Source organism: Oncorhynchus tshawytscha, linkage group LG01 (genome assembly GCF_018296145.1).
Source record: "Oncorhynchus tshawytscha isolate Ot180627B linkage group LG01, Otsh_v2.0, whole genome shotgun sequence".
NCBI classification, from domain to species: Eukaryota; Metazoa; Chordata; class Actinopteri; order Salmoniformes; family Salmonidae; genus Oncorhynchus; species Oncorhynchus tshawytscha.
Window position 1 is genome coordinate 78,852,186 of NC_056429.1, and position 72,089 is coordinate 78,924,274.

At 44.3% G+C, this 72,089-nt stretch overlaps 2 protein-coding genes across 2 annotated transcripts; both read left to right on the forward strand.

The window, feature by feature from the left end:
• Positions 1–3,586: 3,586 nt before the first annotated feature.
• Positions 3,587–20,239, forward strand: LOC121846949 (ankyrin repeat and fibronectin type-III domain-containing protein 1-like). Its single transcript, XM_042326110.1, has 8 exons — positions 3,587–3,788; positions 9,793–9,892; positions 10,012–10,144; positions 10,371–10,487; positions 10,601–10,816; positions 11,619–11,785; positions 19,058–19,231; positions 20,162–20,239. Exons 1-7 carry the CDS (start codon positions 3,734–3,736, stop codon positions 19,143–19,145), a joined length of 876 nt encoding a protein of 291 aa, XP_042182044.1. The 5' UTR covers positions 3,587–3,733; the 3' UTR covers positions 19,146–19,231; positions 20,162–20,239.
• Positions 20,224–36,636, forward strand: LOC121846951. The gene is made up of 5 exons (XM_042326123.1): positions 20,224–20,326; positions 26,583–26,749; positions 34,966–35,188; positions 35,556–35,748; positions 36,516–36,636. Exons 1-5 carry the CDS (start codon positions 20,314–20,316, stop codon positions 36,631–36,633), a joined length of 714 nt encoding a protein of 237 aa, XP_042182057.1. The 5' UTR covers positions 20,224–20,313; the 3' UTR covers positions 36,634–36,636.
• The last annotated feature ends 35,453 nt before the right edge of the window (positions 36,637–72,089 follow it).

Sequence of the window (72,089 nt, forward strand, 5' to 3'; positions counted from 1 at the left end):
CAGAGAATCTTGTGTCTCATGGTCTGAGAGTCTTTTAGGTACCTTTGGCAAACTCCAAGCGGTCTGTCATGTGCCTTTTACTGAGGAGTGGCTTCCGTCTGGCTGCTGTACCATAAAGGCCTAATTGGTGAGTGCTACAGAGATGGTTGTCCTTCTGGAAGCTTCTCTCATCTCCACCGAGGAACTCTGGAGCTCTGTCAGAGTAACCATCGGCTTCTTGGTCTCCCTGACCAAAAAGCCCTTCTCCCGATTGCTCAGTTTGTCCAGGTATACATACAGTACCAGTCAAAAGTTTGGACACCTACTCATTCAAGGGTTTTTCTTTATTTTTACTATTTTATACATTTTAGAATAATAGTGAAGACATCAAATCTATGAAATAACACATATGGAATCATGTAGTAACCAAAAGATAGATATTGGTCTCCACTAGGCTACGACAATACAAGTTTCTAATGTATCCTATAAGGTCAAAATACATTTTATACTTGAAATTCTTCAAAATAGACACTCTTTGCCTTGATGATAGCTTTGCACACTCTGCAAAGCTGATGTTCATGAGAACACCTGCTCATCAAACATCTCATTACAAGATCATGGGCATTAGTATGGAGTTGCCCCCCGGGAAGGTTTTCCATTAGATGTTGGAACTGTGAGGGCTTGCTTCTATTCAGCCACAAGAGTATTAGTGAAGTCGAGCAATTAGGTCTGGCTCAGGTGTTCGATGGGGTTGTGGTCAGGGCTCTGTGCAGGCCAGTCAAGTTCTTCCACACCGATCTCAACAAACCATTTCTGTATGGACCTCGCTTTGTGCACTGGGGCATTGTCATGCTGAAACAGGAAAGGGCCTTCCCCAAACTGTTGCCACAAGGTTGGAAGCACAGCATTTATGTTATTTTATTTTATTTAACCTTTATTTAACTGGGCAAGTCAGTTAAGAACAAATTCTTATTTATAATGACAGCCTACCCCAGACAACACTGGGCCAGTTGTGCGCCGCCCAATGGGACTCCCAATCATGGCCAGATGTGATGCAGTCTGGATTTGAACCAGGTGATGCCTCTTGCACTTGCACTGAGATTCAGTGTCATAGGCCACTGTGCCATTCGGGAGCCCAATTGAAATGTTAGGAATTGTCTGGAATGTCATTATATTCTGTAGCGATAAGATTTCCCTTCCCTGGAACTAAGGGCCCTAGCCCGAACCATGAAAAACAGCCCCAGACCATTATTCCTCCTCCACCAAACTTTAGGGTTGGCGCTATGCATTGGGGCAGGTAGCGTTCTACTGGCACCTGCCAAACCCATATTTGTCCGTCAGACTGCCAGATGTTGAAGCATGATTCATAACTCCAGAGAACACGTTTCCACTGCTCCAGAGTCCAATGGCAGCGAGCTTTACACCACTCCAGCCGACGCTTGGCATTGTGCAAGGTGATCTAAAACTTGTGTGCGGCTGCTCGGCCATGGAAACCCATTTCCATGGCCGAAGCTCCCGACGAACAGTTCTTGTGGTGACGTAGCTTCCAGAGGCAGTTTGGAATTCGGTAGTGAGTGTTGCCACCGAGGACAGACGATTTTTACACACAACGCGCTTCAGCATTCGGCGGTCCCGTTCTGTGAGCATCAATGCCACTCCGACATTGCTCGTCCTAATATTTATTTCTTAATTCCATTTTTTTACTTTTAGATTTGTGTGTATTGTTGTGAATTGTTAGATATTACTGTACTGTTGAAGCTAGGAACACAAGCATTAAGCTACAACCGCAATAACATCTGTTAAATATGTGTATGTGACCAATAACATCTGTTAAATATGTGTATGTGACCAATAACATCTGTTAAATATGTGTATGTGACCAATAACATCTGTTAAATATGTGTATGTGATCAATAACATCTGTTAAATATAAGTATGTGACCAATAACATCTGTTAAATATGTGTATGTGATCAATAACATCTGTTAAATATGTGTATGTGATCAATAACATCTGTTAAATATAAGTATGTGACCAATAACATCTGTTAAATATAAGTATGTGATCAATAACATCTGTTAAATATGTGTATGTGACCAATAACATCTGTTAAATATGTGTATGTGATCAATAACATCTGTTAAATATGTGTATGTGATCAATAACATCTGTTAAATATGTGTATGTGACCAATAACATCTGTTAAATATGTGTATGTGACCAATAACATCTGTTAAATATGTGTATGTGATCAATAACATCTGTTAAATATGTGTATGTGACCAATAACATCTGTTAAATATGTGTATGTGATCAATAACATCTGTTAAATATGTGTATGTGACCAATAACATCTGTTAAATATGTGTATGTGATCAATAACATCTGTTAAATATGTGTATGTGACCAATAACATCTGTTAAATATGTGTATGTGACCAATAACATCTGTTAAATATAAGTATGTGACCAATAACATCTGTTAAATATGTGTATGTGACCAATAACATCTGTTAAATATAAGTATGTGACCAATAACATCTGTTAAATATGTGTATGTGATCAATAGCATCTGTTAAATATGTGTATGTGACCAATAACATCTGTTAAATATGTGTATGTGATCAATAGCATCTGTTAAATATAAGTATGTGACCAATAACATCTGTTAAATATGTGTATGTGATCAATAGCATCTGTTAAATATAAGTATGTGACCAATAACATCTGTTAAATATGTGTATGTGATCAATAGCATCTGTTAAATATAAGTATGTGACCAATAACATCTGTTAAATATGTGTATGTGATCAATAGCATCTGTTAAATATAAGTATGTGACCAATAACATCTGTTAAATATGTGTATGTGACCAATAACATCTGTTAAATATAAGTATGTGACCAATAACATCTGTTAAATATGTGTATGTGATCAATAGCATCTGTTAAATATGTGTATGTGATCAATAACATCTGTTAAATATGTGTATGTGATCAATAACATCTGTTAAATATGTGTATGTGATCAATAACATCTGTTAAATATGTGTATGTGACCAATAACATCTGTTAAATATGTGTATGTGATCAATAACATCTGTTAAATATGTGTATGTGATCAATAACATCTGTTAAATATAAGTATGTGACCAATAACATCTGTTAAATATGTGTATGTGACCAATAACATCTGTTAAATATGTGTATGTGACCAATAACATCTGTTAAATATGTGTATGTGATCAATAACATCTGTTAAATATGTGTATGTGATCAATAACATCTGTTAAATATGTGTATGTGATCAATAACATCTGTTAAATATAAGTATGTGACCAATAACATCTGTTAAATATAAGTATGTGATCAATAACATCTGTTAAATATAAGTATGTGACCAATAACATCTGTTAAATATGTGTATGTGACCAATAACATCTGTTAAATATAAGTATGTGATCAATAACATCTGTTAAATATAAGTATGTGACCAATAACATCTGTTAAATATGTGTATGTGACCAATAACATCTGTTAAATATGTGTATGTGACCAATAAAATTTGGTTTGATTTGTGTGGCCTACCACTTCATGGCTGAGAAACGTTGTTGCTCCTAGACGTTTCCACTTTACATTAACAGCACTTACAGTTGACTACCCCCTAACTCCCAAAACCTGACCCCTACCCCCTAACCTTTAGACTGGAGGGAGAGTGATGGTCGTGAGCCCAGGAGAAGAGGGCACATAGAGGCTATGGAGCGCTTGCTGCAACAGGTCCGCGCTACACACACACACTACAGCTGCGGAGGTGAGTAGACACACACACACGTAAAACAGCTCTCTCTTCTCCATCAGTGCGTGTGTGTGTGTGTCTGTGTGTGTGTGTGTGTGTGTGTGTGTGTCTTCTCACTCTAAGGCCACACTTCTTCCAGTAGATTAACTTTGTATTAAAGTGAATAAATGAAGCATGAAACTAAAAGTGTTTTTACTCCAGTATGCTATGAATGGGTTCTCACAGTACCTCTCACACACACACACACAAACAGTAGGCACTCCTCTCGTCACTGCCCCCCCTTAAACACCAGGGGTCCGTGTGTACATAAATAATGTTTAATACGTTTATCCATTCTGGATTATACACATTTATGTGTTTTAGCATGTCAACCGTATAGCCTTGCTTTGTAAATCATCATGCTGGTAGAGAAAATACACCTAGGGGAGGGGGAGAGAGTGATGGTAAGAGCTACTAAAGCCCACCGTGAGTGGCGTCAGCGCTGGAGGGAGTTGTTGTTCATAAGATCAGATCCACCATCAGGTTGGGGGATTTCTTGACCATTATGATGGATCCTAGCTGGTTTCAGATCAGTCCCAAGGGCATCTTTCTGGTGGGCACAACACAGGGTAGGTAGAGTTGCGTTAGCAAGTGTGTGTGTGCGCGTGTGTTGGTGGTACGATGTGGCCTCAGTGTCTGGCTTAGTGCTTGACCCCAATCTTCGTGGTGGCGTGGGGGATAGGAGGAAGAGAGGGAGGGGTGGATGGAGAGAGGTATAGAGGGCGGCTGTGCAGGCAGGGTGCTGAAAGTTGCCCAGCACGCACAAACGGCAGCTTCATGTCTAATGTGGGACTCCCCGAGAGGGAGCGTGCATGTGTGTTTGTTGGCGGGGGGGTGGAGAAAAACCCACCGTCACTCAACCGCTTAGGAGTGAACAGCTATGATGTCAGTGGGTTCGCTGCCAGCCACACACACACACACAGTCTGGAGTAGTAGAATATGTATAGTAGAAAGAGATGGGGTGTGTGAGATTGTTTGTCAAAGTGGATTTTGGACAGACACTTGCAAACAGAGAGCAACCTCATGGAAGGACAGACAAAAATGTGTTAAACTTGTAGTGAAAAAACTTCTGTAGGCATTTATTTGGAGTTGTTTGAATTTATGGTTAGAGTGTTCAGTTAATTACTCACTCTAGTAGTGTGTGTGTGTGTGTGTGTGTGTGTGTGTGTGTGTGTGTGTGTGTGTGTGTGTGTGTGTGTGTGTGTGTGTGTGTGTGTGTGTGTGTGTGTGTGACCATGGGTGTGTGTGTTTCTGACCATGGGTGTGTGTGTTTCTGACCATGGGTATGTGTGTGTGTGTCTCACCATGTGTGTGTGTGTGTGTGTGTGTGTGTGTGTGTGTGTGTGTGTGTGTGTATGCCTGCGCACCCCTCGCTCTGTGGGGTATGTGTTGACATAGTTTATTTTTGGCGTGTCAGTGTTAAAAATACATTTGCAAAATGAATCAGAGGTTGGTACAATGCCACCACTATAGAAGGCTGGGAGCAAACCCCTCATTTACCAGGAAGGTTATCTTCATTTCTGATGTATATATGGAGCTTAGAGGACCTACACTACCAGCACAGCACAGAGACAGGGGTGTGTGGCACACTGCACCCTGCATTCCCCACACACACACACACAGCCATGTTCGCACACAAACACAACCAGCCCCAAATGGATCACACACACATTATTACGCTCACACACACTCTTTCTCTCTTTCGCTCTCTCTCTCTCCTCTCACTCTCACTCACTGCCCAGCTATGTAAGCAAACTCTCCAAACTGTATGATGAGCTTTTGAGGAGATTTCTTTCTCCTTGACTCTCTCTCTCTCTTACACACACACACTCTCTCTCGCTCTCTCTCTCTCTCTTACACACACACACTCTCTCTCTCTCACCGCATCTCTTCCCTCACTTCCACCCCTTCCCCCTCTCTGTCTGTTTGTGCCAGCAGTAGTAGTTGGATCAGATGGAATGGTCCCCACCTCATTAATCACTACCAATCCAGTTTCTCTCACTCTCTCTCCTTTCTCTTTTTATTCTCTGTGGCGAGGATCAAGCAGCCTTTGTCATATTATCCAATTGTCAAAAGCAGTTGACCTGGTGGAAACAGAAATACCCATAGACTTAAAGACTGGCGAGTCACCAGCACCGTCGTCTGTTCTGAAAACAATTCTGTCTCTTGAAAATACACTCTTTTTTAATTGTAACAATGCTGGATGCTATAAGCGTGTTTGGAGAATATTAAAAGAGAGCATTAAACTAGTTAACTATGTTTTGAATACCTAAACGTTAAAGCTGTAGTCAGTAGATGAGAGAGTAGTAAAGAGCGAGAGGGAGACAGAGAGAAAGGTCAACCAGTGAAGAACAAACACCATTGTAAATACAACCCATATTTATATTGATTTATTTTACCTTTTGTAATTTAACTATTTGCACATCATTACAACACTGTATATATACATAATGACATTTGAAATGTGTAGGGATTTCCTCCTCTTCTTCTGAAGAGGAGAGGCGAGAAGGATCGGAGGACCAATATGTGGCGTGGTAAGTGTCCATGGTTCTTTTAATAAGAAATAGTACACATGAACAACTGAATACAAAAAACAATAAACGTGGAACGAACGAAACCCAAAACAGTACCGTGTGGTGAAAAACACAGACACGGAAACAAACACTCACAAACGCACAGTGAAACCCAGGCTACCTAAGTATGATTCTCAATCAGAGACAACTAATGACACCTGCCTCTGATTGAGAACCATACTAGGCCGAAACATAGAAATCCCCAAATCATAGAAAAACAAACAGACTGCCCACCCCAACTCACGCCCTGACCATACTAAATAAATACAAAACAAAGGAAATAAAGGTCAGAACGTGACAAAATGTCTCTATTCCTTTCAAACTTTTGTGAGTGTAATGTTTACTGTTAGTTTTTGTTTATTTCACTTTTGTTTACTATATATTTCACTTGCTTTGGCAATGCAAACATATGTTTCCCATGCCAATAAAGCCCCTTAAATTGAAAATGAGGGCCTCCCGGGTGGCGCAGTGGTTAAGGGCGCTGTACTGCAGCGACAGCTGTGCCACCAGAGACTCTGGGTTCGCGCCCAGGCTCTGTCGTAACCGGCCGCGACCGGGAGGTCCGTGGGGCGATGCACAATTGGCCTAGCGTCGCCTGGGTTAGGGAGGGTTTGGCCGGTAGGGAAATCCTTGTCTCATCGCGCACCAGTGGCGGGCCGGGCGCAGTGCGCGCTAACCAAGGTTTCCAGGTGCACGGTGCGGCTGGCTTCCCGGGTTGGATGGCGCTGTGTTAAGAAGCAGTGCGGCTTGGTTGGGTTATGTATCGGAGGACGCATGACTTTCAACCTTCGTCTCACCCGAGCCCGTACGGGAGTTGTAGCGTTGAGACAAGATAGTAGCTACTAAAACAATTGGATACCACGAAATTGGGGAGAAAAAGGGGTGAAATTCAAAAAAATATATATAATGAAATTGAGAGAGATAGGCAGAGAGACATGGAGAGAGATAGACAGAGAGATAGACAGAGACAGAGAGACATGGAGAGAAATAGACAGAGACATGGAGAGAGTTATGCAGAGATGCAAAGAGAGAGAGAGATAGACAGAGAGACATGGAGAGAGACATGGAGAGAGATAGACAGAGAGAGATAGACAGAGACAGAGAGAGATAGACAGAGATGCAGAGAGACATGGAGAGAGATAGACAGAGACATGGAGAGAGTTATGCAGAGAGAGACAGAGAGACGCAGAGAGAGACAGAGAAAAGCGATTCCCAAACCTTCCATAACAAAGCCATCACCTACAGAGAGATGAACCTGGAGAAGAGTCCCCTAAGCAAGCTGGTCCTGGGGCTCTCTTCACAAACACAAACACACCCTACAGAGCCCCAGGACAGCAGCACAATTAGACCCAACCAAATCATGAGAAAACAAAAAGATAATTACTTGACACATTGGAAAGAATTAACAAAAAAACAGAGCAAACTAGAACGCTATTTGGCCCTAAACAGAGAGTACACAGCGGCAGAATACCTGACCACTGTGACTGACCCAAAATCAAGGAAAGCTTTGACTATGTATTACTCAGTGAGCATAGCCTTGCTATTGAGAAAGGCTGCCGTAGGCAGACATGGCTCTCAGAGAAGACAGGCTATGTGCTCACTGCCCACAAAATGAGGTGGAAACTGAGCTGCACTTCCTAACCTCCTGCCCAATGTATGACCATATTAGAGAGACATATTTCCCTCAGATTACACAGATCCACAAAGAATTCGAAAACAAAAATCCAATTTTGATAAACTCCCATATCTACTGGGTGAAATTCCAGTGTGCCATCACAGCAGCAAGATTTGTGACCTGTTGCCACGAGAAAAGGGCAACCAGTGAAGAACAATCACCATTGTAAATACAACCCATATTTATGCTTATTTATTTTATCTTGTGTCCTTTAACCATTTGTACATTGTTAAAACACTGTATATATATAATATGACATTTGGATTGTCTTTATTGTTTTGAAACTTCTGTATGTGTAATGTTTACTGTTAATTTTTATTATTTATTTCACTTTATATTTTCACTTTATATATTATCTACCTCACTTCCTTTGGCAATGTTAACACATGTTTCCCATGCCAATAAAGCCCCTTGAATTGAATTGAATTGAGACATGGAGAGAGATAGACAGAGAGACATGGAGAGAGATAGACAGATATGCAGAGAGAGACATGGAGAGAGATAGACAGAGAGACAGAGAGACATGGAGAGAGATAGACAGAGAGACATGGAGAGAGATAGACAGAGATGGAGAGAGCCTCAATCTTTAGTCTGATAATGGAGATTATATACGTCAGATCCTGATCCTCAGGCAGTTAGAGGCTTCACAAGGAAGAATTCTTCCTTCCCTTCTTGTATCCCTCCCTCCATCCCTCCTTCCCCTCCCTCCATCTCTAATGTCCCAGGGGAGTGAGTGACATTACCAGACCGTGGCGTGGGCACATTTCATTTTTCCTTCCTTCCTCCCTCCATCCATCCTTAGGGCAATGATACTTTGACTGAAATCGTGACTGAACCGAGTAGAGTTAGCTAACAGTATACTGTGGTCAGTCTGTCTGACTGCCTTGTGTTTCCACACCGTGATTATGTGTTTAATTAGCTGGTAGAGTCTCTGCGGTCTGGAGATTGGCATCACTGGGGACAAGGGTCATGGGGCAGATAGCAGGGTGATGGGGAGATACAGGGTTAGATAGGGGCTATGGAGGATAGACAGCTGAACAGACTGAGATAAAAACAACAAGAGTGTCACTGAAGCTTGACAATTGACCAGCACTGTGAACCTCTTATTTCTGACTCACTCTTCCCCTGCTGTTGTTTTGTGATTGTTTCCTTTCATTCAATTGCCAAGAAAGGACACGACATAACAGTCGACAAGGTTGTTCTCTCCTGCTCTCTTTCTCTCTTGCTCTCTTTCTCTCTCTCTATTTCGCTGTCAATCCCTTTCTCTCGAAACCATCCACTCTCGCTCACTCCGATAAAGTAAGACTCACTTTGCATCTTAGAAGGTCAAGGTCCTAGTACAGCACTGAACACAGACAATAACAACAATTACAATACTGAATAAACCATTAGAAGACATATGTACAAGTTCTGTACAATAACAGTTAATTGAGTACTGATCAACATGCAGGGAATAACATCATTACAATACTGAAAAACACACAAAACACCGAGTTACTATAACACAATAACACTCAGGCCTGGGTTTATAGACACTACTATGACTGCATTTCAATTCTGAAAGCATTTGAGTGTTTCAAATCAGCGCACAAACAGACATACAGACACTAGTTCATGTTCAAAACAGCAGAAGTAATGAGACCAACAAATAAGAGGTAAAATGTCTTCTTTACTATGAAGACAAGTAATCAGTTTCTCTTCTTCCTCAACCTGTCTCCTCTCCTACTCTCAGACACATCAAAGCTCCAGAACCCAAGCCGTAAGCAGTCCGTTTCCAGAAGTCTCAAGCACCTGTTTAACTCTTCAAACAAGTTCGTCAAGACACTCAAAAGGTGAGCTAGTAGTGTTTTTGTGTAAATTACACCACCTGGATGTACATCATGGACTGTTCAAATTGGAGACTCTCCATTGTGAAACTAAGCTGGACTATTCCATTGTGCTGGTTTTATAGGGGGGTTTACCTGGCGGCAGTGTTTTACCACAAAGACAGTGTTCTGGTGACCACAGAGGACCAGATCCCTATAGTGGAGGTGGATGACTCCTATGGCAGCTCTCTCATGCAGGACTTCCTCTGGTTCACTAAGGTATTGTGGGTAATGTAGTACATTATATCAAGAACAGTGGCCACATTGAATAGATTTTTTGTTTGACTAAATTGCATCAAGCAGTATTCTGCATTTCACTTTATACTTAGCAGAGTAAAAAGGAATGTACCATGATACCTTTTCTAGATTATCTTCATGGTGCAGTCTCTCTTTCTCTCCCCTCTCTCTATTTCTCTCTATCTACATCCCCTCCCTCTCTCTGTAGTTGTCATGTATGTGGGAGGATGTGCGGTGGCTGAGACAGAGTATGTCTGTCTCCATGTCCTCCTCCTCCACTCTACAGGCCAGACAGAAGATGCTGTCTGCCGCTGGGCAACTACAGGTACACTCGTGTATGTGTGTGGTATGTGAGTGAGAGATGAATAGATAGGCAAACATACAGATAGAAGGATTTATTGGTGTATTCAGTGATTGATTGACTGATGTCATTCTCAGAATCTGTTAGGCACACACAACCTGGGGCGTGTCCACTACGAGCCCATCAAGGATCGTCATGGTAATGTATTGTTATTGACGATCAGGGACATGGAAAGCCAGTACTCCTTCTTCAATGGGAAGTGGATGCAGGTGTCCAAGCTACAGAGCCAGAGGAAGAGTCTGTCCACACCTGAAGAACCCTACGCGCTGGACATACTGCTAATAACCATACAGGTAGAAGATAGATTTACCATAACATTACCACAACCCTACCATAACTCTACTATAACCCCACCATAACATAACCCTACTATAACCATATCATAGTGGTCCTCTGTAGCTCAGTCGGTACATCATGACACTTGCTACGTCAGGATAGTGGGTTTGATTCCAGGTATCACCCATGCTTATGCACACATAACTTTAAGTCTCTTTGGATAAAAGTGTCTGCTAAGTAGCATATATTATTATATTATAACCAATGATGTATATAAACCCTGAATGAGAGGCGTTGAAGCCACCGGTCGGCCATATTGGCACTCCCAAGAAGAAGCAGTCCTCCATAGGAATGAATGGAATTCTATTTCAATTAAATGTTTCATGGACAAAATTACATGTATTTAAGTATTTTTTGTTGTAGTGGGGACAGTAACATTAGAACTTTCAAAAGATTATGCCTTAAGGAACATGTTTATCTCACATTATATCATTTAAAGCATTGAGATGTCTATAATAGAATAAACGTGGCAAAAGCAAATGTAGACATGAATTAGTCCATTTCTATAGCTTCCAACATATTTGTTACATGGTGGGGGAGTGTCAAGATGGCTTCATTACAGCGCCCCCTGTCAGTCATCTAGTGTATACCCTATGCACTGGACATACTGCTCATCACTATACAGGTAGCACACACATACACACACACTGACCCTGTATATTCTCTCTCCCCTTTCTCTCTCTCTCTCTCTCTCTCTCTCTCTCTCTCTCTCGCTGTCTCTCTCTCTTTCCCTCCCTCCCTCTGTCCCTCACTCCACAGGACATCTTGGCCTACCAGAGGCGTAGCCAGCATCGCCTGGTCCCAGGTCTGTACCTGGGCTACCTGAAGCTCAGCAGCTCTGTAGACCAGATCAGGGTGCTGGTACCACAGAGGATGCCCAACATGCTGTGCCACGCGCGGATACGAGACAACGCCAATGTCTCCAGGTAAGGACTCACCACAGCTGGATGTATACTTACTGTCTTACTTACTCTTACCTTTACATTACCTTTGAATTTGTTGGGAGTGACACACAGAGCAACCAAGATGCAACTTTGTAGCAAGCAACCAAAATTGCATCCAGATTACTTCATGTGACATCAGTTTAAGGCTGCAATGAACTCCCTCCATGAAACATGTTGAGCGTCACTTCAAGAGAGGTTGATTTTGGACAGCTCCTCCATCATAGTGTTGCAACATGGTTCCAGGCCTCATATAAACCCCAAGATTCTAGCCCGGTCCAACCTAAGCATGGTGAGCTGAAGCCCGAGCCCAGGCTCGGACCGACATCACAGAAATTAAATGAGACCGAACCAGAAATAAAACTAGCCATATTACTAGAAAACAGTATATATTTAAACTCGTATTGAAAGCAATGCGGTGAATGCAGGCAGCAGCGGAGTGAGGAGACGAGGAAACAGCTCTTGGGGTGGATGCAGGCAGCAGCGGAGTGAGGAGACGAGGAAACAGCCCTTGGGGTTTGGATGCAGGCAGCAGCGGAGTGAGGAGACGAGGAAACAGCCCTTGGGGTGGATGCAGGCAGCAGTGGGAGTGAGGAGACGAGGAAACAGCTCTTGGAGTGGATGCAGGCAGCAGCGGAGTGAGGAGACGAGGAAACAGCCCTTGGGGTGGATGCAGGCAGCAGCGGAGTGAGGAGAGACAGCCCTTGGGGGAAACAGCCCAGCCCTTGGAGTGATGGGCAGCAGCGGAGAGGATGCAGGCAGCAGCGGAGTGAGGAGACGAGGAAACAGCTCTTGGGGTGGATGCAGGCAGCAGCGGAGTGAGGAGACGAGGAAACAGCCCTTGGGGTGGATGCAGGCAGCAGCGGAGTGAGGAGACGAGGAAACAGCTCTTGGGGTGGATGCAGGCAGCAGCGGAGTGAGGAGACGAGGAAACAGCTCTTGGGGTGGATGCAGGCAGCAGCGGAGTGAGGAGACGAGGAAACAGCCCTTGGGGTGCAGGCATGCAGGCAGCAGCGGCAGTGAGGTGAAACGAGCAAGCAGCAGCTCTTGGGGTGGATGCAGGCAGCAGCGGAGTGAGGAGACGAGGAAACAGCCCTTGGAGTGGATGCAGGCAGCAGCGGAGTGAGGAGACGAGGAAACAGCTCTTGGGGTGGATGCAGGCAGCAGCGGAGTGAGGAGACGAGGAAACAGCCCTTGGGGTGGATGCAGGCAGCAGTGGAGTGAGGAGACGAGGAAACAGCCCTTGGGGTGGATGTGGAGACGAGGAAACAGCTCTTGGGGTGGATGCAGGCAGCAGCGGAGTGAGGAGACAAGAAACAGGAAACAGCCCAGCTTGGGGTGGATGCAGGCAGCAGCGGAGTGAGGCAGCAGCGAGGAAACAGCTCTTGGGGTGGATGCAGGCAGCAGCGGAGTGAGGAGACGAGGAAACTCTTGGGGTGGAGCTCTTGGGGTGGATGCAGGCAGCAGCGGAGTGAGGAGACGAGGAAACAGCTCTTGGGGGATGGATGCAGGAAACAGCAGCGGCAGCAGCGGAGTGAGGAGACGAGGAAACAGCTCTTCTTGGGGTGGATGCAGGCAGCAGCGGAGTGATGGGCAGCAGCGGAGTGAGGAAACAGCTCTTGGGGTGGATGCAGGCAGCAGCGGAGTGAGGAGACGAGGAAACAGCTGGGGTGGACGAGGAAACTCACCTTAGTTATGATCAACTGAATGACAAAATAGTTTGAATAAAGTAGGCTAATGCAATTAAAGGCATGTATCAAATTCTTGCTTATACTGAAATTCCCTAAGTCATATCCAACCATTATACTCATTTAAAGCAATGGTAGTGTGTGGTCACCTATATGATCATTTCAGCACCGTTTTGATTGGGACAGCACCATCACGCTGCTTTGGGACAAGCGTGGGGGAAAGGTCTAGATAAATCAATCAATGTTAGATGTTTGTTTTAACTGAATTCCGGTTTGGATATTTGGTAACAATTAGGCTGGGAAGATGTTTGCTAAGTTGAGGTGAGTGCTCATGATTATCTTTATTCTAGCTTACTCATATATTCGCTGATCAGAACATGTTGCTAGCATGTTATGTAGTTTAGCAAGTTGATTTTACTCTTCACTCACATGTCCTACTCCCAACCAAAAGCCTGTAACTTACTTGTCTGATAATCAATGTGATTTTCACTGAATCTCCGCCTGTATATTTGGTTGATTGATCTCTGGCTGGGCAATCTGTTCCCAAGTATTCCCACGCATAATAGAAAGACACGGGATTGCACATAAATGTAAGCAAGGTTTGAAATTATGAATGTTTTAGTCAAACATTTTATCTGTTTGGGCTTCTTGCTGTCCATTTGCGGTCTACAAATCATTTGTAAATATGTTCTGGCCCCTTGACCATCTGCTCAAGAAAAAATCGTCCCGCGGCTGACTTAGAGGAATGCCAACTCGCTGTTTACACCTCTGATGTTGTCAGCTAACATTCACCACATTACACACATTCTCTACTGGGACAATCACCGCTAATCTACCTACAGTATTATGTTACATTGACTCTGAGGCTGTGAGTGTGTGTGTTTGTGTGTGCGTACGCATGCATGTGTGTGTGTGTGTGTGTGTGTGTGTGTGTGTGTGTGTGTGTGTGTGTGTGTGTGTGTGTGTGTGTGTAATATGAGATCTGATTTCTATGGGGCTGGGAGGAATAGGTAGAAGTATGTGTGCAATGCTCCTTGGCTACAGCTAGCAGAGTGCCTGGACGCTAGTCAGCAAGCAGAGTGTCTGGACGCTAGTCAACTAGCAGAGTGTCTGGATGCTAGTCAGCTAGCAGAGTGCCTGGACGCTAGTCAACTAGCAGAGTGCCTGGACGCTAGTCAGCTAGCAGAGTGTCTGGACGCTAGTCAGCAAGCAGAGTGTCTGGACGCTAGTCAGCTAGCAGAGTGCCTGGACGCTAGTCAGCAAGCAGAGTGTCTGGACGCTAGTCAGCTAGCAGAGTGCCTGGACGCTAGTCAACTAGCAAAGTGTCTGGACGCTAGTCAACTAGCAAAGTGTCTGGACGCTAGTCAACTAGCAGAGTTCCTGGACGCTAGTCAGCTAGCAAAGTGTCTGGACGCTAGTCAACTAGCAGAGTGCCTGGACGCTAGTCAGCAAGCAGAGTGTCTGGACGCTAGTCAGCTAGCAGAGTGTCTGGATGCTAGTCAACTAGCAGAGTTCCTGGACGCTAGTCAACTAGCAAAGTGTCTGGACGCTAGTCAACTAGCAAAGTGTCTGGACGCTAGTCAGCAAGCAGAGTGTCTGGACGCTAGTCAGCTAGCAGAGTGTCTGGACGCTAGTCAACTAGCAAAGTGTCTGGACGCTAGTCAGCTAGCAGAGTGTCTGGACGCTAGTCAACTAGAGTTCCTGGAGAGTCAACTCCTGGACGCTAGTCAACTAGCAAAGTGTCTGGACGCTAGTCAGCAAGCAGAGTGTCTGGACGCTAGTCAACTAGCAAAGTGTCTGGACGCTAGTCAACTAGCAAAGTGTCTGGACGCTAGTCAGCTAGCAGAGTGTCTGGACGCTAGTCAACTAGCAGAGTTCCTGGACGCTAGTCAACTAGCAAAGTGTCTGGACGCTAGTCAACTAGCAAAGTGTCTGGACGCTAGTCAGCTAGCAGAGTGTCTGGACGCTAGTCAACTAGCAAAGTGTCTGGACGCTAGTCAACTAGCAAAGTGTCTGGACGCTAGTCAGCTAGCAGAGTGTCTGGACGCTAGTCAGCTAGCAGAGTTCCTGGACGCTAGTCAGCTAGCAAAGTGTCTGGACGCTAGTCAGCTAGCAAAGTGTCTGGACGCTAGTCAGCTAGCAGAGTGTCTGGACGCTAGTCAGCTAGCAGAGTGTCTGGACGCTAGTCAGCTAGCAGAGTGTCTGGACGCTAGTCAGCTAGCAGAGTGTCTGGACGCTAGTCAGCTAGCAGAGTGTCTGGACGCTAGTCAGCTAGCAGAGTGTCTGGACGCTAGTCAGCTAGCAGAGTGTCTGGACGCTAGTCAGCAAAGTGTCTGGACGCTAGTCAGCTAGCAGAGTGTCTGGACGCTAGTCAGCTAGCAAAGTGTCTGGACGCTAGTCAGCTAGCAGAGTGTCTGGACGCTAGTCAGCTAGCAGAGTGTCTGGACGCTAGTCAGCTAGCAGAGTGTCTGGACGCTAGTCAGCTAGCAGAGTGTCTGGACGCTAGTCCTAGTTAGCTGCGCTGCGGTCCTAGTTAGCTGCGCTGCGGTCCTAGTCAGCTGCGCTGAAGTCCTAGTTAGCTGTGCTGCGCTCCTAGTCACCTGCGCTGCGGTCCTAGTCAGCTGCGCTGCAGTCCTAGTTAGCTGTGCTGGGCTCCTAGTCACCTGTGCTGCGGTCCTAGTCAGCTGTGCTGCAGTCCTAGTTAGCTGTGCTGCAGTCCTAGTTAGCTGTACTGAGGTTGATAAATAGGGGTAGGGTTGTAGAGAATCAAAGGACCATGAATGTAATAATACATGTTAGGTGCTGGCTTAAGGCCAGTAGCAACCACTACAGAATGTCCGGTCAGAACAAGGATGAGGTGGATGTCCCGGTTAGGGGGAGTTTAATAGAAGAAGATGTCCACATTCACACATCAAACACACATCTGACCTCTCATGGTTCAGATAACTGAGAATTATGTCCAGTGAGAACTGACATTAACTATGTGGTTCTGAAAGGAAAGAGGAGAATGAAAACTTAGGCTATGGCACTGCTTTAATATGAATGACATGGCTGTATAAGCCAGCACAGGTAAGTAATTACAGCCAGGGCTATACACTACAGAAAGCATAAGGCCTAGTCACATGTCAAGAGGCTAAACAGCCTTTTGGACTTGTACACATGAAACTCAGGCAAATGTGCTCAAATAAACATAAGAGGAATGATGAAATGTATACAATATAATTACAATGAGTGTGAGTCATATACAGTACCAGTCAAAAGTTTGGACATCCCTTACTCATTCAAGGGTTTTTCTTTATTTTTACTATTTTCTACCTTGTAGAATAATCATGAAGACATCTAAACAATGAAATAACACATATGGAATCATGTAGTAACCAAAAGGGTTAAACAAATCAAAATATATTTTAGATTCTTCAAAGTAGTACCCTTTACCTTGATGACAGCTTTGCACACTCTTGGCATTCTCTCAACCAGTTTCATGTGGTAGTCACCTGGAATGCATTTCAATGAACAGGTGTGCCTTGTTAAAAGTGAATTTGTGGAATTTATTTCCTTTCTAATTGCGTTTGAGCCATCAGTTGTGTGACAAGGTAGGGTTGGTATACAGAATATAACCCAATTTGGTAAAAGACCAAGTCCATATTGCGTTCGCATCAATAAAGGGCTCCGTTTGCTACACATTTCTGCTCTCCTGCGCCTGGCTTCCCTGCAGCCAGTTACACACTCCTTTACAGGAAGTGCTCATCGGGATGGGGAAAGCACATTTCTGACCACACAGTGTGCTGGTGTCACAGACTAACTGAAACAGAAGTCCCGGGAATCAAGGCTGCTGATAGGCTGAATGAGATGTGGTGATAAGTATTTGGCGTGACCTTGACCAAAAAGACACTAACAAAAGTGGGGCTCCTCTGAATATGAGACTAAGCTGCCCGACTAGAACTAGCCATTAAGTGTGGCTAGAATCAGCTGACTGAAGCTGGCTGTTTTAACAGTGGTTCTAGCTAGCTGGGCTGCGCTCCTAGTCACCTGTGCTGCACTCCTAGTCACCTGTGCTGCGGTCCTAGTTTGCTGTGCTGTGGCCCTAGTCACCTGTGCTGCGGTCCTAGTTAGCTGTGCTGTGGTCCTAGTCACCTGTGCTGCGGTCCTAGTTAGCTGTGCTGCGGTCCTAGTCACCTGTGCTGCGGTCCTAGTTAGCTATGCTGTGGTCTTAGATACAGTGGGAAGTGAGAAACAAAGGGAAACATTGGACTGTGTTTTTCCCCTTCATCTCAAGAAAACACTGCAGTCAGACAGACTTTCTCTCATCCCTCTTTCTCTCTCTCTCCTTCTGTCTGTTTACTCTCTCTATTCTCTCTATTTCACAGACTCTCTCACTATCCCTCCCTCGTGTTAGTGTGTGAGACAGAGAGGCAGACACTAGACGGGCAGCAGTGTGTATTTGGATCTGACAGTATAATATTATGCTACAGACACTGTGCCAAAGCCTCATGTATTTTCATCTACAGATCATGGAAATACTTGGGAGCTTTAGCTGTTAGTAGATGTAGAGAAACTGGAGAGTGTTGTACCCATGGTCAGTTGAGGAGCGAAAGAGAGGGATGAGGGGAGAGGAGAGAAAGAGAGGGATGAGGGGAGAAAGAGGGATGAGGGGAGAGGAGAGAAAGAAAGAGACAGATGAGGAGAGAGGGGAGAAGAGAAAGAGGGATGAGGGGAGAGGGGATGAGAAAAGAGAGGGATGAGGGGAGAAAGAGGGATGAGGGGAGAAAGAGAGGGGATGAGGGGAGAAAGAAAGGGATGAGGGGAGAGGAGAGAAAGAGACAGATGAGGAGAGAGGGAAGAAAGAGAGGGATGAAGGGAGAGGAGAGAAAGTTCTAAGGGGATAGAAGTGAGATAGAGGTGTTGAGTTTCTCTCTACAGGTGAAACAGAGATGTGTGTAGGTGTGCGTGTGTGTTCTCTGTGCGTTGGTGTGTGTGCTTGTGTGAGTTGTGTAAATGAGTTGTTTGTTGACATTGGTCTGAGGTGGTAGAGGTGACCTCAGTGGTTAGCTTGACACAGGGAGTATTATACAGTATATACACCCACTGGGCCAGTTACACACACACTCGCACTTTGGAAGAGGACTTCACATAAGTTTCAGGTAAAGAGGAATATAGACAGGCAGACATACACTCACTGTTGCTGGCAAGGAAGTATACACACACACGTCCAGGGGCAGTGGAAGATGTGATTTACTAGGTCTTTCCACAGACTGCACCACAGAGCACAGTGGGGGTCCGAGGGAGAGCCCATGTACAGAGAAATTCCCTGGAGCAAAACAACGATCCACACACACACACACACATAAACAGACCGATGGACATAGTGATACTCTATTGGTGCATTGTAATGTTTTCGGCGGCATCAGCCTTCAGAGTCACAGCCCTTTACTCTGTTACTATTCTGCTGCTCAGTGCTATGCTCCGACACAGAGCCATCACAACAACTTGGAACCTATGATCTTATTCCTGCTTTCATTAGGTGTTTCTCTTCTTTCTCTCTTTTTTCCCTCTCTTTTCTCTCTCTCAGGGAGGAGTGGGACTGGCTGCAGAGACTGTCAACCCTAGAGGATGGAGAGGAGAGACCGGCGAGAGAGAGAGAGGAGCAGATCAAATAACAGACAGTAACACACCGCTCCTCTACTACGAGCTACAGACTTCCCTCAAGGCCCTGCTCAAACTCATCAACCTACCTCTGCACCAGGTACACACACAGGAATGCACGTATATACACACACACACACACCAATCTGTCTCTACAGTAGCTCTGTGCCAGGCACATAAAACCCATCTCTCATCAGGTCCTTCTCTGACAGGAGCCATATTGGATGGTTGATGGTCCTGACGTGAGCCTCTCTATTAAGTTTATAGTTCCTGTTTGATCTTTTATCTTCTCTCTACCTCTGAACACTCCTCTCTTTACTCCGAGTTGTTTTACAACACAAATCAGCTGGGCTCTGAAAGCCATCTATCTCCCTGAGTGTCTTCAAATCAAATGTATTTGTCACATACATGTGTTTAGCAGATGTTATTGTTGGTGTTGAGAAAAATAAACAACATAGTTGTGTTCTTCAGGAATGTCAGTATCAGAGTGCTGAGGCTAGCTATGTGGTGGTGTCTGCGTCAAAAAAATGGCACCCTATTTCCTATATAGAGCCATATGGGCCCTGTTTACAAGTAGTGCACTACATAGGGAATAGGGTGTCATTTTTCAGACGGAGGCACCGCCACATAGCTAGCCTCAGCACTCTGATACTGACATTCCTGAAGAACACAACATTATGTTGTTTATGTTCTTAGAAGAACTGGACAGACAGAATTGTCTATCACATCTCACTGTCAAAGTATTCCATTACTTTAGAGATAAAGGGAAATACAAGGCATGGGGAACATTTACCAAGACACTTAGATGGGCGAGTTGGAATGTGGGTTCAATGAGTCATGCCATGTCGTTTGTGCCTTAGTGAATGTGTGTGTCCCTGCCTGTGTCCCTGCCTGTGTGCGAGTGGGTGTGTGTGTGTGCGCGGGTGTGCGTGGGTGTGTGTGTGGGTGTGTGTTTGTGTGTGCGCGCCCGGATGTATGTGTCCATCTTTGCCCCTGTTCATATTCTTACTGTGTTCATGTCTGGTTGCAGGCCAAGCACTTCCGTATCTACACTCACGAGGTGTTGGAGTTGGGTCATAATGTTTCCTTTCTGCTGCTGCTGCGGCTGAAGATGTGTGTACAGCTCCCGGACAGAGCAACCCCTACACTCCCCACTCCGGCTTTCTCAACCTCCCTCTACAAATGTTTGAGCTGGGTACGTCTACACTGACCACGGCCTTCTGTTAAGCCCCTCATCTTGTTGGAACATCTACTTTCTCCCATCTCTCCCTCCTCTATCCCTGTGTACATCTCTCCCTCCTCTATCCCTGTGTACATCTCTCCCTCCTCTATCCCTGTGTACATCTCTCCCTCCTCTATCCCTGTGTACATCTCTCCCTCCTCTATCCCTGTGTACATCTCTCCCTCCTCTATCCCTGTGTACATCTCTCCCTCCTCTATCCCTGTGTACATCTCTCCCTCCTCTATCCCTGTGTACATCTCTCTCTTTCTCCCTCACGCTCCCTTGAATGAGTGAGAGATTATTTTTTCTCTTTCTCTGTTGGCCCTTCTCTCTCTTTCTCGCTCTCTGTTCCTCTCTCCCTTCCTCTCCTTCTCTCTATTAGCCTGTGTTCTTCTCTCTCTCACTCTGTTTCTCTCTATTAGCCTCTGTTCTTCTCTCTCTCACTCTGTTTCTCTCTATTAGCCTCTGTTCTTCGCTCTCTCGTTTTGTTTCTCTCTATTAGCCTCTGTTCTTCTCTCTCTCGCTCTGTTTCTCTCTATTAGCCTCTGTTCTTCTCTCTCTCACTCTGTTTCTCTCTGTTAGCCTCTGTTCTTCTCTCTCTCACTCTGTTTCTCTCTATTAGCCTCTGTTCTTCTCTCTCTCGCTCTGTTTCTCTCTATTAGCCTCTGTTCTTCTCTCTCTCTCACTCTGTTTCTCTCTATTAGCCTCTGTTCTTCTCTCTCTCGCTCTGTTTCTCTCTATTAGCCTCTGTTCTTCTCTCTCTCACTCTGTTTCTCTCTATTAGCCTCTGTTCTTCTCTCTCTCGCTCTGTTTCTCTCTATTAGCCTCTGTTCTTCTCTCTCTCACTCTGTTTCTCTCTATTAGCCTCTGTTCTTCTCTCTCTCACTCTGTTTCTCTCTATTAGCCTCTGTTCTTCTCTCTCTCACTCTGTTTCTCTCTATTAGCCTCTGTTCTTCTCTCTCTCACTCTGTTTCTCTCTGTTAGCCTCTGTTCTTCTCTCTCTCTCGTTTTGTTTCTCTCTGTTAGCCTCTGTTCTTCTCTCTCTCGCTCTGTTTCTCTCTCTCTCTCTCTGTTAGATCAGTAGTTGTAGATTCCTCTCTTTTCTTCTGGTCCGTAGGGCCACACATTAAATCAGTCTCTCTGAGGGCTCCAGAGCAGTGCCATGCTGATCTGACCTTTGACCCCTGTCTCAGAGTGACTAGCCCCAGAGAATAGTAGTGCTGTGAATACAAAGACACGTTCATCAGTCACTGAATGTCTTGTTATACACCTGTTATACACCTGTTATATGCTGTTAACATATATTAACATATAGTTATTTATTTGATCAAACCTTTATTTTTTCAGGCAAGTCCCATTGAGACTGTTTTTTACAAGGGTGCTCTGTTTACAAATGCAGAATAAAATGCATAACAAGGATTTAATAACACAGTTATAACAATCTCGCCAGTCCACTTCCGTGCGTATAAGAAGTTAACTAGTCTATATATTGTATTTTCTTATATATATTTGTCTCTTTAATCCACTTCTGTGTGAATATGAAGAAGTTCATTAAAAACACCTGGTCTTTCCATGACACAGACTGACCAGGTGAATCGAGGTGAAAGCTATGATCAGTTGTCACCTGTTAAATCCACTTCAATCAGTGTAGATGAAGGGGAGGAGGCAGGTTAAAGAAGGATTTTGAAGCCTTGAGACAATTGAGGCATGGATTGCGTTTGTGTGCCATTCAGAGGGTGAATGGGCAAGACAAAGGATTAAAGAACTACAACACTGATGGGTTTTTCATGCTCAACAGTTTCCTGTGTGTATCAAGAATGGTCCACCACCCAAAGGACATAAAGCCAACTTGACATAACTAACAAATGCTTGTAGTCCATGCCCCAATGAATTGAGGCTGTTCTGAGGGTAAAAGGGGTGCAACTCAATATTAGGAAGGTGTTCCTATTGTTTTGTACACTCAATGTACGTCTCGTTATACAGTATTAACACGGTATATGTCTCTATCCAGTCCATGTCTGTGCCTATAATAAGTGATTTAGTCTATATATTGTATGTGTAACGGTTTTCTAGTGGTGATGAAGGAGAGTCGGACCAAACTGCAGCGTGTCGATTGCGATCCATATTTATTAAACAAAACGTAAACACGACTAAACACTAAACACTACAAAACAATAAACGTAATGAAAACCGAAAACAGCCTATCTAGTGCAAACTAACAGAGAGTACAAGTAAGACACTAAGGACAATCACCCACGACAAACTCAAAGAATATGGCTGCCTAAATATGGTTCCCAATCAGAGACAACGATAAGCACCTGCCTCTGATTGAGAACCACTCTGACAGCCATAGACCTTGCTAGACAACCCACTAAGCTACAATCCCAATACCACCACCAAAACCCCAAGACAAACACACCACAATTACAAAAACCCCATGCCACACCCTGGCCTGACCAAATACATAAAGATAAACACAAAATACTTTGACCAGGGCGTGACAGAACCCCCCTAAGGTGCGGACTCCCGAACGCACCTCAAAACAATAGGGAGGGTCCGGGTGGGCGTCTGTCCATGGTGGCGGCTCCGGCGCGGGGCGTGGACCCCACTCCTTTAATGTCTTAGTCCCCTCTCCCTTCGTCCCTGGATAGTCCACCCTCGCCGCCGACCATGGCCTAGTAGTCCCCACCCAGAACCCCACTGGACTGAGGAGCAGATCGGGACTGAAGGACAGCTCGGGACCGAGGCAGCTCGGGACTGAGGGGAAGCTTTCGGGAGTTAGAGAAAGCTCAGGAGTGAGAGAAAGCTCAGGTTGAGCTCAGGAGTGAGAGGAAGCTCAGGAGTGAGAGGAAGCTCAGGAGTGAGAGGAAGCTCAGGAGTGAGAGGAAGCTCAGGAGTGAGAGGAAGCTCAGGAGTGAGAGGAAGCTCAGGAGTGAGAGGAAGCTCAGGAGTGAGAGGAAGCTCAGGCAGGTAGATAGATCTACCAGCTCCTGGCTGGCTGGTGGTTTCAGCAGATCCTGGCTGACTGGCAGATCCTGGCTGACTGGCAGATCCTGGCTGACTGGCAGATCTGGAAGAGTCTGGTTGACTGGCAGATCTGGAAGAGTCTGGTTGACTGGCAGATCTGGAAGAGTCTGGTTGACTGGCAGATCTGGCGGCGCTGGGCAGACTGGCGGCGCTGGGCAGACTGGCGGCGCTGGGCCGACTGGCGTGCTGGGCAGACTGGCGGCGCTGGGCAGACTGGCGGCGCTGGGCATACTGGCGGTGCTGGGCAGACTGATTAGCCTCTGGGCAGACTGACGACGCTGGGCAGACTGACGACGCTGGGCAGACTGAGCGACGCTGGGCAGACTGGCGATGCTGGGCAGACTGGCGATGCTGGGCAGACTGACGGCGCTGGGCAGACTGGCGACGCTGGGCAGACTGGCGACGCTGGGCAGACTGGCGATGCTGGGCAGACTGACGGCGCTGGGCAGACTGGCGACGCTGGGCAGACTGGGGGCACTGGCGGCGCTGGGCAGACTGGCGGCACTAGCTGCTCCATATAGGCTGACAGCTCTGGCGGCTTCTTACAGACTGACCGCTCTGGCGGCTCCGTGCTGACTGGCAGCTCCTTGCAGACTGGCAGCTCCTTACAGACTGGCAGCTCCGTGCAGACTGACAGCTCCGTGCAGACTGACAGCTCCTTGCAGACTGGCAGCTCCATGCAGACTGGCAGCTCCATGCAGACTGGCAGCTCCATGCAGACTGGCTGCTCCATGCAGACTGGCTGCTCCATGCAGACTGACAGCTCTGGCTGCTTCATGCAGACTGACATCTCTGGCTGCTCCATGTAGACTGGCTGCTTCATGCAGACTGGCAGCTCGGGCTGCTTCATGTAGACTGACAGCTCTGGCTGCTCCATGCAGACTGACAGCTCTGACTGTTCCATGCAGACTGACAGCTCTGGCTGCTTCATGCAGACTGGCAGCTCTGGCTGCTCCATGTAGACTGGCTGCTTCATGCAGACTGGCAGCTCGGGCTGCTTCATGTAGACTGACAGCTCTGGCTGCTCCTTGCAGACTGGCAGCTCCATGCAGACTGGCAGCTCTGGCTGCTCCATGCAGACTGACAGCTCTGGCTGCTTCATGCAGACTGGCAGCTCTGGCTGCTCCATGCAGACTGGCAGCTCTGGCTGCTCCATGCAGACTGACAGCTCTGGCTGCTCCATGCAGACTGGCTGCTTCATGCAGACTGGCAGCTCTGGCTGCTCCATGCAGACTGACAGCTCTGGCTGCTCCATGCAGACTGACAGCTCTGGCTGCTCCTTGCAGACTGGCAGCTCTGGCTGCTCCATGCAGACTGACAGCTCTGGCTGCTCCATGCAGACTGACATCTCTGGCTGCTCCATGCAGACTGACATCTCTGGCTGCTCCATGCAGACTGACATCTCTGGCTGCTCTATGCGGACTGACAGCTCTGGCTGCTCTATGCGGACTGACAGCTCTGGCTGCTCCATGCAGGCTGGCAGCTCTGGCTTCTCCATGCAGGCTGGCAGCTCTGGCTGCGCTGAACAGGCGGGAGACTCCGGCAGCGTAGGAGAGGAGAAGGCTCTGGCTGCGCTAAACAGGCGGGAGGCTCCGGCAGCGCTGTAGAGGAGGAAGGCTCTGGCTGCGCTGAACAGGCGGGAGGATCCGGCAGCGCTGTAGAGGAGAAAGGCTCTGGCTGCGCTAAACAGGCGAGAGACTCCAGCAGCGCAGGAGAGGAGAAAAGCGCTGGCTGCGCTGAACAGGCAAGGCACACTGAAGGCCTGGTGCATGGTGCTGGAACTGGTGGTACTGGATCGAGGACACGCACAGGAAGCCTGGAGCGGGGAGCTGCTACCGGAGGACTGGAGTGTGGAGGTAGCACAGGATGGGCTAGACCGTGAAGGCGTACTGGAGATCTTGAGAGCAGTGTTGGCACAGGATGTGCAAGGCTAGGGATGTGCACAGGAGGCCTGGTGCGTGAGGCTGGCACCAACTTCACCAGCCGACTAACACGCACCTCAGGACGAGTATGGAGCGCTAACCCAGGTGCCATCAAATCCCCAACACGTTCCGTCGGGCGAATTCCATGCAAAAAGCACCAACACAGCAACTCCCTCATTTCTCTCTCCTCCAATTTCCCCATTAACTCCTTCACAGTCTCTGGTTCTGGTCTCCTCCTTGGCTCCTCACGATAAACAGGAGAGTTGGCTCAGGTCTGACTCCTGACTCTGCCACACTCTCCCTGAGCCCCCCAAGAAATTTTGGGGCTGATTCTCAGGCTTCCATCCGCTACGCCGTGCTGCCTCCTCATATCTGCGCCTCTCAGCTTTCGCCGCCTCCAGTTCTTCCTTGGGGCGGCGATATTCTCCAGGCTGAGCCCAGGGTCCTTTACCGTCCAGTTCTTCCTCCCATGTCCATTTCTCCAGGTGGTGCAGCCTCTCCCACTGCAGCTGCTGCTGCTCCTGCTGCTGCTGCCTCTGTTGCCTCTCCTGTGGTTCCTGCCTGTTAACACGCTGCTTGGTCCGTTGGTGGTGGGTGATTCTGTAACGGTTTTCTAGTGGTGATGAAGGAGAGTCGGACCAAACTGCAGCGTGTCGATTGCGATCCATATTTATTAAACAAAACGTAAACACGACTAAACACTAAACACTACAAAACAATAAACGTAATGAAAACCGAAAACAGCCTATCTAGTGCAAACTAACAGAGAGTACAAGTAAGACACTAAGGACAATCACCCACGACAAACTGAAAGAATATGGCTGCCTAAATATGGTTCCCAATCAGAGACAACGATAAGCACCTGCCTCTGATTGAGAACCACTCCAGACAGCCATAGACCTTGCTAGACAACCCACTAAGCTACAATCCCAATACCACCACCAAAACCCCAAGACAAACACACCACAATTACAAAAACCCCATGCCACACCCTGGCCTGACTAAATACATAAAGATAAACACAAAATACTTTGACCAGGGCGTGACAGTATGTTCTGATATACTGTATATTTGTCTCACTCCAGCCCAATTCTGTGAATACAAGGAGAAGTTGGAGTCTATATTTTATATTCAAAAATATATTTCTCTCAAGCCCATTTCTGAAAATACAGGGATAAGTTTGAGGTTATATTTTATATTCAAATATATATTTATCTCTCCAGTCCACTTCTGTGCGAATAAGAAGTTCATTGGTCTATATATGTCTTGTCTCTCTCCAGTCCATTTCAGTGCCTACAAGGAGAAGTGCATCAGTCTGTACTGCCGCATGTCATCTGTCTTGGACCTGGATGCACTTATTACCCAGCAGGCACTGCGAGAGGCCATAATGGACACAGAGGTTGCCACTGCCAAACAGAGACACCAACATATACTGGACTATATACAGGTAGGGAGATATAACTGTCCCTGTAAATGTACAGCATGAAACTGGCAGCAGAGTTGCCAGCTAAATGCTGTAGTTTTGCTTTACAGCAGGGATGCTGTAGAAAATTATGTCATGGCGTTAGAAGCTTCTGACAGGCTATTTGACATCATTTGATTCAATTGGAGGTGTACCTGTGGATGTATTTCAAGGCCTACCTTCAAACTCTGTGCCTCTTTGCTTGACATCATGGGAAAATCAAAAATAATCAGCCAAGACCTCAGAAAAACAGTTGGAGACCTCCACAAGTCTGGTTCATCCTTGGGAACAATTTCTAAACGCCTGAAGGTACCACGTTCATCTGTACAAACAATAGTACGCAAGTATAAACACCATGGGACCTCGCATGGAAGGAGACGCGTTCTGTCCTAGAGATGAACATACTTTGGTGCGAAAAGTGCAAATCAATTTTAATCAAGCAGTTTTTGGGGGATTCAGTTCATTTGCATGGCAAAGAGGGACTTTGCAATTAATTGAAATTCCTCTGATCACTCTTCAAAACATTCTGAAGTATATGCAAATTGCCATCATACAAACTGAGGCAGCAGACTTTGTGAAAAGGTATATTTGTGTCATTCTCAAAACTTTTGGCCACGACTGTGCTGTTAAAACATGGTTTCATTGGAATTTACTACATAATTGACCAATTACCCCTAAAATCACCCGGAGTGCATTGGGAGTTATGACAATTTACTGTAAATACTTATTAGGGTACATTGCTGTTAGTTTTATTGTATAATACTGTAAAAACAACAACCAGTTTTAACAGTGTAAGAAAATATGAAAGAATGTTGCGCCGGTAATATGGGTCATATGGATTTTTTGGGTGGGTATGATATTTATGCCTCTAACTTTGTCACTCATCATTATTCACAATTCATTCAGGATTATCCGTAATCATGGTGGCATTCACATGAATGTATAAGTGTTTCCAAACATATTATATTCTTATTTACAATATAAGTGACTCCAAAATGACACAATACGTTATTTACCATTAATTTCTATTGAGCACAAAATAATCTGAAACACAACCAAAACAAACAGCAAATGCATCCAACAAATGTGTCGAGTCACAAGCTTGATCTAGTCATTCCGAACTATGAATATGGGACCAAATACTTAACTTTCTACTTCTTTAATACACACACAAGTGAATTTGCCCCAATACATTTGGTCCCCTAAAATGGGGGGACTATGTACAAAAAGTGCTGTAATTCCTAAACGGTTCACCCGATATGGATACCCTCAAATGAACAGTCTGCACTTTTAACCTCAAATGTAATAATTTCCTATCTGGAGTACAGAGGCAAAACAACAAAACTGTCACTGTCCCAAATCTTTTGGAGCTCACTGTATAAACCATTTGTATCTATTTCTAATACAAACGCATGAGTCCTTTTTTTCACATTCATCAAAAGAAAATTGTTTAAAAGCTTATTTTTCATATTGTTTATGTTGTCCATTTTTAAGTAAATATATTTATCACGCACCAAAAATCTAAGAAACAGCAGAAACAACTGCTCTAATAATCCTATTGGAGTCAGTTTATTGATGTAATAAAGCCTAACTGCTACGAGTACTAGCTGTTAAATAGCTTGTTTTTCTAATGTTAAAGAACTCCATAACTGCCCAGCCTTCTCTCTCATGTCAGAAAGTTGAAAGCATGAAAGTAAACCCATCTGGTGTTTTTCTCTGTGATGGACTAATCCAGTTTTTACCACCATGGTCTCTACTGGTAATGGAGACCAACCACAAAACCACAAGTGTGTTTCTGTGATCTGAGAGTGTGTGTGTGATCTGAGAGAGAGTGTGTGTGTGTTCTGAGCTCAGAGAGGCACGGAAAAATGTGGCCCCCAAACCACAGATTACACAGTACTCGGGAGAGCGAGAGAGAGCGACAGGGGAAAAAATAATACCAATCATGAATGACTGAGAGGGAGAGTGTGTGTGGGTGGGGATGTCTGAATATGTGTCTCTGTATAAAAGTGCCAATGTCTGTCTCTCAGTCTGTGTATGTGCATGAGTCTGCCTCTGTGTGTGCATGTAAATCTCATAGTTGTGCGTGTTTGTGCATTTGTGTGTGTGTATGTGAGCTCAGCAATGTGGGCTGCATTAGAGAGAGTGAAGTGTCAATGTGAGGGGGCAAAGCGTGTGAAAAGAGGCCCGTCTGTCTGAAAGCTCTTAGTGCTGGCCTGTCATACCACAGTCTGTCTAGATACTGGGAGGTCCTGTCAGGGTGCGTGTGTGTGTGTGCACGTACGTGCATTTCTATGTGTGTGCGCATTGTTACTTGCGAGTGTATAGGTGCGTGAAAGCGTTTCTGTGTTTACGTGCCTGTATGTGTGTGTGTATCTGCGGTGTGTGTGTGTGGCTGTGCAGAAATGATGACGTTAAGCCATCTCATTGTACAATTTGTTTAGACTTGCCATTACATGATCGGGAGGGGGGGGAATTCCCTTACTGTGGTATTGTTGTCGAAGACTGGTTTAGTCCAGTAAATATCCTGTTAGTATTGTGTGGAAGTGCATCTTATTCAATTCATCACTGGATTTGGCATCACACTCACATCAACTGACTAAATGAGTGAGTGGACTAAGTAAGGCCTGCGTCTTTTGAACATTGGAAGGAAGCCTCTGGTAATCTGGACTCCTGAGAGGAGAATTAGGGGACCAACCTCTAACCTCAATATGTGCAGTTCCTATTGTGTAGTTCAACACATTGATATACTATAAACCGACGTTGTCCTGCTGTGTGCGCTTGCGTCATTCATCCTCCAAAGGAACCACAAACCCAGCTGCTTCTGGCTCTCTCAGGCACCACGACAGTCTGGTGGTGGGGGAGAGACCCCAGCAGTGGGGCCCCTGCCCTGGATCAAAGGAGAGTGGAGGGGGGCATCTGTGTGAATAGGGGGAATAGATGGGATAGGGTACAATTTAGGATTCAGACTAAGTAAGCTTCATTTGATTGAAGCGAAAGGAAGCTAGAATCATTCCTCTGCAGTCAGTTTCCTCAGTTGCTTTTCTAATAGCACCCTATTCCAGATGGGCCCTGGTCAAAACTAGTGCACTATATAGGAAATATCCATAATCTTAAAGCCAATATTGCATACTATATATCTCCTCTCCCCTTCAGTAGGAATAGTAGAGGAACAAATATGCCCGTAAACCACCCAACCGTCCCGCATCACTCCCAATACGATCCCCCCTCTGGTTCTCATCTGCGTCTCACGCTGAATACCGTCCCACTCTGGCTCCAGTCCTTAGCTCCAGTGCGGGTTAATGGAATCTAAAGATGTCTGGTCAGAATGGGCAATTTCCTGTTTCAGGAGGAAGTCCTTTTGTCTGGCACGCCTTACCAGTCACCATCATTTGGACTCACTGGGACCACTGCTCTCTCTGCTGGCTGGAGCCTACCTGGAGAAGGGCGGGGGGCGTGTGTGTGTGTGTGTGTGTGTGTGTGTGTGTGTGTGTGTGTGTGTGTGTGTGTGTGTGTGTGTGTGTGTGTGTGTGTGTGTGTGTGTGTGTGTGTGTGTGAGTTTCCCAGTCACCTTCAGTAAGACTCATTTCTGAGATGACTTCTGGCTCCCTGCAGGCGTCTTGTGAGCACTTGCTGTCAGGAAATTATGCTGCATCAAGAGCACACACACACACACAGAGTAGTCTTACACTCTCTTCCTCTCACACACACACACACACAGGTCTTGGATGACACTTGGATCATCTGTCGAGTGCTCAAGAGAAATGATACTGCTGTGCTGATGAATGCTGGGAGTCTGGGGGATGCTACCTTTCTGGAAGCTATAGTGGGTTTCCTCTCCTGATTAGGGCTAGACGCAATCTGTTGAGATTGAATTTCCTCAATCTACAGAAATCATTGGCAATCAACTATTTAAGTAAGTGGAATGAAGGGAAATACCTTGAAAGGAGGACAATGGAAGTTCAGTAAAAAGCTTTTTAATGATTAAAAGCCCAAGCATTTTAGAATGAAAGCCTTCGTCAGGGTGCTTAGAAAAGTTAAATGGCAGTTGACATGCATCCAGTTGCTTCTGGCTTCTTGGCTTTCAGAGAAGTGTATGGCTGGATTAGCATGCATTATTGTCATACCCATTTACAGACCATTCATCCCTTTCACTGATCCCTCTTCACTCAGAACTGTTTACCTCTTGGATATACAGTATACTCTTATATCTAAATACACCTCTCAAATATTATATAAAACATGTAAGACCCTCTTATCTGAAATATAGCCCACCTCTCATACAGTATAAGACCCTCATATTTCATATCCTGTATTTGAGATATACAGTAATATTCTTGCCTTTGGCTGTAAAAGAGTGATGGAATTCAGTTATAGGGAGAAAGAGAGGAATATCCTCTATTATTCCCAGTTTTGTCTCCCTCTCTGCCATCTGATCCACGGCATTCTTTCCAGCCGAGTCATCCCCTGGTGTCACTCTCTTTTATATATATATATATATATATATGTGTGTGTGTGTGTCATCTCGTAGTGTCGGTCTCTTTTATATATATATGTGTGTGTGTGTGTCATCCCCTGGTGTCAGTCTCTTTTATATATATATATATATATATATATATGTGTGTGTGTGTGTGTGTGTGTGTGTGTGTGTGTGTGTGTGTGTGTGTGTGTGTGTGTGTGTGTGTGTGTGTCATCTCGTGGTGTCAGTCTCTTTTATATATATACAGTGGGGCAAAAAAGTATTTAGTCAGCCACCAATTGTGCAAGTTCTCCCACTTAAAAAGATGAGAGAGGCCTGTAATTTTTATCATAGGTACACTTCAACTATGACAGACAAAATGAGAAAAAAAAATCCAGAAAATCACATTGTAGGATTTTTTTATGAATTTATTTGCATATTATGGTGGAAAATAAGTATTTGGTCAATAACAAAAGTTTATCTCAATACTTTGTTATATACCCTTTGTTGGCAATGACAGAGGTCAAACGTTTTTTGTAAGTCTTCACAAGGTTTTCACACACTGTTGCTGGTATTTTGGCCCATTCCCCCATGCAGATCTCCTCTAGAGCAGTGATGTTTTGGGGCTGTTGCTGGGCAACACTGTGTGTGTGTGTGTGTGTGTGTGTGTGTGTGTGTGTGTGTGTGTGTGTGTGTGTGTGTGTGTGTGTGTGTGTGTGTGTGTGTGTGTGTGTGTGTGTGTGTGTGTGTGTGTGTGTGTGTGTCATCCCCTGGTGTCAGTCTCTTTTATATATATGTGTGTGTGTGTGTGTCATCTCGTGGTGTCACTAAGTGCTCTCATACTGTCTCTCAGACAGACGCCTAATTGCTGCTTAACATTTGTCATGCTTCATTCTCTACACACACGGAAACACAGAACAATGCTCTCTCACTCTCTATCTCTCTCTCTCTCTCTCTCTCTCTCTCTCTCTCTCTCTCTCACACACACACCCTGACTCCCAGGGGAGGTTTGGAGTGATGGAAAGAATGAGAGGGGGAATAGGAGGAGTGAAAGCAGGAATGACGTTTGGTTACGGTGGCCTAGGGCCCCTGATAAGATTGGAACCACATTGGAGACTGCATGCATGGGGAGACTGGCAGGAGAAGGGCTTTGGTGTGCAGCCAGTCATTGTTATGGTCACAATGTGCTTTCTATTCTATACATTCATCCCAAATGGCACCCTATTCCCTATATAGTGCACTACTTTTGACCAGAGCCCATAGCACTGTGTAGGGAATAGGGTGCCATTTGGGACAGTCTATACATTCACTACTGCTTCTTCACCAGACTGCTGTGATATGATCAGGTGCCAATTAAATGCAGGATTCTGTGTAGAGGAATCATATGCATTATGCATAGTTCTATTCGCTACAAACCCTTTGACTGTGTGGGAATATACAACAGTACACACACTTGCACAAACACACATTCACCTATACACAGACACACACACCTGCGTGGTAATAATGTATTTAGTGAAGCTGTAGGCTTAATGTGTGAATGGTTTTGTCCCTCTCGGAGTGAAATATAAATAGAAACCTGCAGCTAACCTTAAGCTGCTGTACTACGTAGCTCTCAGCGTTAGTATCTAGGGGTCTACTAGTGTCACTCTCTCCTGGCTATCTTGACCTGGACCTGACTTTTGTTCTCCATTTCAGCAACTGGATGAGATGTTTTTTAACTGTTATAATCAACTATAACTATCTATAACTATGACTTAAAACTGTTAGAATCAATTACAACTAATTATAACTATGATGCTTTATAACTGTTATATTCAGCTATAACTTCGATGCTTTATAACTGTTATAATGAACAATAACTATGATGTTTTATAACTGTTATAATCAACTAACTATGATGCTTTATAACTTTTATAATCAACTAACTATAACTATGATTTATAACTGTTATAATCAATTACAACTAATTATAACTATGATGCTTTATAACTGTTATAATCAACTAACTATAACTATGATGCTTTATAACTGTTATAATGAACTTTAACTATGATGTTTTATAACTGTTATAATGAACTGTAACTAAGATGCTTTATAACTTTTATAATCAACTAACTATAACTATGATTTATAACTGTTTTAATCTACTATAACTAACTGTAACTATGATGCTTTATAACTATTATAATCAACTATAATGAACTAACTTTGATGCTTTATAACTATTATAATCAACTATAATGAACTACAACTACAAATCTATGATGCTTTATATAATCAACTATAACTATGATTTATAGCTGTTATAATGAACTATAACTAACTATAACTATGATGCTTTATAATTGTTATAATGAACTATAACTAACTATAACGATGATGCTTTATAACTATTATAATGAACTAACTATAACTATGATGCTTTATAACTGTTATAATGAACTAACTATAACTATGATGCTTTATAACTGTTATAATGAACTAACTATAACTATGATGCTTTATAACTGTTATAATGAACTATAACTAACTATATCTATGATGCTTTATAACTATTATAATAATCTATTTCTAACAATAACTGTGATGCTTTATAACTGTTATAATGAACTAACTATAACTATGATGCTTTATAACTGTTATAATGAACTATAACTAACTATATCTATGATGCTTTATAACTATTATAATAATCTATTTCTAACAATAACTGTGATGCTTTATAACTGTTATAATGAACTAACTATAACTATGATGCTTTATAACTGTTATAATGAACTATAACTAACTATATCTATGATGCTTTATAACTATTATAATAATCTATTTCTAACTATAACTGTGATGCTTTATAACTGTTATAATGAACTAGCTATAAATATGATGCTTTATAACTATTATAATCAACTATAATGAACTACAACCATAATGCTTTATATAATCAACTATAACTATGATTTATAACTGTTAAAATGAACTGTAACTAACTATAACTATGATGCTTTATAACTGTTATAATGAACTAACTATAAATATGATGCTTTATAACTGTTATAATCAACTGTAACTATGATGCTTTAGAACTATTATAATCAACTATATGAACTATAACTATGATGCTTTGTAACTGTTATAATCAACTGTAACTATGATGTTTTATAACTGTTATAATCAATTACAACTAACTATAACTATGATACTTTATAACTGTTATAATAAACTATGACTATGATACTTTATAACTGTTAGAATCAACTAACTATAACTATGATGCTTTATAACTATTAAAATCAACTATAACTAAATATGATGCTTTATAACTGTTATAATCAACTAACTATAACTATGATGTATAACTATTAAAATCAACTATAACTATAACTGATGCTTTATAACTATTATAATCAACTACAACTATGATGCTTTATATAATCAACTATAACTATGATGCTTTATAACTGTTATAATCAACTAACTATAACTATGATGCTTTATAACTATTAAAATCAACTATAACTAAATATGATGCTTTATAACTGTTATAATCAACTAACTATAACTATGATTTATAACTCTTAAAATCAACTATAACTATAACTGATGCTTTATAACTATTATAATCAACTACAACTATGATGCTTTATATTATCAACTACAACTATGATGCTTTATATAGTCAACTATAACTATGATGCTTTATAACTGTGTTATAATGAGTGCATTTTGTTCTCTATTGCAGCAGCTGGATGAGATGTGGCGGGAGCTGCGTTGGATCACTGATGCCCTGCAGTGTGCCCGCTACAAGCAGCCCCGTGGCGGTGTTCCCATCACCAGCCTGGTCAATGCCAGCGAGCCTGAGTCAGACCAGGGGGCACAGAAGAGTGACTCAGCATCCTCTACCATGGACTACCTACCCACACCATCACCATCACCTGAGCTACGGCGCAGGAAGGATGTTAGTGGTGAGGAGAATGCACACAGAGAAAGACACACACACTGTCTTAGCTGTCCATCGAAGACGATGATGACGATTCTCCTCTTGAGGATCGGGTTGTATGGGTGTGTTAGCCCTTCTTGCGCTGATGCCACTTCACACCTATACATGCAGTGCATACAAATACACAGACATAAACATACATATTGACATACATTTGTCCACCTCCTCACTCTCAATACACTGGAAGTAAGTCAGGAATGGTATTTATCATAAGCTAAACACATACCCCCACTCTATAATCATAGTTTGTACTGTGTCTGTGTGCAACGCTATTTTGTACATGGACTGTGTGTGTGTTTCTTACCCATCTGTCTCTCTGTCTCCTCCCTCAGACTCCCAGCTGGGGTCAGATGATGACGGTTGTTCAGAGGTGTTCCTGCCGACAGACAGTGACTACGACTCCAGCGAAGCCTTGTCCCCACGCGAGCTGGACCTGCTCTACTCCCCCCCACAGGACCTATCCCAGCAGGCCGTGCACGCCCTGGGAGGTAGCGCTCCCGACGTACTACAGATACACGAGCTCAGGTACGAGAACGACCTCTAACCAATGTTCCCTGTAAAATGTTTTTGGCACTTAGCAAATTTCATCTCTGCTGAGTGTAAATATGAATGTTGTGAAAGTTATGTGCAACTTCCGGCATGCATTTACTGTGAACACTGAGGCTATACCTGCTTTATGTTACAGTTTTAACAGTGGTCAAGTAGACTACTGTGGCTATTTGATCATAATGTAGGCCCAATAGAGTGGCCTACCATCAAAAACAATGGCAAAAAATGCAGTTACATTGAAAGTGGCTAATATTGCATTGATTCAAGCACAATTCCCACAGTAGATCGAAACATTGATAGTGTTAACTAAAGGCAAAACTCTAGAAAGATGAGTGAAGCTTCTCTGTGCGGGCTAATATTTATTCTGGGAACATTGCCTCTAACCCTAACCTTGACATACTGCAAATACACAAGCTCAGGTACGAAAACGACCTCTAACCCTGACCCTAACCTTGACCCTGACGTACTGCAGATACAAGCTCAGGTACGAGAATAACCTCTATCCCTGACCCTAACGTACTGCAGATACACAAGCTCAGATAGATATAGAGTTGCCACTCTTGTCCTGTCCAGTCCACTTGTGTCCATGAAAACCTCTTCCTTTCACTCTCCCCCAGCCCCAGATTTGTCCTTTTCCCTCTCTCTCCTTTCCTCTACTATCTCATTTTCTCCTCTTCCCCTCTCCCCATCTCTTTTTGACAGCCATGAATAGAACCTAACATATCTTATTTTTTGTTTTCCAGATACAGCATCTGCCAGCCCAAAGACCTCGCTCTCTCCCCTCTCTCCCCCGCCTTCCCCCTCCCCAAGGCCCAATCCTCTCCCCCGCCCCACCCCCTCACCTGCCCCCATCTTCCCTGAGACCACTCTATCCTGCTCCAAAACCCTGGAGGGTCTCTCCCTCTCCAAAACGACCCAGGACAAGCACTCCTTCACCCCGTTGCGGCACCTTGCCAACCCCCCAGCCAAGCGGAAGCTGCTGTCCCGGAGCCACGGGGCTACTGGGGCCCAGGCAGGTTACTTCAGTGGTCCCCAGCGGTGGCTCAGGGGCCACAGCGACAGCCACACAGGGTCCCTGTCCGAGGGGGTCTATACCAGGCAGAGGGACCCAGACCTGACCACCCTGCCCCTGAATCTCCCATCACCTCAGGGGGAGATATATGCTAGTCATGCTTCCTGTGTCCTGGAGGGCCGGAGGGGGGGACAGAGGGAGCCCAAGCCCCATATCAGGACTATCTTTGTGGAACCGTGTAAGGAAACGTCACCTGAGAACAGGGGCTGTGGAGAGGAGGAGAGAGGGATGGAGGGAAAGGGAGGGATGGAGAGAGGGGCAGGGGTGGCAATGATTTTGGCAGAGGAGGGGTCAGGAGAGGAGGGGTATGAAGGAGCGAGAGCCCAGGATCTGGACTCAGACGACCAAACAAACGCACAGGTGTCAGAGATCCTCAGCAGCAAGCTCTAGGATTAGACAATGGTTCGGCAAGGCGCTCCAGGATTGGACAATGCTCAGTAATATGCTCTAGGATTGGCCATGTTCAGCATTTGACAGTGGTTCAATAACAACCTCCAGGATTGGACAATAGCTCAGCAACATGATCTAGGAGTGGACGGGACTGAGTAACACGCTTTTGAACGATTGGACATAGGCTAATTGATGACAACTGGATGGAGCAATGTTGTTTTGGTGCGTTGCATACAGTCCCTCATCCCTGTGTCCAAACTGATAATGATGCTCCTTTTCCTGTCTGTTTGTCTCTGTGTGTGCTGTTGTGTGGGTCTATATCTTTCTTTTATCCCTTTCTCTTTCTATCTATCCTTCAAATTACTGTGGACAGGCATGCTGAACTGACACTGAGCTAGTGCATGTTTCTCTCTGAGCTCATGCACGTGTGTAGCTCACAGACTAGACAACCCTTGCTCTCTCTGTAGAATGTTCTAGAGACTCAGGTTGCTGGCCAACTGTCTGAACTGTTAACTCAGAACCAAGCCAAGGCTCCAACTGTTATGACCTATAATTAATGCAACATGACGTCGCTGTCGGATCTAAACGTCAACTCCAAAACAGAAAAAATTAATTAGAATGTATTTTCCAAATAACGAACATACAATTATGGAACTTCAGAAGTATTTTGAATACATTTTCTTTGTCCTAGAATGATGAAAGGAAGTTACTGCTTTCAACACATATAAAACCTGAAAATTGGCAAAAATGGTGTTACAAGCTTTTCATCCGACAGCGACGATGAATTTAAGCACTGCTTTACCTATACCTCTGCACTTGAAAGTGTGTTGATGACCGACAATGGCTCAAAGTTGCTATTTCAATTGATGAGTATTCATTATACATTGACACCTTACATAAACTCAGCAAAAAAAGAAACATCCTCTCATATCAACTGCGTTTATTTTCAGCAAACTTAACATGTGTAAATATTTGTATGAACATAGCCAGATTTAACAACTGAGACATAAACTGAACAAGTTCCACAGACATGTGACTAACAGAAATGGAATAATGTGTCCCTGAACAAAGGGGATAACAAAAGTAACAGTCAGTATCCGGTGTGGCCACCAGCTGCATTAAATACTGCAGTGCATCTCCTCCTCATGGACTGCACCAGATTTGCCAGTTCTTGCTGTGAGATGTTATCCCACTCTTCCACCAAGGCACCTGCAAGTTCCCGGACATTTCTGGGGGGAATGGCCCTAGCCCTCACCCTCCGATCCAACATGTCCCAGACGTGCTCAATGGGATTGAGATCCGGGCTCTTCGCTGGCCATGGAAGAACACTGACATTCCTGTCTTGCAGGAAATCACGCACAGATCGAGCAGTATGGCTGGTGGCATTGTCATGCTGTCAGGATGAGCCTGCAGGAAGGGTACCACATGAGGGAGGAGGATGTCTTCCCTGTAACGCACAGCGTTGAGATTTTCTGCAATGACAACAAGCTCAGTCCGATGATGCTGTGACACACCACCCCAGACCATGACGGACCCTCCACCTCCAAATCGATCCCGCTCCAGAGTACAGGCCTCGGTGTAACGCTCATTCCTTTGACGATAACCGCAAATCCGACCATCACCCCTGGTGAGACAAAACCGTAACCCGTCAGTGAAGATTACTTTTTTCCAGTCCTGACTGGTCCAGCGACGGTGGGTTTGTGCCCATAGGGGACATTGTTGCCAGTCCTGTCTGGTCCAGTGACGGTGGGTTTGTGCCCATAGGGGACATTGTTGCCAGTCCTGTCTGGTCCAGTGACGGTGGGTTTGTGCCCATAGGGGACATTGTTGCCAGTCCTGTCTGGTCCAGTGATGGTGGGTTTGTGCCCATAGGTGACGTTGTTGCCAGTCCTGTCTGGTCCAGCGATGGTGGGTTTGTGCCCATAGGTGACGTTGTTGCCAGTCCTGTCTGGTCCAGTGATGGTGGGTTTGTGCCCATAGGTGACGTTGTTGCCAGTCCTGTCTGGTCCAGTGATGGTGGGTTTGTGCCCATAGGGGACATTGTTGCCAGTCCTGTCTGGTCCAGTGATGGTGGGTTTGTGCCCATAGGTGACGTTGTTGCCAGTCCTGTCTGGTCCAGTGACGGTGGGTTTGTGCCCATAGGTGACGTTGTTTCCGATGATGTCTGGTGAGGACCTGCCTTACAACAGGCCTACAAGCCCTCAGTCCAGCCTCTCTCAACCTATTGCGGACTGTCTGAGCACTAATGGAGGGATTGTGTGTTCCTGGTGTAACTCGGGCAGTTGTTGTTGCCATCCTGTACCTGGCCCGCAGGTGTGATGTTCGGATGTACCGATCCTGTACAGGTGTTGTTACACGTGGTCTGTCACTGCGAGGATGATCTGCTGTCCGTCCTGTCTCCCTGTAGCGCTGTCTTAGGCGTCTCACAGAACGGACATTGCAATTTAAAGGCCTCTTTAGTGTCCTAAGTTTTCATAACTGTGACCTTAATTGCCAACCGTCTGGAAGCTGTTAGTGTCTTAAGGACCGTTCCACAGGTGCATGTTCATTCATTGTTTATGGTTCATTGAACAAGCATGGGAAACAGTGTTTAAACCCTTTACAATGAAGATCTGTGAAGTTATTTGGATTTTTACGAATTATCTTTGAAAGACAGGGTCCTGAAAAAGGGACGTTTCTTTTTTTGCTGAGTTTATTTAGTGTGGACACACGATACAAGCCTTATGTTTCTCTAGGTTTCTCAGCATGGGTTTATAGGCATTTCCCCACTCACAGTGAATGTATTGTCATGGTTTAAAGTTGGTTTTCTGCAGTAATTCATTCTGTTTCATTATCATCATGCTAAGCTGCTTGATTCTATTTGGTTCTTTTGTGGATCTGTTATAACAAGACCAGAGTATCATTCAGAACGACAGGAATGTTCTTCATACACTAAAACAGTAACTTTTCCCACTTTTCTCGAACTAAGAACATCTGACGACCAGCCTTCAATATCTGCATAGTATACAGTAAGAAGTAAACAGTTTTGAACCCGAAAGTTTACTGTCGATATACGCTAGTTGCCCCCGCGCCTAGTTCTGACGAGCCCATCGTTAAGAATACTGATGATAACGAGAGTACTAAACATTCCACAGCAAGCTGCAGTGAATTCCAATATCATAGCCCCTATATCCCTATAAGTACTTTTGTACTCTCTTTTTTTTTCATAACTTGCTATTCAGCATTGAATGCCTACCATTCGTATTGTACTTGAGTCAAATGATGTATTATTTGTTAGCATGGACTTGTTTTGTGTGGACTCTAGCTTATGTCCAGTTTGTGCCCCCCTTGGATTGGCTTGAGAAGGGTTAGAGGTTAGCGGTCATGGTTGGTGGGGTCAGAGGTTAGGGACTTGAGTTACACAAAAACAGTCTGCACTTTGCATCCTGGACTTAAGTAGCCATGTTCTTCTGTTTAGCCAGAAAGTGATTTGAGATTTGAAGTTATGTTTCTATGACACTTTAAGGGTTGTTTTAAACTAAGTTGAATCATGAATACTGTAGCTTTGTGTTCTTATCCTATCTTCTCTGGTACAGAGTATTATACCCTCTATAGTAGTATTACTCTCTAGAGTATTATATTCTGCATACAGAGTATTAGAATCATGTTATTAAAGTAACATTTCCAGGACCAGCTAATGATTGTGCTCATATGAGGTTTAACACATTATGGACTATATCGGACTAAATTGCACTTTCAACATATATGTCTTATTTTTTTTTCATTTGATTTCTATGATACATCAAGCTAAATCCCAAATAATACCTTAATGGTTTTATCAAAGCCATGTTGCACGGGTAACAGGGATACCTTGAGCTAGCTTTCCACTATTTTAACATTGCAGGTGATTATAAAACCTCATTTCAATTTGATGTACTGATCGAGGGCAGCTTTATCGGTAACTATTGTAAAACAAATTGTTGCATTATTGGAATATTAATATGACTTGTTGAAGTTTATTGTTGCATCAACAGGCCGGTTGGTTTTCCACTATACAGTATATATTTGCAACAATGTTTTTATCATTAGGAAAATATGTAGATTGGTTAGTAATTATTGCGTCCTCACTTGACAGTGTATAAGCCACCTTTGCATTTACAGGCTGTTGTAAATGAGTACTGATCGCCTACGAATAGCAAGTGGTAATAGGGGATTATAACACGTGTGTTTCACAATGTGTATCCATTCATAGTTAATGGGCTAATAATTACAGTAGTTGTTATAAGTAGATATGAGCTGTAAGGAATGCTTATAACTAGTCTCATAATGCTCTACGAGTGTTGTAGAAGGCACTATAATGCATTATTAGGCTACACAGGTGGTTAATAGATAATGTGTGTGTCCCAAATGGCACCCTATTCCCTTTATGGACGATAGGGCTCTGGTCAAAAGTAGTGCAGTATCGGGAATAGGGGGCTATTTGGAACGCAGGCAGTGTTACACTCACTTTTATTTACAGTCATGTCGTCTTTAAACCACCTCCAAATTACCAAATGCATTAATGCTATTGTTTTAAGTGTTGGGCTTTGGATTTGGGTGTAGGTCTACTCCCAAATCTACCAGTTAATGTATATTTCCTCAGGAGTAAAAGCATAATTTGTCGCTATGAAATATTGAATATTACTATTTTATTGTCCTATTTATTTTGCTATATATGTCTCGCCACTTCCACCTCTATCTATCAGTCATTAGGCTATTAGTTTGTGGTCTATCAAGTGACTAGGCCTCATCAGATCAGTGTCAATGCTTTTATACCATGTGCACATAGTGAGTGGGCCAAAATCAAGAGGGGTCATCATTTCTGTATATTTTTGCATTTCCTGATAAAATGTATGAACTATCATAGCTTCTTAAATGAAAATAAGGCTAATATGTTTGCGGTTGGGGTGAAGAAGTCCTAAAATCAACAAAGTTCCTGTAATGGTTTGATTATTTTCTTCCTGGCTTGTTGCAATGCTATCTCTGTCTAGGGCAGGCCTACCTTATGGTGGCAGATGGATATTTTTGACCAGTTTAAATAATAAACCTTTCCCTTGTGGATGCTGTGTACAACACTGCCTCTGTATGTCACTCTTCTCACTGCATTGATTAGTGAAGCCACTTCAAGGAGTGCAGACAACATACTGTACAGTATACCATCCTTTATTGATGATTCTACTTTACTCTAGTGGGTTAGAGTACTTTATCAGTCTGTAGAAAGCCAGAATGGATCTATCTATCCAGTAGCAGCTCAAGAGAGTACGGTGTGTTAGTGGAGTTCTCTCACCTTCTTCTACCCCTCCTCTCCCCCCTCCTCTCCTCCAACTCGCTTATTTCTCAGTTGAATACATCTTGGATCTGTTCCAGCTGATAGTTTTTAATGGCTGTCAATGTCCTGTGCCCACGGCGATAGAGTACAATGGAGTAACGCAACATCTCAAAGGCCTCCAGATATCAACATTGGTCTGAAGGCATGGCAACGGGTATCCATGGCAACCACACAAAGGCGCTGTGTGCGGTCCTGATCTGCAACATTTTGTGGTGAGAAAGATAGAGATGGAGACAGGGGATTGGATAGAGAGATGGAGAGAGGTAGAGGAGAGGGGGGAGTTGAGAGAAAGGAAAGGGGTGGGGTGGAGAGATCAACAAAGATAATGGATGCAGATGTATTATTGACAGGTATTGTCTGCTGCCAATAGCCATGTGGGGGGAGAGGGAGAAAGAGTGAGAGAAGAGAGAAATGACTTCATACAGCATTGGGATTTTTGAATCATTTTTGCATTAATCCCCAGGAGATTGATTTAAAACATAATTAAAACAGCAGCACAGATAGTTAATTTGGGGGTAAGAGATATATTGTTTGTTGTTCTGTTTTTATCCATCTTAGATTCAAAAAGCCACAAGTAGAACTAAAATATACAAAAATATAAACGCAACATGTAACAATTTAAAAGATTTTACTCAATTACAGTTCACATAGGGAAATCAATCGATTTTGTTTTAAATTATTTTTATTTATTTCACCTTTATTTAACCAGGTAGGCTAGTTGAGAACAAGTTCTCATTTGCAACTGCGACCTGGCCAAGATAAAGCATAGCAGTGTGAACAGACAACACAGAGTTACACATGGAGTAAACAATTAACAAGTCAATAACACAGTAGAAAAAAAAGAGAGTCTATATACATTGTGTGCAAAAGGCATGAGGAGGTTGGCGAATAATTACAATTTTGCAGATTAACACTGGAGTGATAAATGATCAGATGGTCATGTACAGGTAGAGATATTGGTGTGCAAAAGAGCAGAAAAGTAAATAAATAAAACAGTATGGGGGTGAGGTAGGTAAAAATGGGTGGGCTATTTACCGATAGACTATGTACAGCTGCAGCGATCAGTTAGCTGCTCAGATAGCAGATGTTTGAAGTTGGTGAGGGAGATAAAAGTCTCCAACTTCAGCGATTTTTGCAATTCGTTCCAGTCACAGGCAGCAGAGAACTGGAACGAAAGGCGGCCAAATGAGGTGTTTGCTTTAGGGATGATCAGTGAGATACACCTGCTGGAGCACGTGCTACGGAGGCCCTAATCTATGGATTTCACACGACTGGGAATACAGATATGCATCAGTTGGTCACAGATACCTTAAAAAAAGGTAGGGGCGTGGATCAGAAAACCAGTCGGTATCTTGTGCGACCACCGTTTGCCTCATGCAGCATGACGCATCTCCTTCACATAGAGCTGATCAGGCTGTTGATTGTGGCCTGTGGAATGTTCTCCCACTCCTCTTCAATGGCTGTGTGAAGTTGTTGGATATTGGCGGGAACTGGAATACGCTTGTTGTACACGTCGATTCAGGGCATTCCAAACCTGCTCAATGAGTGACATTTCTGGTGAGTATGCAGGCCATGGAAGAGCTGGGACATTTTCAGCTTCCAGGAATAGTGTACAGATCCTCGCAACATAGGGCCATGCATTATCATGCTGAAACATGAGGTAATGGCGGCAAATTAATGGCACGATAATTGGCATCACGATCTCGTCACGGTATCTCTCTAAATTCAAATGACTATTGATTAAATGCAAATGTATTTGTTGTACATAGCTTATGCCTGCCCATACCATAACCCCAAAGGCTTAAGGTAGAGAAATAAACATTAAATTCTCTGGCAACAGCTCGGGTGTACATTCCGGCAGTCAGCATGCCAAATGCATGCTCCCTCAAAACTTGAGACATCTGTGGCATTGTGTTGTGTGACAAAACTTCACGATTTAGAGTGGCCTTTTATTGTCCCCCGCACAAGGTGCACCTGCGTAATGATCATGCTGTTTAATATACGATCATGCTTTGTGATATGGTACACTTGTCAAGTGGTTGGATTATCTTGGCAAAGGAGAAATGCTCACTAACAGGGATGTAAACAAATTTGTAAACAACATCTGAGAGAAATAAGCTTCTGGAGCGTATGTATAGGATTTTTTATTTCAGCTCATGAAACACGGGACCAACACTTTACGTTTATATTTTTATTCAGTGTTCATTTATGTTAGTTGAGTGTGATGCAAAACCCTGAATTATTGTTATTCTAACTTCCGCTACGCATATAAAGCCCTCCCCCGCCCTCCTTTCGGTAAATCTGACCACGACTCCATTTTGTTGCTCCCAGCCTATAGACAGAAACTAAAACAGGAAGCACCCATGCTCAGGTCTGTTCAACGTTGGTCCAACCAATCGGATTCCACACTTCAAGATTGCTTCGATCACGTGGACTGGGAAATGTTCCGCATAGCGTTGGACAATAACATTGATGAATACGCTGATTCGGTGAGCGAGTTTATTAGCAAGTGCATCAGTGATGTTGTATCCACAGCGTCTATTAAAACATTCCCCAACCAGAAACCGTGGATTGATGGCAGCATTCGCGCAAAACTGAAAGCGCAAACCACTGCTTTTAATCAGGGCACGGTGACCGGAAACATGACCGAATACCAATAGCGAAGCTATTCCCTCCACAAGGCAAGGCAGCTGGCTGGTGTGTTTACGGACATACTCAATCAATCCTTATCCCAGTCTGCTGTTCCCACATGCTTCAAGAGGGCCACCACTGTTCCTGTTCCCAAGAAAGCGAAGGTAACTGAGCTAAATGACTTCCGTCATCTTGAAGTGCTTTGAGAGACTAGTCAAGGACCATATCACCTCCACCCTACCTGACCCTAGACCCACTCCAATTTTCTTACCTCCCCAATAGGTCCACAGACGACGCATTCGCAATCACACTGCACACTGCCCTAACCCATCTGGACAAGAGGAATACCTATGTAAGAATGCTGTTCATCAACTACAGCTCAGCATTTAACACCATAGTACTCTCCAAACTCATCATATAACTCAAGACCCTGGTTCTCAACCCCACCCTGTGCAACTGGGTACTGGACTTCCTGACGGGCCGCCCCCAGGTGGTGAGGGTAGGTAACAACATCTCCACCCCGCTGATCCTCAACACTGGGGCCCCACAAGGGTGCGTTCTCAGCCCTCTCCTGTACTCCCTGTTCACCCACGACTGCGTGGCCATGCACGTCTCCGACTCAATCATCAAGTTTGCAGACGACACTACAGTGGTAGGCTTGATGAACAACAACGACGAGGCGGCCTACAAACTCGGAGTGTGGTGTCAGGAAAATAACCTCACCCTCAATGTCAACAAAACAAAGGAGATGATCGTGGACTTCAGGAAACAGCAGAGGGAGCAGCCCCCCATCCACATCGATGGGACAGTAGTGGAGAAGGTGGAAAGTTTTAAGTTCCTCAGCGTACACATCACGGACAAACTGAAATGGTTCACTCATACAGACAGCGTGGTGAAGAAGGTGCAGCAGCGCCTCTTCAACCTCAGGAGGCTGAAGAAATTTGGCTTGTCACCAAAAACATTCACAAACTTTTACAGATGCACAATCGAGAGCATCCTGTCGGGCTGTATCACTGCCTGGTACGGCAGCTGCTCCGCCCACAACTGTAAGGCTCTCCAGAGGGTAGTGAGGTCTGCACAACGCATCACCGGGGGCAAACTACCTGCCTTCCAGGACACCTACACCACCCAATGTCACAGGAAGGCCATAAAGATCATCAAGGAAAACAACCACCCGAGCCACTGCCTGTTCACCCAGCTATCATCCAGAAGGCGAGGTCAGTACAGGTGCATCAAAGCGGGGACCGAGAGACTGAAAAACAGCTTCTATCTCAAGGCCATCAGACTGTTAACACAGCCATCACTAACATTGAGTGACTGGTGCCAACATACTGACTCATCTCTAGCCACTTTAATAATGAAAAAATTGATGTAATAAGTGTATCACTAGCCACTTTAATGGCACTTTATATAATGTTTACATTACTCATCTCATATGTATATACTGTACTCTATACCATCTACTGCATCTTGCCTATGCTGCACGGACGTCGCTCATTCATAAATTTTTATGTACATATTCTTATTCATTTCTTTACACTTGTGTGTATAAGGTAGTTGTTGTGAAATTGTTAGGTTAAATTACTTGTTAGATATTACTGCATTTTCGGAACTAGAAGCACAAGCATTTTGTTATAGCATTTCGCTATACTCGCATTAACGTCTGCTAACCATGTGTATGTGACAAATAACATGTGATTTGATTTGTACACTATTCAGTACATTCAGAAAGTATTCAGACCCCTTGACTTTTTCCACATTATGTTACATTACAGTCTTGGTAGAAAATTGATTAAATAAAAAATCCCCATTAATCTACACAAAATACCCCATAATTACAAAGTGAAAACAGGTTTTTAAAATTTTTGTTAATTTATAATTTAACTAGGAGCAACAATGGCTCAGCCACAAAGTGGCCACACAAGCTCACAGAACGGCACCACCGAGTGCTGAAGCGATTAGCGTGTAAAAATTGTCTGTCCTCTGTTGCAACACTCACTACTGACATCCAAACTACCTCTGGAAGCAAGGTCAGAACAAGAACTGTTCATCGGGAGCATCATGAAATGGGTTTCCATGGCCGAGCAGCCGCACACAATATGATATCACCATGCGCAATGCCAAGCGTCAGCTGGAGTGGTGTAAGGCTCGCCACCTTTGGACTCTGGTGCAGTGAAACGTGTTCTCTTGAGTGATGAATCACGCTTCACCATCTGGCAGTCCAACAGAAGTATCTGGGTTTGGCGGATTCCAGGAGAACGCTACCTGCCCCAATGCATAGTGCCAACTGTAAAGTTTGTTGGAGGAGGAATAATGGTCTGGGGCTGTTTTTCATGGTTTGGGCCAGGCCCCTTAGTTTCAGTGAAGGGAAATTCTAGATGATTCTGTGCTTCCAATTTTGTGGCAACCGTTTGGGGAAGGCCCATTTCTGTTTCCGCATGACAATGCCCCTGTGCACAAAGTGAGGTCCATACAGAAATGGTTTGTCGAGATCAGGGGGGACGAACTTGACTGGGCTGCAAAGAGCCCTAACCTCAACTTCATCGAACACCTTTGAGATGAATTGGAATGCCGACTACGAGCCAGGCATAATCACCCAACATCAGGTCTTGGTCTTGGTCTTATAGTTGAATGGAAGCAAGTCCCCGCAGCAATGTTCCAACATCTAGTGGAAAGTCTTCCAGAAGAGTAGAGGCTGTTATAGCAGCAAAGGGAGGACCAACTCCATATTAATTATTTTGTAATTGGATGTTAGACGAGCTGTGTCCATATACTTTTGGTCATGTAGGTATTTTGAGCGGTAAAGGTTGTTTTGGCATTTTTTTGTCAATTGGTGTAAATGTTATTTTCTTTGAGCCATTTTTTAAATGTACCTATAGCTTCTTTATTTATTTGCGATTCTTTGATCATCTTGGCATTAATCCCCAGGATATTGAATTAAATTATAATTAAAATAGCACCAGATACATTAGTTAATCTGAAGACATGAGAACATTCATTATGTATCCTTCTCTCAGTCTTACAACCCTAAGCCTGTGCTGTGTGCTTTCTATTCAGTAGCGATCGGCCTTGATCCTGGTAGCCTTCAAACCAACCATGAGCCCACAGCATTTACAGAAAGTGAAACTTCTTTCCAAGTGGCTCAGCGGTCTAAGGCACAGCATCTCAGTGCTAGAGGTGTCACTACAGACCCTTTTTCGATTCCAGGCTGTATCACACCCGTCCGTGATTGGGAGTCCCATAGGGCCTCGCACGATTGGCCAGCATCATCCGGGGTAGGCCGTCATTGTAAATCAGAAATGGTTCTTTCCTGATTTGCCTAGTAGATAAAGATTACATTTTTTTTAAATGATATATACACACAAAAAAATGTGTTCCGCTTTGTGAAGGGTGGTGATTCTATGTGGAACCACAATGACTCAAATAACCCTTTGAGCTCTTCAGTGGTTCTTTACAGTTTACAAAAAGGGGTTCTTTGCTCTTTTGGTTATAAATAAGATGTGGGAGGCAGCTCATTGGAATATTTTGGGGTGTGGTTTGCTCACAGCTCTTTTTTGCAACCTTGAGTGAGAGTGCTAATTCCAGTTGATCTAATATGTTGTGGTATGCCATTACAGGTTATATACCACGGTTCCAAACTTGGTCCTGGGGCCTCTCTTGGGTGCATGTTTTGGGTTTTGCTGATTGAAATAACCAGCTCATCATCAAGCTTTGATTATTTGAATCGGCTGTGTAGTGCTAAGGCAAAAAACCTGAATGTGCCCCCAGTTTGGGAAACCTTGTTATACAGTATATGACTACGACCAGTGATGGTGTTTTGTAAAGACTCACATGTGGCCCTGTGTCAATTGAGAACGATTGACTAAATCAGTCAGTGGTTCTCAATTCAAATTGTCAATGAACACAGTAATAACACCTATGGAATGTTAACAAAAGAAATATGGCTGACCAGAATACAAAAAAACCTGTATGGTTCTTCAAGAGAATCTACAAAAACCTTTCAGATTGAGAATAGTTCTAAAAAGAACCTTTCTCCATAAAGGTTCTATAAAAAAACATGAAAAGGGTTCTATTTAACCTCAAACAGGGTTGTAACCATAACGGAACCATTTTTGGTGCTATTAAGAACACGAGCATGTTTTTTTTATTGAACCTTCAAAAAAGGGTTCTGCTAATGTTACAAGCCAAGGAACCCCTATCTGGTACTATTTAGAACACATTTTTTGTGTGTATACGTGCTAAGTAGAACCGTATAGGGTGATTTGGTCTTCCCCCATGGTGCTTGGTAGAAGCCTCTATGTTCTACTAGCTTTATTTGCATATTTTTATTACAATACATTACAAATATCATAAGGCCTTTCTTTCAGGGCCTAGTTATACCCTAGCACAGTGGTCGCAAACTTCTGGTTTACATGCCACATCAGGCCTGCAAGTCATATTATGCTGGCTTTTAAAGTGATGTTTAATTCCTTTTGGAATCCAGAGTGAGGATCAGTGTTGCCAACTATTTTTCTGAGAGAATCACTATTGGATCCTTGATTTGTTGCTAGAAGTCGCTAGATGACTTCTCTGTTCATTGCGCAGACAGGAACAAAGAACTTTCCAGGAAACAGAGGTGGAGAGGGATGTCTCATGATTAATAACTCATGGGGTGATTGTGGTAACGTACACGATTTCAAGTCCTTTTGTTCTCCCGATCTGGAATACCTCACCATCAATTACCAACCGCATTTTTAAAATTGAACCTTTATTTAACTAGGTAAGTCAGTTAAGAACAAATTCTTATTTACAATGACGGCCGACACCAGCCAAATCCGTACGACGCTGGGCCAATTGTGCGCCAACCTATGGGACTCCCAATCACAGCCGGTTGTGATACAGCCTGGATTACCTCCCGTGAGAATTTTCTGTGTACGCTGTCATGACGTTGGCCTCTATAGCAAGCCCCATCCCCCTCTCCCTGCCTCGCCCTTTCCTCCTTCACCTAGGTTGCTGTGGTCAGAGAGACGCCATAAATTCCTGAGGATCTCCTCATGGACACACAGTATAGAGAGAGTAGAGGACAAAGGAAATCCTTCCACCTCACAGTACTTGAGATACGAACAAATTTCATGTTCTGGAGAAAGAATAAAAGATCTGTGAAGAATCCAGCTACAAACTGGTCCGTTTGTCACGACTTGGGGAAGCTCATGGGAGATGGTGTGGCCACATTACCATAACGCTGTCTATATAACAGCCTCAGATATGAGGTTTACATCTAATTGTTGTATGAGATGAATGAGTGAATATGATACTGTTTGTATAATTGTGTAATGTGATTTTGGATTGTTTAATTAAGAAAAATACAATTCCCTTTTGATTTGAACTAAATCAGAGGACTGCCCCTGAGCCCAGTTAGGGTCAGGCCTCCTGGGACAGCCCTTTTTCGGCCCTTCCGAATAAAACCCCCGCTCTGGTTTTTGATCAGCAGACCGAGCTTACCTCAATTACGAGATGGCTAAAGGTTGCAGACCATTTTTTTCTCCATTAGGAGGACAAAGGTTGTAGACCATTGCTGAATCTTTTAACCATACCACATGGTTAAACTCTTAAGACTATCGATACCGACAGAATAAGAACAAGTCTTTGATATTAATTACTAGTCTGCAGCTAGGAATTCGGTATCATTGAACGCGAAGAACGACAACCGCCGAAACATCCATTCTATTACGAAATGATTGAATGTCACTCTGAACTACACACTATAACCAGAGAGAGATGGACAATTCTACAAAAGAAACAAACTTTTCACCAGCGATCAAGACAACACACTGAGCGTAAATATATATATTGATTGCAATTGTTCCCGAATGAGTGAGCGTTCATGTGCAAAGGATAAGCATTTCAATTGTTATAATGATCACTCTGTAGTGACTTCTTAGTCGACCCCCACTTCCCCTTTTGTCTAACAAGCTGCCATGCCGGTTTAGCCCACTAGGGTACATTCTCCTATCATTTCATGTAACCACATTTACCTTGTTTGTTTGTTTGTTTATGCATTTCTGTGAATTACTTAGTTTGTAATAAATAAATGATTTAAGACAATTGATGTATGGATGACTCATAGTGAAGGCTGGGTTTGTGCAGATAACCAACCATTTACAACGTTTGGAATGAGACTAACGTGAGGTAAAGTAAATCATTCATTAATCGAAGACTAATTGATCAGAGAAAATATCTGAAAAGTTATTTTAGGAAATGATAACTTTGTAATCTGAATATTTTTCCTTGGTGCCCCGACTTCCTAGTAATTACGGTTACATGATTAATCAGTCTAATCGCGTATTAACTAATTACAGAGAATCTTTGATAAAAAACTATCAGTCTTCAGTTAATGATAGTAAAGACACAACAACGCGATTTTATGACATTTTTGTCACAGCACCAATTTGCCTTGCTGCGGCACAGCTGTGGTCCTCGAAAGCGACAAAGTCGCTAAATTGACAACACTAGTGAGGATATCCAACAATTGGAACTTTTAATCACCTCAACCTGCATTCAGAATGACTGCCAGGGTAGGGCAGATTGATTAGTGGAACTACCTAAATCATTTCAACTGGAACAAACACCTCAGTAACAGGTGCGATAAATCCAACTACTAACAGATTGGATTAGTTTCGAAAAATCGTATTTATCTTTGCATACCAGTGCAATGAAATCAAATTGTATTCGTTACATGGGCCGAATACAACAAATGTAGAGTTTACCGTGAAATGCTTACTTACGAGCCCTTTCCCAACAATGCAGTTAAAAAGTAAGACAATTTACAAATAGATAAAAACAAAATAGTAACACAATAGAATAACACAATAAAATAGTAACGAGACTATATACAGGCTATATACAAGGAGCAGTTGGGGTGATTAATTGAGGTAATATTGAGGTAACTACATGTAGGTTTGGTTAGGTAATCGATTGAAGTACTAAGTACATGTAGGTAGGGGGTAAAAATCAGGACGTTTGGGTAGCCGTTTAATTAACTCTTTAGCAGTCTTACGGCTTTGGAGTAGAAAATGTTCAGGAGCCTTTTGGTCCCAGACTTGGCGCTCCGGCACTGCTTGCCTTGTGGTAGCAGAGAGAACAGACTGTGACATGTGTGGCTGGAGTCTTGAACCATTTTTAAGGCCTTCCTCTCAATTGTGCAGCTGTAGAACTGAGGGCCCATGCCAAATCTTTTCCGCCTCCTGAGGGGGAAGAGGCGTTGTCGTGCCATCTTCACAACTGTGTTGGTGTGTTTGGACCATGATAGGTCCTTAGTGATGTAGACACCAAGGAACTTGAAGCTCTCAACCTTCACCACTGCCATCCTGTTGATGTGAATGGGGACGTATTCAGCTCTCCATTTCCTGTAGTCCACCATCAGCTCCTTTGTCTTGTTGACGTTGAGGGAGAGGTTTTTGTCCTGCACCACACTGCCAGCTCTCTGCCCTCCTCCCTATAAGCTGTCTCATTCGTCATTGGTGATCATGCCTACAACTGTCGTGTCATCAGAAAACTTAATGATCGCGTTGGAGTCATGTGCGGTTATACAGTCGTGGGTGAACACGGAGTACAGGAGGGGGCTAAGCACACACCCCTGAGGGGCCCCGTGTTGAGGTTTAGCGTGGCAGATATGTTGTTTGCCTACACTCACCACCTGGGGTCATACTGTAAGAAAGTCCAGTATCCAATTGCAGAGGGAGATGTTTAATCCTAGGGTCTTTAGGTTAGTGATGAGCCTGGAGGGCACTATGGTGTTGAATGCTGAGCTGAGGCCAATGAACAGCATTCTCACATAGGTGCTCCTTTTGTCCAGGTGGGAAAGGGCAGTGTTGAGTGCAACAGAGATTGTGTCATCTGTGAAAAATAATGTTTTTCATCAAATTGGAAGATATATGGATGAAACCAGTTAATAGTTGGTAGATCCAAGTATGAACATTTCCTGTAGCTGGTACATTGACAAAGTTGCAACATCACCTATTGCCGGACATTTTCTACACCAATGGTAGCGCCTTATAGTCGTAGTCGTAACTAATTTAAATATGTAATGCATTCAAACAGTCATCACATATGGCATCATACGGCTTTGTTCGCAAACCGTAAGATTGCTCAAGCAGAACATGGCAGAACGATAACTAACCCCGTTTCATCTATGTTATGACTTTTAGCTAGCTTACTAGCATGCCGAAAAAGCACACTGTGTTATGCCTGGATGCCATACTCTTAATTTATTATCACACTATTTTCCAAAGAATGAAGACATTCGACAGCAGTGGCTGCTTTTTTTAATTCCATTTTTTTTACATTTCGGGTGGACAGGCTGCACCAAACATTGTCATGCGTGTGCAGTGCACATTTCAAGCAAAGTTGCTTTATTAATTGGAGAGAACATTCGATGGGTCTTGCCAGGAAGCTAATCCTGAAGACAGATGCTGTACCATCATTAACAGTGGATCAGTGGATCTTGGAAGCGCTGCCGGTAACGTAAGTATATCTATAGGATCTCAAGTATTTGGGTCGGGGGTGCTAACGTTAGATTATGCAATCATAACTGTGGCTGCTTTGACTTGTGAACTGTATACTTTCTGTAACAAACCTGACAATCACTATATGTTTTTTGTTCTTCCATCCTTAAGCTCCTTACATTAAGACTGAGAACTGCCAGCACACAGCTGACACAAAGGAATGTTGTCCACAAAAGGAGTTGCAGTGTGTATAGTATTTGTAATTTACCCCTGGAAATTATATTTTACTATTCCATTGTGTGGGTTGTTGTCTTACAGTTGATGTAGCTTGTGTCATCGGGGGTAATCATGATTATTAGAGGGGGGGGTTATTATTATTGAACTATTATTTTCTATCTCCTTTTGTCTTTTCACTTTCATCAAGCTGTAATGATCGACATTTTAGACAATTCAACATCTAGTCTGTCTGCGCAGCTTCCCAGGCAACCACCTCAGCAGGAATGATGTGATACAAAAAAAAAACATTTTTTTATTTTTTTATTCTGTGATACAGCTTTCCCAAGGCAAAGAAGAGGGAATATGATGTAAAGACAGACGCAACATACCATAAGTCATAGTATTTCAGGCACACACATTCCAAATACAAACAATGAGAAGTTTCACCAAAAAGTGCAACTACCAAATATAGCACATATCAAATAGGGTACTTCAAAAATACCAGATAACACATTGTAGAGTGAATAGATCACTAGGTAAATTAATTGATGACTGAAGCCAAGTGGGTAACAGAAGCCTGCTTGATTGAAGCGGGGTACATGGGACCCACTCCTCTCCTGCTCCCTCCCCATCAATCTCTGTAGTTGGTTGCAATTCCTAAAGCCCAAGTAATTCACTTTTATGTGATATGATATGACATTTAGTTCATTTTTATTGGGTTTTTTTAAGCATTCGGACGGGAGATGAGTGTTACAAATTGTGCCAATCAATGGGGTCCTGCACACTGTAGGGAGGCCGGGTGCCTATATTAGGTGTATGGCTCTAATATGTTTTTTCCACCAAATGATGTCTTACCATTATTTCTCACCTTTATTCCTCATGAGTGTTCATGTTTATCAATATTTTAGCTATGGTAGCCTATTGAAAAATATGAAATAATATCTGATCAATACATAATATGGTTGTGGTTTTAAGTGTTTACTCTACACAGAGTAAAAATAATCACACTCAAATGTGTTTTTTAACACCAACACTGGGATTATTTTACATTGCTGAGTGAATAATCAACACTAGGTAACACTTGTCAATTTTCTCTGTACCATACAGTACACTGCTGGTTCACTCAGACTCCCTTCTATTCTCCTACTCTCTGCTCAATAACAGAAAAATACTAATTTGAAAGAAAGAAATCATGGCAAATATATAAACTATTTCAGTACAGTGTAAAATGATTAAGGGAATACCAGATACATGTACAAATACATACATGTATAACACAGGCGGCTGGTGGCAACTTAATTGGGGAGGACAACTCGTGCTAATGGCTGCAGCGGAATAAATGCAATGATAAATACATGGTTTTCACGTGTTTAATGCCATTCCATTCACTCCATTCCGGATATCATGAGCTGTCCTCCCCTCAGCAGCCTCCTGTGATGTACAAATATTCCAATATAGGTCAAGTTTCCTTATAGCTCCGACAATCGTCGAATGTGGCAGGACTTGCAAACTATTACGGACTACACAGGGAGCAGGTTGAGAACTTAAAGTTCCTTGGTGTCAACATCACCAACAAACTAACATGGTCCAAACACACCAAGGCAGTCGTGAAGAGGGCACGACAAAGCCTATTCTCCCTCAGGAGATTCCCTCTCTGCCAACGCACGGCAAGCGGTACCGGAGCGCCAAGTCTAGGTCCAAAAGGCTTCTAAACAGCTTCTACCCCCAAGCCATAAGACTCCTGAACAGCTAATCAAATGTCTATCCGGACTATTTGCATTGTGAAGGGTTCTATGTAAAGTCAGCAAAAAAAAGAAACGTCCTCTCACTGTCAACTGTGTTTATTTTCAGCAAACTTAACATGTGTAAATATTTGTATGAACATAACAAGATTCAACAACTGAGACATAAACCGAACAAGTTCCACAGACATCTGATGTGGCCACCTGCCACCTATCTGATGTGGCCACCTGCTGCATTAAGTACTGCAGTGCATCTCCTCCTCATGGACTGCACCAGATTTGCCAGTTCTTGCTGTGAGATGTTACCCCACTCTTCCACCAATGCACCTGCAAGTTCCCGGACATTTCTGGGGATGGCCCTAGCCCTCAACCTCCGATTCAAAAGGTCCCAGACGTGCTCAATGGGATTGAGATCCGGGCTCTTCGCTGGCCATGGCAGAACACTGACATTCCTGTTTTGCAGGAAATCACGCACAAAACGAGCAGTATGGCTGGTGGCATTGTCATGCTGGAGGGTCATGTCAGGATGAGCCTGCAGGAAGGGTACCACATGGGGGAGGAGGATGTCTTCCCTGTAATGCACAGCGTTGAGATTGCCTGGAATGACAACAAGCTCTGTCCGATGATGCTGTGACACACCACCCCAGACCATGACGGACTCTCCACCTCCAAATCCATCCCACTCCAGAGCACAGGCCTCGGTGTACTGCTCATTCCTTTGACAATAAAAGCCAATCCGTACCATCACCCCTGGTGAGACAAAACCGCGACTCGTCAGTGAAGAACACTTTTTTCCAGTCCTGTCTGGTCCAGCGACGATGGGTTTGTGCCCATAGGCGACGTTGTTGCCGGTGATGTCTGGTGAGGACCTATCTTACAACAGGCCTACAAGCCCTCAGTCCAGCCTCTCTCAGCCTATTGCGGACAGTCTGAGCACTGATGGAGGGATTGTGTGTTCCTGGTGTAACTCGGGCAGTTGTTGTTGCCATCCTGTACCTGTCCTGCAGGTGTGATGTTTGGATGTACCGTTCCTGTGCAGGTGTTGTTACACGTGGTCTGCCACTGTGAGGACAATCAGCTGTCTGTCCTGTCTCCCTGTAGCGCTGTCTTAGGCGTCTCACAGTATGGACGTTGCAATTTATTGCTCTGGCCACATTATGCCTCCTTGCAGCATGCCTAAGGCACATTCACGCAGATGAGCAGGGACCGTGGGCATCTTTCTTTTGGTGTTTTTCAGGGTCAGTAGAAAGGCCTCTTTAGTGTCCTAAGTTTTCTTAACTGTGACCTTAATTGCCTACCGTCTGCAAGCTGTTAGTGTCTTAACAAACATTCCACAGGTGCATGTTTATTCATTGTTTATGGTTCATTGAACAAGCATGGGAAACAGTGTTTAAACCCTTTACAATGAAGATCTGTGAAGTTATTTGGATTTTTACGAATTATCTTTGAAAGACAGGGTCCTGAAAAAGGGACATTTCTTTTTTTGCTGAGTTTAGTACCATTCTTGCCTTCCAAAGAACCCTTTGATTACAAAGAACCCTCATCGTCCAAAAAAGGGTTCTTCAGATGAAAACGGTTATTGGCAGAAACCTATGCCTCCACAAAGAACCCTTTTGGAACCCTTTTTTCTAAGAGTGCACAGCGCGTGTCAAACTCTTTCCACGGAGGATCAAGTGTCTGAGTTTTCACTCCTCCCCTGCACTTGATTGATGAATTTAGTTTTTTTATTTAGTTTTTTATTTCACCTTTATTTAACCAGGTAGGCTAGTTGAGAACAAGTTCTCATTTGGGACTGCGACCTGGACAAGATAAAGCATAGCAATTCAACACATACAACAACACAGAGTTACACATGGAATAAACGAAACATACAGTCAATAATACAGTAGAACAAAAGAAAACAAAAAAGTCTATATACAGTGAGTGCAAATGAGGTAAGATAAGGGGGGTAAGGCAATAAATAGTCCATAGTAGCGAAGTAATTACAATATAGCAATTAAACACTGAAATGGTAGATGTGCAGAAGATGAATGTGCAAGTATAGATACTGGGATGCAAAGGAGATAAAGATATAAAGATAAATAAATAAATACAGTATGGGGATAAGGTAGATAGAGGGGCTGTTTACAGATGGGCTATGTACAGGTGCAGTGATCTGTGAGGTACTCTGACAGCTGGTGCTTAAAGCTAGTGATGGAGATATGAGTCTCCAGCTTCAGTGATTTTTGCAGTTCGTTTCAGTCATTGGCAGCAGAGAACTGGAAGGAAGGGCGGCCAAAGGAGGTATTGGCTTTGGGGGTGACCAGTGAGATACAGGTGAGGTAACTGATTAGTAAGGAATTCTCCTCACCTGGTTGTCTAGGTCTTAAATGAAAGGGATAACCAAAAACCAGCTGACACTAGACCCTGCATGGAATGAGTTTGACACCCCTGGTGTACAGTATACAGTGTATGGACTATATATAATTTATTTTGGTCTCTATCCAATCCGTATCATGCAAAGGCCTTATTGAAATGTAAAGGCAATGTTCCCGCATTGGCGGAGATTCACGGTCAATTCTGCATATATCGACTCAACCTGAAATGATCTTAAAATTTAAATTGTGCAATCTGTAACGCTTCAGTGATACAGATTGAATAGATCCCTTATTTAGCATAGGTAGCTGAGAACACATTATATTTAACAATAACAACGTGGTAGATCTTAATTTATGCTACTGTCCCCAGGTGAGGGAAGAGGAGCTTAGGGGCAAGACATATCAAGGATGAGTGCTGATCTAGGATCTGTTTTGCATAATTAATCACCAGCCTCCCAACCCCCCGCTCCACACCCCTTTCCCTGTTAAGCACCCCTCTCCCTGCTCCACTCCCTCTGCCTGCTCCACACCCCTTTCCCTACTAAGCACCCCTCTCCCTGCTCCACACCCCTTCCCCTGCTCCACACTCCACACCCCTCCCTGCTCCACACCCCTCCCCTTCCCCCTCTCCACACCCCTTCCCCTGCTCCACTCCCTCCCTGCTCCACCCCCTCCCTGCTCCACACCCCTCTCCCTGCTAAGCACCCCTCCCCTGCTAAGCCCCTCTCCCTGCTCCACACCCCTTCCCCCTGCTCCACACCCCTCTCCCTGCTCCACACCCCTTTCCCTGCTCCACACCCCTCTCCCTGCTAAGCACCCCTCCCTGCTAAGCACCCCTCTTCCTGCTAAGCACCCCTCTCCCTGCTAAGCACCCCTCCTGCTACACCCCTCTCCCTGCTAAGCACCCCTCTCCCTGCTAAGCACCCCTCTCCCTGCTAAGTACCCCTCTCCCTGCTAAGCACCCCTCTCCCTGCTCCACACCCCTCTCCCTGCTAAGCACCCCTCTCCCTGCTGAGCACCCCTCTCCCTGCTAAGCACCCCTCTCCCTGCTCCACACCCCTTTCCCTGCTCCACACCCCTCTCCCTGCTAAGCACCCCTCTCCCTGCTAAGCACCCCTTTCCCTGCTCTACACCCCTCTCCCTGCTAAACACCCCCTCTCCCTGCTAAGCACCCCTTTCCCTGCTCTACACCCCTCTCCCTGCTCCACACCCCCCTCTCCCTGCTAAGCACCCCTCTCCCTGCTAAGCACCCCTTTCCCTGCTCCACACCCCTCTCCCTGCTAAGCACCCCTCTCCCTGCTAAGCACCCCTTTCCCTGCTCTACACCCCTCTCCCTGCTAAGCACCCCTCTCCCTGCTAAGCACCCCTCTCCCTGCTCCACACCCTCTCCCTGCTAAGCACCCCTTTCCCTGCTCTACACCCCTCTCCCTGCTAAGCACCCCTTTCCCTGCTCTACACCCCTCTCCCTGCTAAGCACCCCTCTCCCTGCTAAGCACCCCTCTCCCTGCTAAGCACCCCTTTCCCTGCTCTACACCCCTCTCCCTGCTCCACACCCCTCTCCCTGCTAAGCACCCCTTTCCCTGCTCCACACCCCTCTCCCTGCTAAGCATCCCTTTCCCTGCTCTACACCCCTTTCCCTGCTCTACACCCCTCTCCCTGCTCCACACCCCTCTCCCTGCTCCACACCCCTCTCCCTGCTAAGCACCCCTCTCCCTGCTAAGCACCCCTCTCCCTCCTAAGCACCCATCTCCCTGCTAAGCACCCCTCTCCCTGCTAAGCACCCCTCTCCCTGCTAAGCACCCCTTTCCCTGCTCTACACCCCTCTCCCTGCTAAGCACCCCTTTCCCTGCTCTACACCCCTCTCCCTGCTAAGCACCCCTCTCTCCCTGCTAAGCACCCCTTTCCCTGCTCTACACCCCTCTCCCTGCTAAGCACCCCTTTCCCTGCTCTACACCCCTCTCCCTGCTAAGCACCCCTCTCCCTGCTAAGCACCCCTCTCCCTGCTCCACACCCCTCTCCCTGCTAAGCACCCCTTTCCCTGCTCCACACCCCTCTCCCTGCTAAGCACACCTTTCCCTGCTCTACACCCCTTTCCCTGCTCTACACCCCTCTCCCTGCTCCACACCCATCTCCCTGCTAAGTACCACTCTCCCCTGCTAAGCACCCCTCTCCCTGCTAAGCACCCCTCTCCCTGCTAAGCACCCCTCTCCCTGCTAAGCACCCCTCTCCCTGCTAAGCACCCCTCTCCCTGCTAAGCACCCCTCTCCCTGCTCCACACCCCTCTCCCTGCTAAGCACCCCTCTCCCTGCTAAGCACCCCTCTCCCTGCTAAGAACCCCTCTCCCTGCTAAGCACCCCTCTCCCTGCTAAGAACCCCTCTCCCCTGCTAAGCACCCCTCTCCCTGCTCCACACCCCTCTCCCTGCTCTACACCCCCTCTCCCTGCTAAGCACCCCTCTCCCTGCTCTACACCCCTCTCCCTGCTAAGCACCCCTCTACACCCCTCTCCCTGCTCTACACCCCTCTCCCTGCTCTACACCCCTCTCCCTGCTCTAAACCCCTCTCCCTGCTAAGCACCCCTCTCCCTGCTCTACACCCCTCTCCCTGCTCTACACCCCTCTCCCTGCTAAGCACCCCTCTCCCTGCTCTACACCCCTCTCCCTGCTCTACACCCCTCTCCCTGCTCTAAACCCCTCTCCCTGCTCTACACCCCTCTCCCTGCTAAGCACCCCTCTCCCTGCTCTACACCCCTCTCCCTGCTCTAGCACCCCTCTCCCTGCTCTCCCTGCTAGCACCCCTCTCCCTGCTCTACACCCCTCTCCCTGCTCTACACCCCCTCTCCCTGCTCTACACCCCTCTCCCTGCTCTACACCCCTCTCCCTGCCTGCTCTACACCCCTCTCCCTGCTAACCACCCCTCTACCTGCTCTACACCCCTCTCCCTGCTCTACACCCCTCCCCTGCTCTACACCCCTCTCCCTGCTCTACATCCCTCTCCCCCTGCTAAGCACCCCTCTCCCTGCTCTACACCCCTCTCCCTGCTCTACACCCCTCTCCCTGCTAAGCACCCCTCTCCCTGATCTACACCCCTCTCCCTGCTCTACACCCCTCTCCCTGCTCTACACCCCTTTCCCTGCTAAGCACCCCTCTCCCTGCTCTACACCCCTCTCCCTGCTCTACACCCCTCTCCCTGCTCTACACCCCTCTCCCTGCTCTACACCCCTCTCCCTGCTCAGCACCCCTCTCCCTGCTAAGCACCCCTCTCCCTGCTCTACACCCCTCTCCCTGCTCTACACCCCTCTCCCTGCTAAGCATCCCTCTCCCTGCTCTACACCCCTCTCCCTGCTCTACACCCCTTTCCCTGCTAAGCACCCCTCTCCCTGCTCCCTCTCCCTGCTCTACACCCCTCTCCCTGCTAAGCACCCCTCTCCCTGCTAAGCACCCCTCTCCCTGCTCCACACCCCTCTCCCTGCTCTACACCCCTCTCCCTGCTCTACACCCCTCTCCCTGCTCTACACCCCTCTCCCTGCTCTACACCCCTCTCCCTGATCTACACCCCTCTCCCTGCTCTACACCCCTCTCCCTGCTCTACACCCCTCTCCCTGCACCCCCTCTCCCTGCTCTACACCCCTCTCCCTGCTCTACACCCCTCTCCCTGCTAAGCACCCCTCTCCCTGCTCTACACCCCTCTCCCTGCATTTTTATTTGATTTATTGAACCTTTTTTTCTAACTAGGCAAGTCCGTTAAGAAGAAATTCTTATTTTACAATGACGGCCTACCCCGGCCAAACCCTCCCCTAACCCAGTCGATGCTGGGCCAATTGTGCGCTGCCCTATGGGACTCCCAATCCCGGCCGGTTGTGATACAGCCCAGGATCGAACCAGGGTAAGTAGTGACACCTTTATCACTGAGATGCAGTGCCTTAGACCGCTGCTCCCCACCAGACTCCCCACTCAACATCCCTCTCACTGCTGGCGGGTGGCACAGTGATCTGTAGTTAAGGGGACCGAGTAGGGACGCCATGTGGGAGTGTGTGATGGTGGGGTGTGAACCGACTGGAATCTCACACCACTTTTGGCAGGGAATATTCCCATTGGAGCACCTTGGAGCACTGGGGAGCGCCAATCCAAGCCACAGGATCGCGGTCCCAGAGCTGCCCTCGCTAGCTGCCGAGCTGACGGGGGTTGGCACTCTCACAGTGGCCTGTCAGAAAAGGGACTGCATCTATCTATCTATCTATCCCTTAATCAATCTGCCTCTCTATCCATCCGTCTCTCTACCTTTGCAAGGTCATGGGCAGAGCAGCAGACAACGCTTGGCAGTAAGAGGTCTGCACACTGTACATTTTCTCTCTGTTTCTTTTTCACTCCCTTTCTCTCTCTCACTCTCACTATTCATCGCTCTATCCATCTCAATGCAAGACAATGCATTGAAAAACGATTCCATGAATTTCTGATTTTCAACCGGGCGTGTTTCCCAAGAGAGAGGGAAGGAATTTGTAATAATGCACTACTGTGAAGTAGTGTATTGTGAATCTAGTGTTTTTTTAAAATAATATATTTGGTCAGGCTTGAGAGAGGGAGAGAAAGGGGTGGAAGACAAAAACAAAAGAGTGCTACTCTTTATGTGTGTGTGTGTGTGTTCAGCGTATGTGTGTGTTTATGAATTGACCCTTGGCTGCCACCCTGAAGCCTTCGCACCCAAATGGACCGTCCAAATTGCCCTGTTGTCAGACCATCAAAGGTCTGTGACGAGAATTACACAAAAACAAACAAATGACGTTTCAATCTTTATCTAGGGTCACAAAAGTAGCAAATAAGTACTCTCTCTCGACCTGGGAGGCCTGTTGATTCACCATTAAGATTAACAAGACTTTGTATTTGAACATCAGAGCAAACATACTGTATTTTGTGTGTGTCTGTGCATGTGTGCATGCGTACGTGCGGGCATCCATTGTGTGTGTAATATATACGTGTGTGGCATTATTGCCGGCCACTGCTTCAGACGACGTGTCCACAGCGGCCCGTGATCTACTGCGCTGGGCTGTAGCAGTCATCCTCTGGAAAATCTAAGGAAAATCTGATTGAAACCATGTGGATCTCCATCCGTAGTGGAAAGAAGAGGGGAAAAAAACACACTCAAGGAGCAAATTGGAATATACAGAAAGTCGTAATGACTATGGGGCTTCATTTGACGATAACGGAAGCTAATACTGTATACATGACAAAATGTAGTTAAAATACTAAATTGTGTTGCCTCGTGCCACCATTTGGCCGGCACGTTGGCCACCTAAACCAGGTAAACACTTTGACTCAGCACTGGAACGTTCGTTTAGAAGTTAGACAGTTGTACAATAGGCCTATACTGAAATAGTTACTTTGTTCTGCAATGGATCAGTATGGTGAACAAAGTTAAAGCCACCATCTATGGACAAATACAAACTTTCATGTTAAATTCATTGATTTAATAGATTAAGCCCTTGGCTCCTTTAAAGCTGCAATCCTTAGTTGCTACATCCATTTTTGGACTTATAAATTAATGATATACCAATTGATTCTTGAAGACTATAACCTAGAAATGACTCATGAGCTTGGTTCAACTGTCCTACCCCGTCAGACCTCAAAATATAAGCCTTTAAAAAAAAGGTTTTAAACAAACATACTTATTAGTTCCAAATAGAACGATCAACAATTACAAAAATACAACTTTATTTATTTATTTTTTCACACATACCCCCACCCCAACCTAAATAGACCCAACCAAACATTCACAAAAAAATGATAATAAGTCTTAACATTTCCAAGAATTAAAATAGATAAAAAGTATAATATGCAGTCACAGATGTATTTTTCACTATATAAGTACATTTTTTCAAGAGCCAGGCTTGACATGAATTATTTGAACCAATGACCTAGTGAGGGGGAACTGACATACTTCCAGTGGAGAGCAATTGAACATCTACAGTAGCTTGTAATAGACAGAGGTCAACCATTTTCTTCTCTCCTATGTAAAGAGATGTTCTCTGGGTAAAAATGTAGGATGCAAAGTTTAGGGATTTGTTGTATTGGGGTAGAGGTAATTTCAGAGATATAGTGCAGTACTGAGCTCCAGAATGTTTGTATCTCAGCACATTCCCACAGGTATACAAGGTGCCTAAATGCATTTAACATTTCACACACAGGTCTGGGATATTAGGATCAAATTTGTGGAGCTTTACAGGGTGATATATGTTCTCATTATCCAATTGTATTGCAACAATCTCAGGCGGGTGTTTATTGTCTGTATCTGAGCTCTAGAGCATATCATTCCCCAGTCCTCTGCTGAAATATCTTCCTGCATATCTTGTATCCACTGAAGTCTCTTACTATCAGAGTTGTCTTTGAGTAGCTACCATTTTCCCATATAATGATGTCATTTGACCTCTTCCATAACACATTTCAACAGAGAGCATTTCTAAAGTGGTCAAAGGAGATTCTAGGGCAGATTGTTATAGACTGGAAAAAATAAAGCTTTCAACTGTAAGTATTTTTTTTTAAATGGTTTTGTGGTACGTTAAATCTTCCCTTTAGTTCGTCAAACGACATGAGCCCTTTTTCATTGTATATGTCCATTACTTTAACAATACATTTTCTTGTCCATTCTTTAAACCCCAAGTCATTTTTACCAGGGATGAAATTGTCATTGCTCCAAATTGGTGTAAAACTGGATAATACAGTACAAATATCCATGCAAAGCTAAGCCTTTTGTGGGCAGCATTTCAGTCTGCAGCCAGGGTACAGTAAGTATGGTTTCTAAAATATTGCAGCCCTAAGTTGTGCAGCCCAGTAGGCTTGTAGGTTTGGAAGTTGCAACCCTCTATCATAGGGCAAATAAAGAAGGGAAAGTCTAAACCTTGGTTTTCTGTTGCTCCAGATAACATTTGAGAATGGCCTTCTGCTCTTTGGGAAAAATTAAGATGGTGGAGAAAGAGGAATTGATTGAAATAGATAAAGACATTTGGGCAGAATATTCATCTTAATTATATTTATTCAACCAATAATAGATATAGGCAATTATGTCCATCTGTTGATGGATTCTGTTACACTCGTTACCATGGGTTCATAATTTGTTGAACTCAAGGAACTAATTTCTGGTGTGATTTTAATACCAAGATATGTGAGACCTTGTTCTGTATTCACAAATGGATGATGTACAACTAGTGTCAGTCTCTCTTGCTTGTTGAGGAAAAGGATAGAAGATTTGGTTTTATTAACTTTAAACCCAGAAAACTAACCAAAGTTATTAATTAAATTGGCGAGAGAGAATTATTTAGATCTGTTAGGAATAAGAGGGTATTATCGGCATACAGGGCTACTTGATGTACAAAATCCAATGTTTTAATTCCACTAATTGACGGGTAGGCCCTTACTGCAACGGCAAAGGGTTCTTTTGCTAAAAGAAAGAGTCCAGGACTGGCCGGACATCCTTGTCTCGCGCCCCGAAAAAGCTTAAAAGGTTATGAAATCAAGTTGTTAGTGGCAACTTCTGTAGTGGGGTCGGTATGTAATATCCTAATCCATTTATAGAAGCAGTTCCCAAACCCAAATCTCTTAAGCACTTCAAATAAATAAGACCCCTTAACCTCGATCAAATGCCTTCTCTGCATCAAGTGAGAGTATGGCAGTATCAGGGGGCCCTTCACACATATGCACTATGTTTAGTACTCTCCTTACATTGAGAAAACCTTGACGGTTTTTCATGAAGCCATTTTGGTCTTTGTGTATTAGATATGGGAGCACTCTATCCAATGTCCGTCCTGGCTAAGGCTTCAGGAAAAAAAAATTGAGTAGGAGTTCAGAAGAGAAATTGGTCTGTAACTTTCACATTTTGTTGGGGATTTATCAGGCTTCAGAATGAGAGTCATTATAGCACTCCTTTAAGAGGGGGGGAAACAACCTTGCTGAAATGATTCAGCATACATATCCAAAAGTGGACTTAGAAGTTTGACCTTAAATGTCTTATAAATATCAATTTGGAGCCCATCTGGACCTGTCGCTTGACCTCCCTTCATATTGGAAATAGCATCAGATATTTCAACAGCATTCCTTTTCCAGATCCAATTTTGTGCCTTCTGAAATAGAGGGAAAATCAAGACCATACAAAAATGATGTCTGATTAGTTAAGTTCTCAGGAGATTCAGAGTTGTGTGTTGTAGTAGGAAGCAAATGTTTGGTTTATTTCTACAGGATCCATTGATAATTGTCCTTGTAAATTATGAATTGCATTAATGGCTCTGTCTGAATTTAACTTCTTAATCCACTAGGCCAGCAATTTACCAGGTTTTTCACCTTGATTATAGAAAGACTGTTTGAGACTCGTTAATCTGTTTGCAGCCTTTTAGGTGGAGAGTTCTTCATACTGAGCTTTTAGAACTAATAATTCCTTATTTACTTTTACTGAGTTATCCAAAAAAGCTTTCCTCCCCAATTCTCTGATTTTGCTGTCCATCCCTCTCATTTTCAGATTGAATTGATTTGAAACTGATAAATCGTATCATTTGCATCCTAATATATGCTTTGACAGCCTCCCATCTGGTACTCGCTGATGTTTGGTCAGTGTTCAATGTAAAATAAACATCTATATGCACTCCAACGTAATGTAAGAAGTCTGGGTCCTGTAACCACCTCGGATGCAAATGCCATCTAGAGGATCCTTTTACTAGTTTTGTATCCCTATAGAATAATGACACAGGGGAATGGTCACTTAGAACAATACTATCATATCCACTTCCTGCTACAATGAGCAAGAAACTAAGAAGTAGTCTATCCAAGAATCTGATTTAAATGTCGACAAGTAACATGATACTTGGGTTCTGAGTCCTCCAAGGTTCACATAGATTTAAGTCCTTTATGAAATGCTGTAATTTCTTTATACTCTGATATTGGGAAGTGTCTAAACCAGAGGAGCGATCTAAATGAGGATCAAGAGTGCAATTAAAATCCCCTGCCATTAGGACATTACCAGGAAGGGAGGCAATAATTATCATTAGGACCATAAATATTAACCAGATGAATATGCTCATCCAAAAGAGTTCCCTGTATCAAAATGTATCTACCAGCTGTGTCAGTTATAGTATTATCCACTTGAAACGGAACAGATTTGTGAATTAAAAATATAACACCACGAGAATGAGGAGAAACAGGATGCCATTACTTGCCCTTGCCATCTCCTGCGTACTTTAAGTAGTTCATCCTTCAACAAGTGAGTTTCTTGTAGGAACACAATAGATGAATGAAGTTGTCTTTTTTTATTTAGCCCTTTTTCTCCCCAATTTCATGGTATCCAATTGGTAGTTACAGTCTTGTCACATCGCTGCAACTCCCATACGATCTCGGGAGAGACATAGGTCGAGAGCCGTGCGTCCTCCAAAACACGACCCAACCAAGCTGCACTGCTTCTTGACACAATGCCCACTGAACCCAGAAGCATGCCACACCAATGTGTCGGAGGAAACACTGTACATCTGGCAACCTGGTCAGCTTGCATGCGCCCAGCCCGCCACAGGAGTCGCTAGAGCGCAATGGGAAAAGGATATCCCGGCCGGCCAAACCCTCCCCTAACCCGGACGACGCTGGGTCAATTGAGAGCCACCCCATGGGTCTCCCGGTCGTGGCCGGCTGCAACAGAGCCTGGACTCTAACCCGGATCTCTAGTGGCACAGCTAGCACTGCAATGCTGTGCCTTAGACCACTGCGCCACTCAGGAGGCAAATTAATGAAGTTGTTTAAGCCTAGTAATAACCTGTTTAAGCTTGGATCATTTACAAACACCACGGACATTCCACAAAGTAAATTTCAGTTTTACATTTGAAGTAGTTTAACCAAATATGTAAACATGGAATAAGCTATATCATAAAGGCAAATCTAAAATGGACCCCATGCATATTTTGTAGTGAGGAAAATATGTAAAGATCTGTTGGAACAAACAAACATAAATCTATCCTAATAGTAAAACACTGAACCCCATTCCCTTGTCTCCCTACCCGAGACACCCAACGCTTCCTCTCCCACCTCCCCCTAATCGTAGAGTGCAGCCTGGTGGACGACTGATTCATTAAATGGAGCAAGTGACGCTAAGTGACGCTAACCTAAGTGACGCTAAACAAAACAAAGTGTATCCTGTTTTCTCTTGGCCATTACTCCTCAAAAACAAAAGGCATTTTTTTATTTTATTAGGCAAGTCAGTTAAGAACAAATTCTTATTTTCAATGATGGCCTAGGAACAGTGGGTTAACTGCCTGTTCAGGGGCAGAACGACAGATTTGTACCTTGTCAGCTCGGGGATTCGAACTTGCAACCTTCCGGTTACTAGTCCAACGCTCTAACCACTAGGCTACCCTGCCGCCCCACATCTTTGCCGGCATATCTTGCAAGATGTTATGTGAAATATCACAACAAAAGGCATATCTAGCAAGATGTTATGTGAAATATCACGTAGTACTCATTTGAAAAGTAGCAAAATATAGCTTCACCTAAAACAGTAATGCTAGTTAGTGAAGCCTGACTAATATTAATGTTACAGTATGGACAGTACAAAATAGTGGTAGATGATCCACAACATAGAGTCTGCTGCTAGTAGCTACCAAAATTGCCCATACATATAGTGTTAACGTAGCATACCATTGTAAGATTATAAACCCAAAAAAGTATCAAAGATCAGAAATGAACAGGCTACGTGAGTAAAAGAGATACCATTGAATATGTGTTACGTTACCCAAAGGGTCTTTGCACATGATGTCGATGTCAGGCTTGCAAGTGACTGTCAATCATTTTAGTTTAAGGATTTGATCGAAACTTGAGTGTTCATATAAAGTAGTCCTGATGCTTCTCATGGTGCAGGATGAATGAATAATGTCCCACTGTGTTAAGGCTGGCTCACTGGCTAAATAAGCGAGGTAAAGTTAGACATTTTGAGTCCGTTGACATGGAGCTAAACATCTTTGCCGGCATTTTACAGTGTTTTATGTAATCCAATGGAAGAGAATGATCAATATAACAAAAGTAAACTTAAACATGTCATATAGATGAAACTGAGCTAACTGATGAGCACATACAGGCTACAAATAATATAAAGAAACTGAGTGGGCTAGCTCGCCATATTATTCACTGAACTGTTATGCTAGCTACAGTACTACAGTAGCAGCTAATACATTGGCTAATGTTAGTTAGCTTGCCAACAGTCACATAATCCAAGGTGGTTAAATTCTCCGTAGTCCAGAGTGGTGGTAAACTTCACAGCAGCAACATGACTAGGAAGAAGATTCACGTTGTATGCCGCGGATGAACGCCTCGGCTTGAGAGGGAGATTCAAACTCGTGTGCCTGTCCATTGTAAGTCAGACCTAGTTTAGCTGGGAAGGCTATTCCATAGGCAATGTTGAGGGACCTGTGCTGGCATTTGACCCCGTTGTAGCCTTTTCGTTTTCGGTGCAGGTCCGCGGATAGGTGAGGGAAGAACATGATCTCTTGGTCCCCATGCATTGCCCTTAGCCCTTAGCCCTGAAACTTCACGATAAGGATCAGAGGAGACGGGTGGTTACTTGGTCCTGTAGGAGCCGGAAGCCGATGGGCTCGTTCAATGCGCAGGAGGTCTGGAAAGTTGTCAGGCCCACATGCCTCAGGAAGCCATTTTCCACTTTTTCGGGTAGATTAACTAGTCTCAAATTAGACCTGTGGTGATTCTCGAGCAAGCTTAGTTTTGAAGTAAGGTCTGCCACCTGTTTTCCAACTTTTCGGTCGTTGTTTTGACAGTGATGACGGTACCTTCCACCATGCTAATGCATTCCTCTGCTTCGTCCAAGCGTAGGCTTGAAGGTCACATTGAACCTCACTAATCCTTGTTCGGACACCTTTGAGTTTAGTGGAAAAGTCTGCCCGCATGACAGAGATTGCTTCCAAAATCCCTTGGTTCTGGTTGTAGTTTAGGTTGTCATGTCAGACTCTTGGTGTCAGGAGCTTGCAGGGCTAACTGGGTTAGTAGAGCTGGCTGAATTAGCAGGGCTAACTGGCCTAGCCTGGACCACGTTGTCGATGTGAGATGTTCTTCTTGTTATAGGAGGACTATTTTTAGTCGATCCATAACGGATGTAGATATGCCTGAAATTGTTGTTCGTGTTATGAGGAAATAAGAGAAAAATAAGAGATTATTTTATATTTAAAATAAGAGATTGAAATAATTCAAAAGTTTAGCCAAAATTGGGAGGAGAGCACTAAAAACATCTCAGTTCAACACCATAACCCCCCATAACTTTACCTCAATGTTTGTAAACAATGAAACTATAAAGCCTCAAAACATGGTTAAAACTATAATGTTGATATCATGAATGGCCAGTCCTTGCACCCATAGCTCTGCCTATGAATTTGAGAGTGGTTACATTTCTCCAGACCCATCCCTCAGCTTTTTACCAAAACAGAGGCGGGGTGTGGCTTTGTTATTGTTTCAATTAAGGATTCTAGCTTTAACAGGCTGACTACACAGCTCGCGTTGCAAAATGGTTTTAGAAATCTATATTATTCAATTATTGCACCCACACTGCTCACGCACGCCAACGAGCATCTGCATTGCCAAGGGCTAAAATAGAAGTCAGTTCTATTTGTGACGCAGATCGTGCTGCAAGTCCTGCCTCTCCCATCTCCTCATTGGTTTATAGAAGCAGGTACCCACGTGCCATCTCCTCATTGGTTATACCCACGTGGGTAACTGAAAGTCGAACGAGGTCAGTGGTGGTAATGCACCTAATTTATGAAAGTTGCCAATCACAATATAAAGTCAAGAGAAGAAAAAGCCTAGAAGGAGAGATGACTAGAAACGATTCGGTTGACCGTTTTATGTGTTGATTAATTGTCGGAGGACCTTGTGCATTTCAGGTAAAATAACAACTCAATGTTTCTATCCCAGGACAAATTAGCTAGCAACAGCAAGCTAGCTAAATAGGACAAATTAGCTAGCAAGTGCAAGCTAGCTACCTAAATTGCCATAAATGTTTAATGCTTTTCGACCTGTCCCCAAGACCTGTTCAGAGTTTGTTTTGATATTTTAATTTGTGTGTCGTGATCACGTTTGGTGTGGGGGGACAAAGTATATTTATGCACGATGGTGCACGCGCGCAGCTAGTTTGGGTTCCGTGTTAGGTGCATAGGCCACTCACTAATGTACAGTCATGAATCTGAATTAAACTTCAATTTTCCCCTTGGGGTCAGTAGGTTTCGTGAGACGCTTGGCCACTTTGTCATGGTGGCATAGACAGGGTCCCTATGCAGCCTGACAGGAAAGACCCTTATCTGAGAATCACCGTTTTGCCCTTAACTTCCTTTGTACAGAGAGATAGGCTATCACTGGCGCCTGCCTCCCTTCACATACTGTCACACTACTAGGCCAGAAAATTAGGCCAAGGTCAATTTAAAAAGTGAATGAGGAAGAGAGGGGGTTGGGCTGCAAAAAAAATAACATTGGGAGATTGGTTCTCTAGTTCTTCCTGTAGAAAGTGACTCAGTTGATATGTATGCTGGTGGCCTAGTCAAATAGTATAAAAAGGTGAAAAAAAAGTTGCAAATTAATGCAAATTAATTCCCATAATTTGCATTCATTCGTTTGAGACATCAATGATTAGAAAATCTTGATTAGAAATCTATAATGTATAGGCCTATAAAATGTATCCACTATCACCACACTAGGTGAGTGTGGCAGGGCCTGTCTAGTAGCGAACTACATTGTGTCAGCAAGTTGTCACTATGAAATAACGCTATTAATTCCCGCGGTCAGGTCGCCGCAGCCCTCGCAGTTGGAACTAAAACAAGTTCCTGACATTCTAGGACTTATTTGTCCATGTCTCGTGCGGTTGAGCCGAGAGAGCACAGACGCCCCTTTATCTGGGCGCTGGACTTTTCAGCATTAGCGTCGTAGACAAGAGTTGTTTTTTATCTGGGCCATAATTCAACCTTTACTACATGCGCAAACATTCCAATGGTTTGCCTTTGGCGAGAGAAGGCAGCGCGAGCCAAGCCTGGCGCATGGCTCCGTGGAAGTCCGTCTGACTAATTGAAT

Coding starts and splice junctions, on each gene's coding strand:
- LOC121846949 (XM_042326110.1), top strand. CDS start 3,734: ATGGAGCGCTTGCTGCAACAGGTCCGCGCTACACACACACACTACAGC. Junction 3,789..9,792: donor CACACACTACAGCTGCGGAG/GTGAGTAGACAC, acceptor TCCTACTCTCAG/ACACATCAAAGCTCCAGAAC. Junction 10,145..10,370: donor ACTTCCTCTGGTTCACTAAG/GTATTGTGGGTA, acceptor CTCTCTCTGTAG/TTGTCATGTATGTGGGAGGA.
- LOC121846951 (XM_042326123.1), top strand. Junction 26,750..34,965: donor ATATACTGGACTATATACAG/GTAGGGAGATAT, acceptor TCTCTATTGCAG/CAGCTGGATGAGATGTGGCG. Junction 35,749..36,515: donor CTACAGATACACGAGCTCAG/GTACGAGAACGA, acceptor TTTGTTTTCCAG/ATACAGCATCTGCCAGCCCA.